This window comes from Haemorhous mexicanus, chromosome 1 (assembly GCF_027477595.1).
Source record: "Haemorhous mexicanus isolate bHaeMex1 chromosome 1, bHaeMex1.pri, whole genome shotgun sequence".
NCBI lineage: Eukaryota > Metazoa > Chordata > Aves > Passeriformes > Fringillidae > Haemorhous > Haemorhous mexicanus.
In genome coordinates, this window is record NC_082341.1 from 49,296,634 (window position 1) to 49,352,514 (window position 55,881).

General features: G+C 37.9%; 1 protein-coding gene across 1 annotated transcript; it reads right to left on the minus strand.

Annotated features, from left to right (window-relative positions):
• Positions 1-1,472: 1,472 nt before the first annotated feature.
• ICE1 (interactor of little elongation complex ELL subunit 1) lies at positions 1,473-39,218 on the minus strand. Its single transcript, XM_059849281.1, has 20 exons — positions 38,901-39,218; positions 38,081-38,139; positions 36,429-36,464; positions 35,957-35,974; positions 35,091-35,202; positions 34,011-34,087; positions 28,773-28,810; positions 26,871-26,953; positions 26,575-26,614; positions 26,430-26,486; positions 25,135-25,224; positions 24,998-25,051; positions 20,270-20,622; positions 14,656-19,113; positions 12,726-12,894; positions 9,709-9,869; positions 6,797-6,987; positions 5,547-5,653; positions 4,533-4,631; positions 1,473-3,610 (listed from the first exon to the last, which is right to left on the minus strand). Exons 1-20 carry the CDS (start codon positions 38,982-38,984, stop codon positions 3,429-3,431), a joined length of 6,468 nt encoding a protein of 2,155 aa, XP_059705264.1. The 5' UTR covers positions 38,985-39,218; the 3' UTR covers positions 1,473-3,428.
• Between the last annotated feature and the right edge of the window lie 16,663 nt (positions 39,219-55,881).

Here is a 55,881-nt window from a genome sequence, read left to right on the forward strand (position 1 = left end):
GAATGTCCAAAATTTGTATTCCAGCAACAGATAACTGAATAAACAATCAAATAATTTTGCCAGTATAACATGTTAGGATTCAGACACTCTAAAAATAACTTCTAGTATGAAAGCAACTATACAAGAAAAATAGATGAATAAAATTTTTCCTTGAATAACTTATACCAGCATCCTGTTCATCTACACCTAGACAATGTTGCACTGCTCTCCAATATTTATGACAAGTTTCTTTTCCTGGAGTCAATACATATCAGGGATTTTTCAAATGTCAAATAATACCTTTACGAACTCAAAAGCCTATAGTCAGAATTACCCTTATAAATAAACTATCATACATGTTTACTGTCTCCTGTATTTGAGTCAGAAGAACTGCTAGAGCTGAGTATTTAATTCTGACATGAATTTTGACTGTTAGCATTTTGTCTAGACTTGGATTGTTGACAATAAATTCTAGCAGCTAAGACAGTTTTTCATGTTTTAGTTTAGGATTATGAGAAGGCATGGAGGAAGTGAAAACTTGAACATTTCCTGATACACATAGTTTTTGACAAGCTACATGTTCAGTATTTGTGTGAGAACAAAAAAAAAGCAAAGATTTGCAAATGATGATAGAAACCTGTAAATCCCTGTGTTAATGGCTATTTTGAACAAAATGGGACTTAGTATTTTGAACAGATATTGAGATGAATAAAGCATTCCATATACTGAAAATCACTATATTTTATGGATTTCAACAATTTATAGCTTTTTTAATACGATAACTTTAATACTGTGTGTGGGAGTTACAAGAATTTTTTGACGAATGATGAGTGATTAGTACTTAACAGAAACAAACACTTTCAGGGTATTAATTATTCTAATTTTACCTATTCCAATGCAGTTTGATTGGGTGGCAGTAGAAAGGGACACAGATTTAAAATCAGTTTTATGTTTTCACTACACACAAAAATTTTTCTTACAGTTACATAAGCAGAATATTTTTCTTGAAAATGCTTTGGAGTAGGTTGAATTTTTTTTTTTACTTGGTTCCAAATTAGTATGGTTTTAAATTTTTTTGTCTAGGAAAATTCTGGTATTTCTACTATGAATCTCACATACTTCAAATGCCAGTGTTTTATTCAAATTATAAAGGAATTAAGTTTTTCTATTTGCTGTGAAGATTTTTGGGTTGCAATATTTTTGCACTGAAGCATCTGTGATCCTCTACTCACTTTGTTTCTTACTTTGTTTTTTTATTTGCTCTGTTTCCCATTTCCTTTAGTTTTCAGATTTATGATCCATACTTTCTTTTATTGTCAATCTGCGCTTTCTTTTGACTTCTTCCACTTTAGGAATTGTGTGCTCATTTTAGTGCAATGTCCTGGTTTAGGGCAAATTTGGGAGAGAATCCCCAAAAAGGGGCTTCTTCAGAAAGCAAACCCACACGGCCCCTCCCGCCCCAACTGGTTCGGGAAGAATTCCTCAGAGAAAAGTGGAAAGAACCTGTTTATTTGACAAGCACAGCACCCCCCAACACACAAAAGGAACAATACCGGATGACACCACATTTTTTCACCGCTCTGAAAAAAGATGACAAATTCAGAAAGTCTCTCCTGGGGGTGGTTGCTCTGTTATCAGTCCCTCCGGGGTTGGGGCAGCTGCTGCAGCCACAAGATGCAAACTCTCGGTATTTTCCCGGTCCCAGTCCGGAGGTCGGTAGGTCCAAACAAAAAGGGGAAGCAGTCCAGGAAGGAATTTGGACTGTTTAGCTAAATTAACTAATGAGAAGAGGGGAAAAAAGCAAGAGCAAGCAAAAGCAAAGCAGAAGCAAAGCAGAAGCAAGAGCAAAAGCCAAAAGCAGGGCAAAAAACAAAAAAGCAGCACTATGTACTGTACTATCTGTATGTGCCGCTGAGTGGCTGATAAGAGGCCCAAAACAAGACTTTCACTCTGCAGGGCCAGTCTTAAAGGCACAGAACATAATATCCAGCATAAATTACACGCATGGATGGGGATACCAGTCACCCTAGGGCATGCAAGAAGGGTAAATGAAGGCTACACATAAAATCCTCAAAGGCTTCATAATCACCAAAATGTCCAGAGTCCCAGACATCATACAGCTTCAGCCTGGGGCAAATTAATTTATATGAATTCCTACTGGAAGCCTTCATGACAGACATCTGTGGCAATGCCTATTGTGCACAGGTATCACCAATACTACTAGATTATTTTTCACTGAGTGAATTGTCTGTGGTAAGCTCACTGAGGTTAATTTGATGTCCAGAGTGCAAGCAGCTATAGCTGCAACTGAAATCAATGGCCACTTTGCTCTACACAGTTTCACCTCAGAGGAAAGAAACTCACAGAGGGCTAGGAGGCAGCCCTAGTAGTCATACTTAGCAGAGGTACAAAAATCACAATGCATATCAGCACCACAAAACTCTGTCAGAAGCTAGGTCCCATTACAGTAAGAATCTGCATTAGCAAAGCTCACCCCTTCACATGGGCACAACCACAGAGTGAAAATATAAATTTTCAATAGTTTTTAGAAGCTACTTCCCAAGCCTCCAAAGCATACCAGAAAGTTTTGGAGAAATGTTCAGAACTGCAACGTTATGGACAATTCATGCACTGAAATTACCTCAACAGGTAATTTCCTACTGTCCCCTAAAACAGTATTTATATAAGCTAGAAACACTATTTAAAAGGTCAACAAGAACACAATTATATTCATCTCTTTTATTATGAAAGATACAAAAACAGAGTGCAGTGAAGCTATCATTAGAAACATGAACCTTTTTTGAATCAACTCTGTATTTACACACACAAAATTCTCCAAGTGGAACAAAACCAAATGTGAGACATATCAGAATACACTGTATATACAGGTTTAGAGATTTAGTATCTGTTACTCCATACATGATGGCTACAAAAAAAGTCAATTCCTACCTGTTTTCCACAAGTATTTTAAATTAAGTTTATAAGACAACCCAAGCAAAATAAAGCAGAATCTGGGGAATGTTCTGCTATCTGAATGGCTACTTTATAAAAATAGTACAAAATAATAGAGCCAGGTTTTCAAGTCACGCTGAATATTCTGTCAAATAGTCCATACTCCAAACTGATGTAGGTAGAAAACCAACAACAGTTACTGATTTTTTTTTTGTCATCAAACCAGAAATATATCAGGAGTTCAAGATGCACTCATTTTCAGATCACTAATCAGCTACTAGGAAAAGCAAGTATTTTTGTTTATTTTTTAAAAACTCTTCCTTCAAACAGAAAAGCCAAATAAAATACTTGACCTTGCTTTGCATGATCAGACATTCTGATTCATAGCATGAAATACTATGAAGAAGACACACCACTTGTATGGTTTTTAACTGAAACCAACTACTGCTTAATTGTTAAGGCACTTCTTCCTTTAGATCAGTCCTCTTCCCTACATTTTAGTTTAGCTCCATTTCACACAGAGAGGTGATTTCAGCTATGCCATTTGTGATAGCAGAAGGGATGTTGTTATGAACTTTTGCTCTCCAGGCATGGATGGCCTCAGCAATACCTTCTGGATTGCTTGAACCCAAGTCACATAGTGAATATATGGCTGCCAGCTGCACACCCCAAGGAATAGCTGCAAAAAGTTAACAAAAATCAGCTTATAGAAACTTTTTGATAAGCAAGAATGTTTTAGGGAATCTTGAATCTATAGAAACTATTATTCAAGAACTAAAAATAAAACACATCAACAGTTGTGATGCCTAAAACCATTAAGCAGAAAGATGACAATCTGGACACAAATTCCATAACATCTCATGTTATACTAATGCTTTTCAGTTTTCCCAATTCAGCAACTTTTTAGTACTCAAAGGGCATACAGGAGATGAGAATCCAATGACTCTAGTTAAGAGTAATCAGACTTACGAAAGCAGTCAGGTTTACATTGAGTCTGAAACACAGACATACACTGTACACCAAAAACTACCAAGTTAGCACTTGAGATTGCAAGGAAGAGAAGTTATACAGCTGGTTCAAAACAGCTCCCAAACATTAACAAATGCTTCAATGCAAAATGTACTTAACATCCAGAGTAACTTAACAATGTGGATTTCTGCTGCTCTAACTGCCTTGTTTCATCTCATCAGTACCTTGAACTGTCTTTCTCCCAATACAACAATTTTATTAGTAAGCTTCAGCATAAATTGCTCAGGTAAAAAATTAGCTATTACTGCTCAAGTTACAATCACCCTTCAAGTGATCTTAACTTGATCACCCTTTAAGTGATCTCTAATGCAGCGGACAGGCTCTTACACGAAACAGTCTAATTCCAAGGTGTCTGAAACCATCTCAGATTTTTTCTTGTCTCAAACAGAAGGTAATATTGTTAATAGCTCATTAACTTTGTAACAGAAAGGGACTCAAACTGAAAACCCATTATACACTAATGAAAACTGCAAGAGCAGGCTGTTTTGCCATGCGTGCCTTAATTTATATTCTGGCACTGAAAAACTTCACATTGTGGATTTTACACTCAAGTTCCTCTAAAAGAACATTACCTTCCTCTTTTGCATGCTGTACAAACAGTCCAATTACTGAACTAATATTCTTCACTGCAGAAAGATAGCCTTCCTTCAAACCTATTTGTCCTAATCGACCTGAAAGAAAAAAAGTGTTACTACATATCTGACTATTTAGACAGTCAACTTCCCAGCTTTTATACTTCCCAATGATCTGTTGAAGTATCAACAGAAAATGCAAATTTTAACTACAAAAAATTCTTGTCACCATGTTGTCTTGGGAACAACAGTTGTCTTATTCCTTGTGTAACTAAAGACCCCAAGGCATTTTTCATCAGATTGATTCAACTTCCTATAGGTTTACAATGTTTAAGTGTAAAACTCAGAAAGAATGCAATTTTTAAAATAAACCATGTCATATAGCATACATACTGAAAATATTTATTGAAACTCAAATTATATATATTTACATCTAATGCCACCTAGATCCCAAATAAATTAATTTAACTTAAACTTATTATCGTACTAAGTTGCATAAAAAAACACATTTTAGACATTTTGCTGGAAACTATATGGCATGAAGCTGTGTCATAGGAGGTTTAGGTTAGCTATTAGAAAAATGTTCTTCACCCAGAGGTTGGTCAGGCACTAGAACAGGCTCCTCAGGGAACTGGTCACAGCACCAATCCTGTCTGATTTCAAGACCCATTAGGCACATGGTGTGATTCCTGGGGATGGCCTGTACAGGGTAGGAGTTGGATTTCAATGATCCTAGTGGGTCCCTTCCAATTCAGGATTTATATGAGTCTATATGTGGCTGAAGATGATTTCATTTTAAATACATAAAACATGCTGGTATTTGTTATCATGAATCTATATGACATCTCTCAAAACTTAAGTACCTTCTTCCCACAGGATGATAAACAGAAAATTCCTGCATAAAGATCCAATAAATTCAATAATACTTCAACCCCCTTTCCAGACAGGGCTGACACTTTCATTAAGACATACTTATACAAAATAGAAGTTCAACCAAGAATTCAGATTACTTACCAATTAGCCTGAGTGTCAATGCTATAACACTATCACGAACTGATTGAGCAGTTTCATGCCCCTTTCTCTTCTTTATCCAGTTATCCATAGAAGGCCAAAGCACTTTGCTGTGAAAGAAAAATGAATTGGAAAATCTCATACTGCATGAGGGGGTGGTTATAGTATTCATACACAAATGACTCTTTTGTTTATTACTAATTTTACATAGACTGATTTGACAAATGTATATGAAATCATGTTGCTTTCAAATTTCATTCTATGTTCTGTAAGTTTCTTATATGACTGAAAATTCAGTTTGTATGTTACGAGTAGGATGTGATGCTTGTTTTTAAACCTAAAATGACCCAAAGCAAAACTTTTTTTAATCCTTAAAATTATGCTAATAGACCTAGTTACCTATGACCAGCACAACTCAAGAGACAATCACCTTGGTATGGCTTTAATTAAGATTACATATGTTTCACTGAAGCTGATTTGTATTAATTTTAAAAGTATTTCAACAAAAAAACCTTCTTTACTATCTGAAGTTATGAAATTTATATAGAAGACAATGATTATAAGTATCACTTATTATGTTATGTCACAGATAAACAAATGTCTCCTAAGTCATGTAACCTCTATATAGAAAATCAAGACTGTCAGATCAGTGTAGCTGTCAAGATGGAGTCTTTCAGACAAAGTATGGTAGCAGTCCATATCCTGGATTTTATGTTCAAAGAAAATTCAATACATTGTCTCTAAGTATTATAATTATTTTAAAATTAAAATCAGACTGAAATCAAGATAATACATTAATGAGTATGGATACATTTCATTTCCAGCATGGAAACAGGGTTATTTTCATATCAGAAATTCCACCCCGTTTTCTACTGTGGGGGAAGGGGAATTCAACAAGTAAGTTCAGAAGAAGACAATCACTTTGCTTCACTGACACAATCTCAAAATCTTATACAGCTATTTTGAAAGCAATTCTTTACTAGAATAGCTCTAACAGGGTTCATTTCTTGGGACAACACCATAAAATACTGCATTTCCTCATCGATCATTCCTCCTATCTTAAAATAATGCACACATACACAGTAATCTAGGTCTCATGAGGCTGAAACATCCTCATTTTCTAAATACCTATGCAACATTTCATTATGTTAAAAGCTAAGTAATGATGAATCTGGGAAAAAAAAAACACCACCAAAAAAAACCACAGAAAAAACACAAAGGAAAACATTTGAAAGACGTGTTCACCACAATACCTTATAACATTAGCATGTGTCCAATCCCACTTCATATGAGAGCAGAGTAGATCAACAGCAAATATATACTGCCAAGCATCTTCACTGAGATCTTCTCCATACTGCTCACTCAGGTGAAATTCTACTTTTGTACATGACTGCATTTCTAAAAGCAGGTTTGAGACCATAATACCAGCATCTATAGATGAACTCTGGAATTGTAGAAGAGAATTATCTTAATGCATAAAAAGTTACCAGTCCAGAACCAAACTCTTTACAAATATTTGATACTGACTGTGTACGGCTTCTTACACCATCTATCCAACTTTTGAGTTGAATTAACACAAACAAATAGAATACATAAACCAAAACCTTCAAGTACTAGGTATTTTTCCTGACACTTTTACTAAAAGGAGAGTTTGGGAAAAAAATACCCAAACAAGAGAAAACACAGATCTCACACCCACTCTCTCATCTCCTCCTACAATTTGGGGATTTTTATTTCTCTCAATGCAGCATTAAGGTAAGAAGTGTGTTTTTCCAGTGCAAGAAGATTAATCTAATATAGCTAATAATTAGTCTAATATAAATAATTTTAAAATTTATTACTCTTTATTCTTCATTAGGGGTGAATTTGCAAGCAAATACTTTCAATAGTTCAGGTAAATAAATATGCCATGTGAAACCATTCTGCTAATTAAACAGCTAAGGGAAGAAAGGAAATTTAAAAGCAAACTTTTTTTAATATCTGACATATAAAAAAAGTCTAGGTTTATCACATAAACAGAATGGGTGCTTGGCAGATCTCCTCAGTACAAAACCTCATATAATTGGCAAGTTCTGCCATGGTGCAAGTCACTAAAATGACATGCTTTTACCAAGAAATAAATACCCATCCCAAGTGAGCTTTAGTTTCAGAAGTAGAACAATCTTCTAATAAAATTATATGTATAACAGACTGTTAATCACAATCTACTTGAAACTTTTATCTGTATTTCTACCCAAGTAAAACAGAGCATACAGACAGGATGATGTCATCTCTTATCTTCAATATAGAAAATTCTGAGGTATTTCTCCCCAGCTGCAGCAGCTCTCATATTTCAGAGATCCATTAATAAAGTAGGTAGTGTGAGTGCAAAGAATTAATATTTCCAGGAACATTTACTAGGACATTCTTATGTGCATCTCTACTGGCATGATACTAAAAGCTGTAACCTAATAGAATGGAGAATACAAACTCTTTGCTAAACAGGGACTGCAGTATAGCATTACTGAATACCAGAGCTTAATGCTACATCACAACTGTGATAGTTAAAAAAACAGACACAAATCCATGCCAAATTAACTCACTCCTGCACTAAAGCAGGAGGTTTAGGGGGCTGTAATTTCAGTGATATCAAATTAAATTCAGGGTTGGCTTCAGAGATTAAAGGAAAAAAAAATCATACAACACCTAAAGGCTATGATGACAGCAGTAAGACTACTGCATTCCTCAAGGCAGTTGTAGAGCAGCATGTTAGGATAGGGAATAGATGAGCTATTGTCATGGTTTAGGAATGATATTCTCTAAATTAGTGCTCCCACTGAAACCAAGCACAGCTAGCTTCCTCCCTCCTCTCCCTTCCTCTTCTCTGTGGGATGGAGAGGAGAATTGGAGGCACAAAATATAAAGATCACAGGTTGAGAGAAGAACAATTTACTGGAAACAGCAATGAGATAAGAATACAAACAGTAATAAAAATAAATACTAATGATGGAGGGTACAAAAGAGAGACCAACAATTCACATGGAAACAACAATACACAACCTCTCCCTCCACCACACTATGCTGTCCTGGAAGGGACTCATTCTCCCTGGAAGAGACTCCATTCCCCATATCCCTGGTAATGATGTGAGGTGGTACAGAATTAACCACCAGGTCCCAGCCATGCCCCCTTTTGGCAACTGCAAAAATTAACCCTGTTCTGGCCAGAACTAGGACAGCTATGAATCAATATGATTTTGTTCACTTGATATATACAAAATTATTTTATTTCCAGGAAGCAAGCCCGGCATTATTATGGAGTTTTCAAATATATGGAGCCCTAGCCTTTAAACAGACACACAAGCCTGTTACACAAACTTCTTTAGAAGCAAAGCACCTCTGGCTTTCCATTTGCATGATATAAAATTGCTCCCAATGATTTCAATTTTCCCTCCTTGCAACATTCTTTTCAGGATGGTAATATGTGCCTGCTGAAAACTGATAGAAATTAAATGATTTGCCAAACAGCTCAAAGGCTTGAAGTCAGCTCTCACTGATCATCCTTCTCCTGGTATCACTGGTTTTGTATAAATCACACCAACTGCTTATGTAATTGAGGGTTTTTGTGATAAACAAGTATTTACAGTCTACCTTGCAAAAAGATCATGAGCAAAAAGAGACAGGCTCATCTTGAAAATAACTGTAGTAAAATATTACCTGTTACACAGAGAACTACAAAAGACATATATATGAATATATATGAATTATATATATTTAAAATATATACATATATAAATATATAAAAATATAAATTTTTATTTTTATATTTTAAAATATATATAAAATCATATTTTAAAAAGCAACAATATAAAGCAAAAGAAAGAAACATCTCAAAGAACAGTTCCACAGATGGAAAGAATTCCCTAGTCCAACAATGCTCTAGTTAAAAGTTTAAAAACAACCTTTACTTTTAATGTTCAGTAGATGGGAAAACAAGAAAAGTATTGTATTCTAGTAGGGTCTAGAAAACTAGGGGAAAAGTGCCTGAAGAGGCATTAGTTGTGCAACTGGACAGACTCCATGGGATATTCACACCCTTCATTAGAAAAGAAAGTTGCTTGATTTGATTCAGCCAGCAAAGCAACCAATGCAGACAAAAGCTGATACTGACAATGAAATCAGACATTACCTGTTCCCAGTTGAGATAACCACTTAAACAGGCCAGCATCTCATTGCTTGCACTCTTCCTGACAACTAATTGCATAGCTTTGTTAATTGCACATTGGAAGACAAATATGTCAGACCATACATTTGTGATAAATAAAATCAATTTTTCTGAGTCTGGATAGTCTAAGGAAAAAAAGGAAATAATTAAGTAATTTTTTAACATTTTAAAACACAAAAATGAATATATTCAGGCATTAAAAGCTAGTACATTTAGCAAGGTAACTAGGAAAAAAGGCACAGAAGTCACATCACAACTGAAGCCTAAGGAAGATGCACTAGGACATCTCAGTCCTGAGACTAAATAAAAAGAAAAGATCCAAAAAACCAAACAAGAAACACCAGCAGAACCCCAACATCCATTAAGCCACCTCCCCCATTGTAATTTCACTCCCTCTCCTTTCATCTTTCTTACTTCACTTAAGTTCACTAAGGAGAGTGGTCTTAGACCATTGAAATGGGATTCTTTTAGGATTTACTTAGACTGGAAGGTGCACTCCAACAACCTACCTAATACATTTCAGTCACAAATAAGCATTGTGATCACTGGGCCAAACTAGAATTAGTCAAAAAAAAATTTCTACAGTGCTTGCTAATACCTTGCACCCATACACCTGTGAAATTATATGTAGTTATATATATGGATATATATATAAAGGTTACAAAGAACTTTCACACAATTCAAATCTGATATTCCTCAGCAATTTTCCCAGACTTTGTCAGAGAAATTACATATTATGCAAGTTGTATGTGAGCATATATGAATGTTGCATGCTACTATTTATACTTCCATAGATGTAAAAATTTGTGCTGCTCCATATAATTGAAGAATCTTCATTCAATAAAGTAATTCAGAGCAAGTATCTGACAAGAATCAGTTGACAGGACAGTTCCAGGCCATCAATGGGAAGCCAAAAGACCCTTCTGAATATCAAAGTTGAAAGCTCCAAGGCAAAATACTAAGATAAAACATGAGTGTGTAGACTGTAAGCAATAACAAATTCATTGGAATAAGTAAAAAGCAGATACTTTCATGCGTTAAATGCTGTACTGGAATGCATATGCCTGAAACACTATACAAAAAACAATGAAATCTAAAAGCTGAATGGACCTTCCCTCTTCAGCATAGCTTCTACATTTTTTGAAAGATCTTAAGTACTAGAAAACATATCAAAGTATGTCAAATCAAGAAGCTATAATGAACACAAAGGATATACACTTCAATGCTTTGGATGGACCTTCTAGTCTGAAGCTTTATATCATGTGAAGAATTCCCTTTCTTCTATAGAAAAAAGTTCTATCAGGACTCCTGGTGAACTAGAATTACTGACAACTAGAATTGCCTGCCCAGGAATTTGAAACACTTATAAAATTCACTCAACAATGAGTAAGAGTTTAAGGGGCATTTAAAAAAAAAAAGTAAAAAAAAGAAAAAAGGGAGGCAACAGAGGAGAGGTGAAAGGAAAATTAACCAGAAAGGTAACATTTTATTTATAGTCACTTATACAGAATACTTGAAAGGAGAACAGAACAAAAACAATGGACAAGTCATCAAGACAACAAATGATGTTGGTCTAAAGAAGCAATACTGACTGTTTATAGTGAATTTGGTAATTGTGTAGCTTGTGTTGCCATAATTCTGATGGGAATATGTGAAACTACGTGAAAGAGAAAACCCCAAAATAAATGCATAGTAATGAAATGAAACCAAACAAATTTTAAAATGCCTAAACAGCACTTTAGATGTGTTTACAGCTGTTCCCACTCAAAAAATAACTATAAAACCACAGAGCAATGACAATAGAAACTTATGCAATTCAATGTATAGAAGAGAAAATCATCCAATAAAAGTCTGAATTTAGCTATTAAAGTTTGGATCTTATAAAGAAAAAAGAAAGGAAAAAAGGGGAAATGGTTAATATTTGCAAGAGCCCACAAAAAGAAAAAGCAGTAAGATACTGCAAAACAAAATGCTTAATTATTATTTTAGACGCAGAAAATATATATCTGACAATGAATAGTTTCTAACATGGCGCAGTATTAAAACTATTAACATGAAAAAAGTAAAAGTATAATTATAACAGACTGAAGGATAGAAAAACAGAGGGGAAAATAGGAATTTGAAAAAGAACTCAAACAAAAATATTAAACCCCCTCAAAAAACGGTCATTAAGAACAAAATGAAATCACAAACCTTTTTAAGATAAAACAAAAAAAAAGACAGGAATGTTATATGAAAGATAGCAAGTAATTGTAACAATCTCAAGCTTTAGCACTTTGCTTGTCAGTGCTCTTGAATTTTATTTTAATGCTAAACACAGATACCAGTATACTATTTTCAAACTTAGTGAGTTTTAATCTTCCAAAATTAAGATTCTTAACTTAGTAATAGTATGTACCTTTGTTCCTGTGACCAAAAGGCAGAGGAGTAAAGTAAGGGAGCGAAAATGGAAAAAATAAAGCAAGAATTTGGATAATAGAAAGTAAAAAGATTTTAAGGAGGACATATAATAAAAGTACCCTGGTTTTGATCAAGGTATTGTCCAGCTCCTGACACTATGTTAAATACCTGGTTTTAAATCACACTTTACGAATCAATACCTACTCAATTAAAAGAAGAAAATACTAATAGGCTAAAAGGACGAAATTCACAGAAATCACATTATCATTTTGGAGATGGTGGGGAAATGAAAGTACAGTGTCGTAAATGAAATATTTCCTTGGAAAAATAAGTAGACTACTAAGAGCCCAGGACACCACAAAACTACAGCACAGATGTGATGGAACTATGAGAAGGGGAATTTCTTCTAGAACAGTCTACATTTCTGCATTACAGAAAAAAGTTCGAGAAAACAAGCCTTGAAGAGGAAAACAACCCTTGAAAAGGATTTCTGTTTGTTTTTACAAACATAATAATTCTGACACACTACAGCAAAGACACAGAGCACATGTAAGATATAAGGCCACTAAACCAAACTATACCTTCTTTAAGTAGACTATAGCAGAAAAGGCGAGCTCTTTCCAAATCTCCCAACTGTCGACAAATTCCTGCATAGACTCGACACAGAGCCTGACTGAAATTATAATTCGGAGCATTCTTCAGAGCTTTCAGCTTATTGAGAATAACACAAAGCAAGGACTCTGCTAAATGCTATAAGACACAAAATATATTGTTAGACTGTTACATACTGAAGAATACTTGACAACATTGTAGACATATAACAAGTAAAAAGATCTACTATCTTATTTGCAAGAATACTGTTTGCATATATATAAAAATGCAGGAAAGTAAATCAGAGGCAACCAGTGAAAGAAAAAAGAGGGAGGAGCAGGCAACTTCCCAGAATAAACATACAATAGACAAATGAAGAACAGGGCTACTATTGTTTCAATATAAATCGTTTAGTTATGTTATTAACAACAATCTTCCTCAAAGAACAAGGAGAATAATGACAAGTAGAAGGAATGAGGAGAGGAATAAAGACAGGTAGAGTAACCCAAATAACCTAATCAGAGCAAATGTAAGCACCCTGACTTAGCTACTTCCAAAGATGCCACAGAAGGACAAACAGCCCATTGTTCAGGTGTGAGATTTACTAGGTAAGTTAACAGCAGTCTTTCTCTAGATCACTGTACATACTGCAGGAGACAGGGAGGAGATGTTTCTGCCTATAATAACATGGGACTTAATATGAGATGCAAGGAAAAAGAATATTGGGATTGTGCAGCGTGTGCATGACTTATTAGGGGATGCTTAGAGGGAGACCTCAAAGTGGGTGAGTAGAATAAGAGGTTTAGAAGCCAGGTGCTGGAGAGTACACAGTTCAGACTGGGTATCTGTGGACAACAGAGATTCTGAGTGTTAGCTTTGGGAGGAACCAGAAGGTCTAAGCCAGCTACCTGAAAGACCACAAGTCTGAGGCCCAGACACAAGTCCAGACCAGCTGCTGGAGGAATGTGTGTACACTTCTGTGTTTCTAAGTTTGTCAGTGCATGAAACAAGTGAGAAGAATATCAGTCACCTACTGAATATACTGAGTCCCTAATGTTAACTGCTAGGCGAATCCATATTATCTGTATATATATGAATGTATTTTCCTCTACCAGGATTTCAACCTGATTAACCAGACAAGGGAATATGAATAGGTGTGTACTGTGTGCATGTCTCTCTACTAGGAGTATGTACTTGGGCTTGCTACTGGCTGGACCTGAAAACATAAAGCTACAAGCCTTGCTTCTATGAAGTTACCAGACTTGACAACTCCTAACAAGGAGACCTGAGATCTTGGTAGCAACTTCTGAGGAGAACTGAATTACGTACCAGGACTGTAACAGGACAAAATGCTGCCATATACCAGTTGGTGAATTGCTCTGCTGTAAACTACAAATTATCTATGAGAAAGATGGCAACTGAAGCAAAATTTTTCAGCACTGATGCTAAGGAAGTTCTGAGAAATAAAATAAGGGAAGAATTTTCCAATAAAATTAAATTTAATTACCTGATGTAGAATAGTAAAAGTAAATATAGAACTAAATTATATACCAGTACATACATTGAAGTTTATATTTTTTAATTAAAAAAAAAATAGAGCAATTTTGGAGAAACTCCTACAACTGTTAATACTGTCCACTTCAAAAAGTGCTGCAAAAAAAAAGTGGTTTATGCATACATCAGAAAAGCATATGTATTTATAACTGCAGTTTTGCATCTCGGACACCACTGAATAGTAATTTCTTGTGCAGTTCTGTATTTTCTTATGTTATAAAAATTTAGATTTCTAATAATCTTTCAAGACTACATTTTGGCACAGGACATTGCCACAAAAACTGAGAATTCAAATACTACAAACTTAGACTCTTATCTGCACAGAAGTGATTATTAAACAATAAAATTAAAAATTATGCTACTTACCTTTTTTTTAATACCAAATTCGTAGACAACTTCTCTCTCTTCATCTCTCATTACTGGAATCTTTGAGATATTACCAACATACACATGACCTTTGATAAGTGGTAACAAGTCAAAACAGGATTCAGCAACTTTCTTTAACGCCAAAGAAACTTTCTGGCAGTCAAAATCCTTCTTTACTGGTTCTGATTCTTCAAAATTGGAACACTGTGATGAATCCCTGACTTCGTAGCTTTTACCATGGAAGGCCTCCAGCATTTCAGAAATGGTATTTTTAGTATTTCTGACAGCAGTAATATCACTGGGCTCTATCCTTGGCGGTTCACTGACCAGCCTCAGTCTTTTGGCACTTCTTGGCATAGATACCTGCAGTAGTGTCCTTTTTCCAAGATGATTTGAAAAGAATTGCTGATTTTGCACATCTTTGTCTTCATCTTTGCTACTATCAGATTTCAAATTGCTCCCAGCTTTAACAAAAGCAGTTGATGTAGATGCAATTGCTTTGAATCCACCTGCTTGAGACACAGATCCTGGCAAACTTTGGCTGTCTGAAAAAGTACATCGGTTAAGCTGAATATTGCCTTTCAGAATGTTTAGTGTCCTTGCCCTTGCAGACAGCTCTGGATACATAGTGTCCAATATTTTCACAGAGTTCTTCTGAGGAGCGCCTGGACCAGCACTAACTGCTGCAAAGAGAGGAAATCTTCCTGGAACGGGAAGTGCATGCTTTGGAATGGAAGTACAAAATTTCAAAGGTGAGGAGCAAATCTTTCTACCTACTGCCATTTCTGAGGGTGAGGGAGGAGAAAATAAAATAGCAGATTTTACTGCTGGAGTATCTGTTAATGGGGCCATGAGAGGAAGAACAGGAGTTTTGCATAGTGGGGATATCAGGTCATCAAGAGGGGAAAGCAGAGAGAATTGACCTATAGAAGACATTGCCGGGGACACAGGACAGGCAGTTTTTGGAGGAGTAGCAATCAGAGGCAGTAGCAAGGGGGGCAGAGGAGGACCTATCTCTTCCCTGATTTTATTTATCATCTCAGATGAGCATTTTTTTGCCACAGAAGCACTAGCATTTGCAAGAACTGGCTGAGTAACTTTAAGAGTCTTTGTTTTTCTTTTACCTTGAAACAGTTTCTTTGACAGTTTGGTATGCATTACTTGGGCAGTTGTTTTGGTAGAAACAGTCAAGATTTCAGATGGTTCTTGCCCTTTACACTTCCACTTATTGCTCTTCTTGAGAGCATAAGACTCTGATTCCACCATATGTAACTTCTCAAACACTGTCTTTTGTGGTTCAGAAAGCTGACCAACTGTTTGACAACTGCACCTTACATCAGAGAGAGTTGGATTTGGAAGATAATTGAGTAAAATTTTTTTTGTACCACTATCTATGATAACATCAGTGCTGCTTTCTCCTGTATTGCAAGCAGTGTAAGTTTGATTATTATTATTATATTCTTCAAACACTGAGATCCCCATATCAACACTGTGTATTAAACCTAGTTTCCCATTTGACTGAAGTTTTACAGAATCATTTTCTTCTAAGAAATTGCCAATTGCTAACATCCTTGCATTTAATTTACCGGTTTTTACAGTCAGCCTGCAATTTTCTGAGAATTTGCTTAACATCTTGCATAGTGGCAACCTATTTTTCGAAGCATTTGGCGTCACAGGGCTTTCTTTTGATGTTCCAGATTTTAATAGACTTTCCTCACTGTGACTGATGCATCCAGCTATGTTAGACTCCATGAGTTCATTAGCACTCTCAGTATTTTCAGAGGTTACTAATATACATTCTGTTTTCCAAGAGGCTGAGGCTTCAGGATAACTCTCCCCAGTCACACTTGACCACTCATTTGCAGTATCTCCAGAGTTGTTTGGTTCACAGTGTGTATACACACCCATGACAGTGTCTGCTTTTAGGTGACTAGCTGTGAAAGTATTTCCTGGGTGCATCATTGAATGAAGCTCACATACTTGGTAATCAGCATCAACAATTGCACCAGTTTCCAGAGCATCCAATGCAATTCTGCTGGAAGCTCGCAATTTGTTTCTAAACACTGGAACGCATTCAGAACACTTCACATACTTAACTTTTTGCATAGAACAGTATTTCTCTTCAGAGTCATTGCTCTGCTCTTTCGTATCAAAATCACTTCTACACTTTATTATGGCATTTTTCCCAGAACCCACAAAACCATTCAGTTCTTTACTTTCTCCCCCACCTGTTAGTGAAATAGTTCTAGAAGGATCTGTTCTAACCTTCCACGCAGAAGTCCTGCATCCTGATTCTTGACAATCAAACTTTTGGAGAAAAGCATTCTTCTTATATGGGTTTGCATATATGATCTGTGATTCAACAGATGCCTGAGGTTCTTTATCTACTGGCTGCTCCTTATCTGAAGTTTTCTCTTCATTTTTGTGTACATATTCTCTCTCAGGGCAGCCCAGTTCTCTGCCCATGTTGACTTGTTCAGTAGACAGAATCTCAGCACCCTCTTCTAAGTTATCTGAAGAATAGTTAAATGTACTACTCATAATGGAATTTGTACGTCCCTTGTTTTCCCAAGTACAGGAAAAAGCAGCCTTTCCTACTAAGTTAGTTTCAAGGAAACCAACAACTTCCTGAAGACTGAAACTTAGATCAGGAGATCTTGTGGATTCCAAGCCAATTCCCACTTGCACAGGAGAACTGGTTTCCTCATTATTTATAGAGCATTTCTCCCAGTCCTTTTGAACAGAAAATGCCAAGCTACTTCTATATTCCATTTCTGAAGTAGGCTGGCAAATGATCTCCGAAATATCATTTTTCTTCACAACATTCTTTTCCTGCTTCAGTGAACTGGAGCAAGTCTCAGTCACCAATTCCTTGCTTTGTTTATTTAATTTCCCTTCTATTTCATCACATTTAATATTTTCAGTTATCAAGAGCTGAGTCAGAGGTTTTGCACACTGTTCCTGAGAAATAGGATTACTTTCTATTAAAATAGATTCAGTTGTATCCCCTCTTGCTAACAACTCACTGCTTTCCTCTCCACAATCTTCTCGATTAATTCTGACTTCAGTCTCTAGACATTCAAACAGTCTAAAGTTTTGAGATTTGGACTGCCCACATTCTAACATGTTACATAAGTTTTCAGATTGTTTTATTTCACCTTTCACTTCTGTAAAATCTAACAGAGAGGATTCACACTTAGCTACACTGCTTTCTGCACCAATAACGCATGCTCTCTTTGGTAGCGCAAGTATATTTTCAAAGTTTGACTTCCTTTGAGATAAATTATTACCATCTTCCTCGTGATGTGGTTTACTTTGTAAACCTACCATCTCCTTTATATCTACTAGTTTTACATTTTCTGCACTATGGAGTAGCTCTGACAATTCAGCTATTTCTAGAACACTTCCTCTGTTAAATTTCATAGTTAGTTCAGGAGTTGGAGCTCTGGTTATATTCATGTCTTTACTTTTGATGTGTTCATAATTTGGAAAGACTGACAAAGTTCTGATTCCTTCAGTAGCAGATACAGGTAAGTAATGCCTAGAGACTTTAACAGTCTCTGGTTCACATTCTCTGTTCACTTTGTCTTTTGTTTGCATATGTTGTTTCTCCCGAATCTCTTCACTGTCATATTTTATTTCAGAGCACTGAGAGTGTGCAGAGATCTCAATAGCTCCAGCCATATTAGTTAATTTGACTACATTTTTTGATTTTTTTTCAACCACTTCATTTTCTATCAACACATCAGATTTTTCCTCCGCATCTTCTCTTTGAAGCACAGCGCATTGCTTAGATAGGAAATGAGAAACACTCTGCAGAACAGATGCTTCTCTAGAAGTTTCTCTCTGTGCTACTAATTTATCTCTCTTTGCATTCACTAATTCACCAATTTTTTCATGTGTACCCTCATTATCAACAGCTCTAATTAAGGTTACATTCTCCTCTGTTTGCTCTACCACACTATATTTTTCTATCTGATTCTGAGGCTTGAAACTTTGTATCATAAAATCTACTGAAGAATCTCCCTCTTCACTGTCCATGTCCTCACCATCTCCTTTCTGTTCTTCCATGTCTTCCGATTTGTGTGCTGTTGCTCCAGTTAGTTTTGTGTTCTCAGTATCCACATCCCCAGAATTCTCCTCCAAACAATTTTTTTTAGTTACTATGTTTGTCATTAGAGCAGCACCTTCAGCTTGCTTTCTTTCAGCATGTCTCTCCTTGCTTGACATCTTAGGACTGATATGAATATTATTTTCATTCCAACTCAGATTAAGTGAGATTTCTGCATCAAAACCATGCTCACATGATGTGCACTGTCTGCTACACTCATCACCAGGGCTGATTACATTACAACTCGGAGGCCGAACTTGGTCTTCTTGTAAAATATCCTCCACTGCAGAAGTACTGCAACCATCTTCTTCATCACTAGAACTTGTGACTTCTCCCAAGAACATATCCTTCAATCAAAAAAAAGCAAAGTTAATAATCTGAAGCCTAGTATCAGTTTTAGGACCTACTTTTCTAAACAAGTACACTTAAGGCCCTGACACGCAATGGTTTTGAGAGATTAAGGCTGGTCAACAAAATTACAATCCTCTCCATCATTGCTCTTCATAGTGAATGAAAGTACCTCTGTAAAAACTAGGAGACATCTTTATCTACCTACTTGCATTCTAAAATTACTGGAAAAGAGCACTTGAGCAGGATTTAACTTTCAACTCTGGAATATTGCTATGAAAGCCAAGCTTATATTGAACACAAATTGGGACTTTAGGTCTGCACCACTGGGAAATTATGACAGCGAGTTGAGACATAGGTGACTGTATACTGGTTTTGGCTAAGATAGTTAATTTTCTTCACAGAAAGGGGGGTATGTTTTGGATTTGTGCTGAAAATGGTGTTAATAATATAGAAATCTTTCCATTATTGCTGAGTGGTGCTTGCACAGCATGAAGGGCTTTTCTGCTTCTCCTACTGCCACAATGGTGAGAGCACTGGGGGGGTGCACAGGAAGTTGGGAGGAGACACAGTTTGGACAACTGCCCCCAACAGACCAAAGAGACATCCCATACCATTATGGCATCATGCTGAGCATATAAAGAGAGGGAAAGAAGGAAGGGTGGGACGTTTGGACTGATGATATTTATCTTTCCAAGTCACCATTATGCATGATGGAGCCCTGTTAACCTGCCTGCTCATGTGAATGAATTCCTTGTTCTGCTTTGCTTGTATGCACAGCATTTCCTATTAAACTGTTTTTATCTCAACCCACGTGTTTCCTCACTTCTACTCTTCCCATTCTCCCCAGCATCCTGCTGGTGGGGAAGTCAGCAAGCAGCTGCATGGCACTTAGTTTTTGACTGGGTTTTAATCATGACACATACACTTCTGAAGATTATGTTTTTGCTCCCTTCCACAGGCAGTATGCTACAAGGTTAAAGAAGTATCCATACGGATTTAAGCACACAGAGACCTTTTCAGTACATGAGTAAGTAATACTGATACCAAAAAAAAAAAAAAAAAGTCCAGGAATATAAAATCATTATTTCTTTAGTATCTTTAGTAATTTTAAGATCAAATTAAGTGCCAAGTCAGATGCATCCTGAAACTCACCTGTGTAGTCAGTGGTGAAAGCTGTACTGGAGAAAGTAGAGCAGGAAGAGGTCTGGCCCAATTCAATATATCCATCACATTTCCACCTGGGTCTCTCTGCTCCTGACTGGAAAAGCCTGAAGAGCTGCACTCCCTGCCTGTCTGTATTATCACATCTACATTTTTATCCTCACCACTGTGAAGTTGTTCTTCAGTAGTCCTGTTCACAGCACAATCATCTCCAAAAGGCTCAGTACTCGTTTGAATTATCATCGCTGTTACAGAATTTTGCTTTACAGCACTTTCCCCTGAAGAACACCAAGGTAGTGTTTTGCCATCACACTTCCTAATCTTTTGGTGGATTTGTACAGCGTCTAAGACAGAAAAATATTGTAAAGAATTTTTGCCCTCCCATTTTTGTTTACAGAGATAATATACAATAGTAATAAAAATGTAATACTATATTTCATGTGATGTTTCCATAGAAAATCTTAGTCACTTTCAGAAATGCTTTCCTTATAGAGATGTGATGTTGTTATTCACAATTATTTTTTTAATGAAAAAGGCATATGTGTGTGCAAAGAGCTTTTCCCCAAACTGTCTAACTTGGATCATTAAAACATTCCCAAATTTTCTCATCAGGAAGGGTCATTCTTGGTAGGATTGAAGGTCCATATATTTTATCTCAGTCTTTGCCCAGTAACTCACAGTCATTAAAAGCAGGACAACCATGCATAGACATTCCCCACTCAGGCTGTAATTCTCAGCTTAAAGCAATCTGCAGGTTTGAGCCAGCAGCTGTACTTCCAAGCAAGTTACAATTATTCCCTGCCACAAATACAACAAGGAAGCTCTTAGCTACATTTCTAGTTTATGATTTATTATGCATATGCTTTTAAATTGTTTGTTCTTTAAATTTACATATTGAGTCTAATAACACAAGATTTTGCTTTAATGGTGTTATTTAGTCAGTTCTGAACCCTTAAAAAAAGCACCACAATGTATCCTATGCACAAAGTTGTTGGAACAACTAAGATAAAGATACTGAGCAGCTGACAACCCTTCCGAGATGTCAACTATACAGTTTTACAGTTATTCTAACAACAAGAAAGCAAGAGATCAAGCCTATTCTGTGTACACATGAGTATGCCATCTGCAGTGAACCACTTAAATTTTGCGATTAATTTTGCCTTAAAAAAGCTAGTTTAGATTTAAAAGAGAAACTGCTGTCAAACAATTTAACTGCAGAGGCAGGGTAAGGGTTTTTTAATGACAGTTCCTCTCATGCACCATAAGCTGCAAAACTCTGACAGTTTACTCAAAACCTTTGCTCAGAAACTTGGTCTAGCCCCTGAACACACACTCTCACAACCCTGCTTAACACTGCCGGACTTCCAACATCTTCGAGAAAGAAGACTGTACACATCCAGAACTCCTCCTGGAGGAGGTATTGGGCTGTTTACTGGAAAGATGGGGGTTATAAAACCCCTAAATTTTGATGCTTATGCAGGCCTCCACCTCTGATGGACTCCTACAGCGTATCACAAACACAGATCACAATCACCCACACATCACTGGAGCCACAGGTGGTGGATATCTTTGTCTTTTCTTTATCTTTTTTCTTTCCAGTTCTCCTCTTTAGGGTGATCACACACTTCAGAATAGCTATATACTCCTTTCCAATCCATTATAGTGTTTTCCATTTATAGTTTCAACACAGTTCTAATAAAATTTGTTGTTATAACAATTATTTAGTGGTTTTCTACTTTAATCCACCCCAAGGGATCCTTATGCAACAAATCTGGTTGCCCTGCCTCAAAGGCAAGTCACAATACCATCCCACAATAGAAAGAACAGCACGTGCATAAAATGGTTTTGAGTACAGGATGTACTAATTTAACTGGCACAATTTGCATTCTGTTGGGGGGAAAAAAAATTGTGTGCTTTATTACTGCTCTCTGTGGTAATCCACTACTAGAACTGACACAGATATTCCCAAAGCAACATCAATGCTTTGGGAATACTCAAAAATATTAATTTAACTTGATAGGTCAAAATAGCCTCCTCAGAGATCAAAAGCTTTTAAGCACATTCTGATACGTCAGCAAAACTAAAGGAGTAAATTAGAAAAATTGATCAATAACCCTATCTCAAAGATCCATCTCAGCCACTTCATGAAAAAATCTCAATTACTGCACTGGACACCAGGAGGAGGGAGAAACTGATCAACCTGAAGGGCCCTAGCACATCATTTTCACCAAAGATAAGAAAGCTCTGCCATTTCCTTTACATCTTATAAGTATTACGACAATACATTGTTTTATAAAACCATTTACAAGCCACAGTCACACAGAGCTCCCAGGATGTTCTAAATTTTCTCAGGACAAACCTACATTCTTTTTACAATCTGAGTTCCAATCCAAGGCAAAAGGAGCTCTTTGACAAGTAGAAACAAAGAAAAAAAGAAAAATTCAGAAGTTGGTTATCTCTTAGATTTTTTCATGTTGTTTTGTGCCAACCATTTCAAAGCTCAGTATTTACTCTGCACTGAAGTGGGCAGCAACACAGTTACAGGTTTTGCCCTTAAAAGGACTCCATTTAGAAAATTAGGTAGTTTACTTTTCACAGTGAACTACACAATAGTACTGACTTATTAGGAACTTTACATCCTATCTATACTTTCAAAATCAGTCATGCACCTACATCAAGTCCAAGAATATTGATACATATAATTCATTTAAACGTTTCCCCTGAACAATGGATCAAAGACATAATATCTGAATAACTAAGAGATTCTCCAAACTTCTCTACTCGTCCATTTCCAACCCAGTCACTGATAACTGCATTTCTTTGGGAATGAAATATCTTCTTATAGTTACCCATTTAGCTGTAGGAAGAGTTGTCATAGCAATTTTTAAAGATTCTACATAAGTAAGTTTCTTCATTCAAAGTGTTAACTCTTTGGCACCTTGGCCTGATCCTCAGGTCCAGGAAAAGCCTTATTAATATTGAGCCCATCTCATTGGAAGGATCCTCTCAAAGATCATATTTCACAGACAAATTTTACTCTATCCAGGGAATCGCACTCTTGATCTTTACGTGACTCAGTGAAATGATAAAGTTTTCTCCTGAAATCTTCAACCTGAAATCTAGTTCATGTAGCTTCAAACTCTTACACTGCTGCCTTCTCTCACTTCTGAGAGACTAAGATTACTCTGATTTGAAAATACCATCAAAATCTATCTTGTACTACTTGACATACCTTCTTCATGCCAAGTGGAGAAAGAAGTAGAGATTAAATAAGTGATCCAATGCTAAAACTGATTGCCTTGGTACTAAACAAACTGAATTTTACAACTCAAAACTTTATTCTTGATTGGGTACATTGCAAGACAATTCACGGCTGCAAGTTGTCCTCTCCTCACTCCAAGCAACAAAGCAACTTTTTGAAACAAGTCTTGTGGTTTTTTCTTCTCAAGAAGGACCAGATTAAGATGTGGTATTTTATAGTAAAAGGACAAAAGATGTATTTCTATGAAATCTAACCACTCCAACAAAAGCATGGTCTAAGCTTAGAATTTTCTCCATGCCGAAGTGGGAAGAAAGGAGGACTGGCTAGAAGAGACTGTTACAGATAATTGCTTCCTTCTATGAAAGTACTGTCATTTCCTTGAGAAGATATGAATAGGAAAGATGGAACACAGTTTCTGGAATCTAAAGTTCCTCTTTTGGTGGATGGCAAAGGGATTACTCTGGAACCTGATACCCCTAAAATCACATATATTTTAAACTCTTCAGTTTCTTGTACTTGTTCTTGTCACTTGATTGACCCTTGATCAAGACATTAAATTCAGAATTGCAGGGCACAAGAGTATAGCTCAGTTTTGGAGCTGAAGCCATGTATTTGCTGCATTAAACTCATGGAAGTAAGGCTGACTAACAGGTTTATGAGCTGGTCCTTATATTTTGGCACCTCTTAAGTGGATTCCATTGGAACACATCTGAAGGCAGATTCATTGGGATCTACACTAGTAGTAAATTTTCAGACTTAACAGGGTCTTTGAAAAGTTTATCTTCAAAGCTCTTAATGCTGCTGGGTACCTATCCCAGGCAATATCTCTACACTTTTAGTTACAGAAAAGTCAAAGTAGTAGAGAAATTGAAAAAACTAATAAAGCTTAATAAAAACATTCCAGAGATGCAACACAGAAATTAATGCAGTTTCAAGACATCTATTACTCTTGAGTGCAGAAAGAAAATATCTGCTATGTAAAGTTAAAGCAGTCGAAGTTTTCTGTGAATATGCATGTGGATAACTACTCAGATTATTTTTTATCATTATCTGAATATCACATTACAAAGAAGACAATGGAGGTAACAGCTTCTTAAACTTCATAATTCAACTATGTAACCATATATTTGGTTCAGACTAAAACGAGCCCATATGCACCATCATTCACATTATATACTACAGAGTTGATAATGACAGAATAATAATGTTTTAAACATGAGATGAGTTTTAATACTTACAAACAGTAAAAGAACTTGATTTCTTGACTGCAACAGCAAATTACAATAGCTTTTTATCAGAAGACAGTTCAAGTTTACTTACCCACTCAAATTAATATTTGAATTATTTTCAGATAATTCAGATTCTAATCACACATGTAATTGACCAGACAAAGCCCAAGGAAAGTATTTAAGTCTCTCAAAAGAGTGTTATGCAGTTATTACCCAACTGGAACCCACCTTCTGTAACAGTTAGTCTTCTTTTGTTAGACCATTCCTTATCCCAAATAGAAGCTGAAAGAAAATACCAACATTGCCTTTTGGTCAGAAAAAGAGAGAGCATCAAGAAAATTTCAAGACTTTGCATGCCATTGTACCTAAGACAGGATCATTTTTCTCATTCTCTCTTTTTCCTGTTGCACTGTCAATGCACATCCACAGTTCTTCTAATAAGAGCTTCACTCTTCCTGTTAAAATAAATACATAAAAATATCTATTTATTTTAAATAAATTGATAAAATTGAACTAAGAATTTGTGTTTATTTTACTCAGAACACAGACGTGCCTACAACTAAATACAAAATACCCACAAAAAATTAAAATAAGGCACATGCTTCAGTGAAAGAGAAATGCTAGATGACATTTAGGGAATAGATCCTGTACTGGCCATATCCCCATAGCAGACTAAAGGAACAACTGGAGAATGCTTTACCTTTTCCTTTTTACAGGGAGTACTACAAAAAGTTATAACAGCCCCCAAAGTAAAAGGTAAAACAGATTCAAATGTAATATTAGCAAAATTAAACAGCTCCGTAAAATAAATCAAGTCAATGGGAGAAAATCTTTTACACAGATGTGTATCACATTTATGCTCACTCAGTAATAATTAATCTTAGTCTCATCACGTAATAGCACCATGTATCTGAATTAATTATCAGGCCACAACACTAGGAGACTCTCTACAGTTCTAACAGTACCATTGCTAGGTGATGTCAAACAATCTAGTTTCAAAGACAGAAGAGAGATCGAGAGGGAAGAAAAACTGAAACCTCAGTAAAATACAGAAGCACCTTATCTACTTATGCCAAAAGTATCATAAATCCAACAATCAGTAACTGAGACTGTTTTTCTGCAAATTCTGTAAGTCAAAGGCCATAGCAAACTGCTATTATTTTATGAAGAGACATATTAAAAAAAAGTCAGTATATACAAGGCAAGCCTACCAAATTTTGCTAAACAGCTAATAACAACACTACCATTTACTCATTATTAATAAATCCTTGCTGTTATTTGAAACTCAAATTAATGCTCAGATATTAATTTTCCTATTTTGCCATTAATTAAAAATCAAAGGATTAAATTTGGTACCAATTCAGTACAATCCAAAAGTAAAAAATATGCCAAGACACACACACTCTGACTAGGTGTGGCTTTTTCAAAAAAATTCAATTTCTAGTCATTTTTATGAATGAAGAGTTTTCCTTACTGAAAAACTGAAAATAGCAATCTATTAGATTGGTCCTTCATCAGTGTAACCTACTTGTATCAACCACATCTGCTCTTATAGCACTTTGGCAGGATCTTCTGTTTCCAAAATTGCAACTCAAGAAGTGCTGCAATAAATTCATAACAATTGGTTTCACACAGAGAATGGACTGGCAAAAAGTCTTACCTTTGTCTATATCTGTTGCAAGATCTTCACTTGAACTCTGAGTTTCTGCATGTTTAACTATTAAAAAGAGGAGAGGTGGAAAGAAAATATTCAAATGGAACAATACCACATACAAATTCGAAGGCATTCAAAGGTAAGCACTTACGTTTTCTGCACTTCTCTTTAATTACACCATCAAGTTTTCCCTGTTAAAATTAAGAAGCACAGAATTTTTATGCCATACATATTTCTTAGAGCATCAGCTCCTAAAGAGCATGAAATCTAGATCAACATTTCTGAAGCTGGAAAATTTCTCTCTTACAGTGAATTGCTAATGTTTAGTTATTCAAAATCTCCCCAAAAATGTAATTTTACTGTTTCAGCATCTATTACACTAATAGCTTCTTTCTTTCCCCCAAAAATATTAAAAGATGTTTCACACAAAGACAAGGAAAGCCTTACTTGTGTTTTTTTTAGCTCCTTTTCAAGCCTTTTCTTTTCAGTTTTTAGTTGTCTGAAGTCCTGTGTATGCTTTGTTGCAGCCTCTTCAAAAAAGAGAACCAAAATTCAATTTAGAAACTACATATAAAGAGGCCACGAATTTAAGTGGTGCTGGTATAGTGGTTCCTAGTTTGCAAAAAATAATTACCAGAAAAAAACAGATAGTGTGAAATACAAACCTACTGAAGTTATACTTTGGTTCATTCAGACAATATCTCATGCATACAAGTATACTGCATAATTATTCTACTGCAGAATTATTGTTTTGAACCACAGCAATACATTTATTCGTTTTCTCAACTATATGCAAGAATGAAAAGTGGGTCGTATTGTAATGATATTGTACTGTAGAAGAATATATATCAAGTGAAAAAAGGAGATAAAATTGAGTTGCAAGGATTTTTTACATGTTTTATTTTCTTATCTAAATAAGAACTCTGGTTCAAAGATGAAAACACCACAGCCAGCTGCATTAAAAAGATACATACAGCACTCAAGACTAACAGAGAAGAGGACCTTATCTCTTAATGTCTAACAGAAACCTGGGAAGAGTGCAGATGGGTGGAAATAGAGGGTATAGGGTAGGTGAGAACTGAATGCAAGGTTCCTAGGAAAATTCTCAGGTGACAGAGTCAGCTGAGAGAACTCCTGAGAGTTCAGCTTGATGACTTATATATGGATAGGAAAGAAAAGAAATGGAATCTTCCTGCTGATCAAATCAGAAGAGAGCCTATTAAAATAAAAGGTTTTAAAAAGGAACCTTGACTGGTAGGCTAACAAAAAACCAATCATGGCAAAATTTCATACTGCCAAAAGATACAATGTTTGAGATATTTAATGAACATAGAAAAAAAACAAAACAGATAAAATAGTCACTGAAATTGGACCTTACACACACTGGAGAATTTGAGATTTTGGAGGCAAGTGTGTAAAAAGTCTGGCTGTCCTGCAATGGAACTCCAAAATTCTCATCAAAATAAACACCTTGTACCTGTACTTTACAGTAAGATTCAGGGGGTTTCTAACACTAAGATATGTCACTCAGTTCACTGTATTTTGAACTATGGTAAGCACAGCTCAAATATGCGTGATATGAGTGCAAATATCTGCCTTGCCAATTGATGACACAGCAAGTGAAGTCTCAAAATTTTACTACATCCATCCTCGCAAACAAGAAAAATACAGTGCCATGAAGCCAATGCTTTTTCTCCATGTAAAAAAAAGCAAGCAAACTAACTAACTAACCAACTAAAATACAAGTGCCAGACTATTTAAAAGTCAGAAAACGTGCATCAGGAACACCAAATACTTAAATAAGAACATAAACATGAAGAATCCTGCCAGGATTATTAGAACACTGGAGCACATGCCCTAAGAAAACAGTCTTATTGAACTAGACTTAATCAGCCAGAGGGGAAAATGTAACAAATCACAGAAAGAATACAGGAACAGATTTCCTGTACAAGGAGGTATCAAGAAGATGGAATGAGACTGTTAATGAGACTGTTCCATCAAGAAGATGGAACGACACTGCTGTATAGTAGACATCAGGTATAAACTGAAACATGGGAGTTTCCAACATGTTACTGAACCAAGTTGCCTACAGAGGCTGGTAACACTCCATCCTTTGAAGCTTTTATGACTAGAAGTTCCCTTCCAACGTCATCTGAATCATGTGCCTAAGACACTCGGCAGAAAATACTCTGCAAGAGGGCTGATATACATCAGAGACTAAGGACCCCACATAGTACTGGCCTGCCTTGCTCCTTGGGCATCAAAATTAAACTCACAATTCCTCTGGACAGAAAAGGAAAAAAGAGATTATGTTGCTGTACTGTTGTCCAACTCAATGTAGAAAGTTACCTTCAAGTTTTTTCACTTTAGTTTCCAGTTTCCTTCTCCTGTTAAAAAGAACACATTAATAGATAAATTTTTAAAATAAAACTATGTTGCATGAAAAGTCAGAAAAAAAAAAATAATCTAGCCATTCAAAGAAAACACACCTCCTATACCCAGGACCTGTGAGACCAATGAGTCCCTGAAGTTGAAAAATTAAATTGGTGGCATATTGCTGGCATTCTCACACAAACAGCTGTATCTGTTACAGAAGCAAAGTTTGCTTTTAAGATAGTCAATCCACTAAATATACCTTTAGCAACAACTCAGTATTAGAAATACAACCGCAGAAAACTGGCTTCTGTTTTTTGCATTTCTATGACGTAATGCAGACAGATTATCTTTACTCCTTAAAAACAATCAAGCTCTGTTTACAATGAATAATATCTAAGCAATGAGATAATCAGGAATACCCTCAGTCCCACACCTTTTTGTTCAGAACATACAGATGGTTTAGACTAAAGTCAAACCAAAGGAAAAAACATGAAGCATCCCAAATAATTTTGACTTCAACATTTCCAACCCTACCTTATATGTAAAACACACAGAACTGGAAAATAAACAAATAGAAAAATAAACATTTCTATTCTTTTCTTCTACTAAATTCCAATATCCCAGAAATTGTTTTTAAACTGTTGTGGTAAGTAGACAATTCTATCAATGATCACTGATCAATTTCATTAAGCAGAACACAGTTCATCTATTCCCCATACTAAAACCTGTGTAATAGATTGAGATTTACCATCTAAGCCTTTCTGGATGTTCAGGCTTTAATTACCCCTTCAGACATTAACCAGAATATATTCAAAAACCCACTCACAAATGGTATGATTGAGCACCTTTTGCATTTTCAGTAGTCAAAGTATTTATAGCATAAAGTAACAGACCAAGGATTTGGTGCCTTCTCAGCCTGAAGAGGTTCATACTTACTTTCCTATACGATGGCTTTGACAGTCAAGCCATAGGTGAGAATTCCAGCAAAATTCCTCATAAAATACCTTTATAGAAAAAAATAAGGGGAGGCAGGGGAGTGGGGAGTCATCCTTTAGAAAACAGGAGGTAAGAAACTTCTGCTTCTCTGTAGATTATCTTCAAGTGAATGCACAGAAGTACTACATATGCAATGCATGGACACTGGAAGCAAGATAAATTGACACAGGAAGACCACAGAGATGCTGTTTACCATTGCAAGGAGAAACTCATGCAGCCAAAGCTCAATTAGAATTCAAGCTGACCAGTACTCTGAAGGACACAAAAAAGGCTTTTCAAAGTATCTTAACAGCAAATGGAAGATCAGAAATAACATCAGTCCATTGCTTGATGAGGTTAATCACATCACAAACAGGGATGCAAAGCAGAGCTATTTAATGCCTTCTTTGCATCTGTCACCAATGACAGACCCTGGGACTCACAGAAACCTGTGCTGGAAGAAAATGAGTGGCTTGTTTAGATTAAGAAAGAGAAGGCTGAGGGGTGACCTCATTACAGTTACCACTTCCTCAGCAGGGGACAGTGGAGAGGAAGGTGCTTATCTCCTCTCTCTGGTGACCAGTGATAGGACAGAAGGAAATGCAATGAAGCTGCATTGGTGGAAGTTTAGATGGGACATTAGGAAAAGGTTCTTCAGGCTCCCCAGGGAAGCAATCATTGACATCAAGCCTGTCAGAGTTCCAGAAGCACCTGAATGACAGTCTTAGTCCTACAGCTTAGTTTTAAGCAGTCCTGCGAGGAGAAAGGAGTTGGACTTAATGATCCTCATAGGTACTTTTCAACTTGAGATAAAAAAAACTAGGATACAAATAACAAGAATCTGAACAAAGAGAAACAAAGTGCCAACATTATCATTGCAATAATATTTATAAATTAAGAAATTACATTGACATATGCAGTACTCTACTAATCTCATCAACACACTACTACATGAAGAAAATAGGTAGATGTTAAATCTAGCAATTTACAAAAAGCAGTTTGCAGATTATGCATCTGGGCAGAACTCCTCTTATGTTACCCAACTTAAGTTCCTATCTGATCCTTAAGATACGTGCACAACTGCAGCTGACAGAATGTTATGCTAACAAAAGTTGTACTCCATGGGAATTGCCATCCCTGTAGAATATTCAGATCTCAACTAGACAGTCCCGAGCAAGCCAACTTTAACAATGGCTCTGAATAGCAGACCAGACCAAAGGACATGAGTGATAATTTCTCACCTAAGTTTTTTAATAGTACCTGTAGATTAACAGTAATTTTATGCACAATTCACTATTACTCTGCTTCTGAAAAAATCCAGCTTTCAAATTACTGAACTCATATGACCTACTGTTTCAAATGAACCCAGTATCAGAGGTATACAAAACAGCCACAGCATCACAGAATTGAGGCTGAGGTGACAAGAATCCTCTGGAAGTTATTGTGTTCAACCCACACTGCTCAAGCAGGGCCATTTACAGCTCACTGGCCAGGACCATTTCCAAATGGCATGGCTTCCGAATATTTCTAAGGATGGTAAGGCCACAAGCTCCCAGGGCAATCTATGGAAGTACTTAGTCATTCTCACAGCAAAAAGTGTTTTCTGATGTTCACAGGAAGCATGACCTTCTTTGTCTTAGTTTGTTCCCATTGCCTCTTGTCCTACCATTAAGGTCCAAGGAAGTGAGCCTGGTTCTCTTTTCTTTACATGCTCCCTTCAGTTATTTATACATTGGTAATACCACCCCTGAGTCTTTTCTTCTCTAGACTTAACAGTCCCAGTTCTCTCAGCCTTCTGTCATTAGAGAAATGCTCCTATTCCTTAATCATCTTCATGGTCCTTCACCGAACTCACTACCATACATCCAAGTCTTTCTTGTATTGAGAAGTCCAGACCCAACACAGTATTTCAGGGGTGGCATCTGAAGTGCTGAGCACAAAAGAATAGCATCTCCCTCAGCCTGTTGGCAAAATTCACTGCAAACCAAGACACTGGTAGTCCTCTTTGCCACCAGTGTGTATCGCTGGCTCATGCCATGAAATCATCCCGAGCTGCTTCCACCAGCATGTACTGGTGTATGCGATTGTTCCTCATCAGGTGCTGGGCTTCACACTTCTCCTTGCTGAGAAGTTACCTCATTTCCTCAGCCTGTCAAGCTTGTGCTAGATAGCAGCATGCCCCTCTGGCCCATCAGCCACATGTGTGCCATCGGCAAGCTTGCTGACAGCAGGCTCTGCCCCATCATGCAGATCACTAACAAGATGTTAAACTGGACTAGACCCACTGAACAGTCCTCTCTGTCTCCCCCAAGGGTAGTATTATCTACTGGCCTCCAACTAGACTTTGCACAGTGGTCATCACCATACTCAAGGCCCAGCCATTAAGCCAGTTTTTGATCCACTGTCTGCCCATCCAGCCCCTACAGCACCAGCTTAATGGGCTATGATGAAACTATTATGGGAAACAGTGCCAGAGATCTTATTCCCTGTCAGACACTAGCCACTGCTCTCCCCTGATCTAGAAAATATATCAATTTATAAAGTCAGTGAAGCACAACTACCCCTTGGTGAAGCCATGCTGTCTACTCCAGAGCTTCTTGTCCTTCATGTGCCTGAAAATGAGTTCAAGGATGACCTGCTCCATCACCTTCCCAGGGATCAAAGTGAGGCTGACTGGCCTGTAGTTCCCTGGCTCCTCCTTCTTGAAGATATGCGTGACAGACAGGGACAAACATTATATCTACACTGACACAATAAACTGTCAGCACATCAGAGTTGTCAGCTCCCACTTAAGATGAAGTTAGCAATGGGGTAGCTGCTCTCTGCTGCTCTTAGACAAGACAATGTACTGAATATTTCATTAAGTTCACATTGAGTGCATCTATATGTGAACGAAGTGCAGAATGGCTGAAGAAATGACAACAATCCTAGTCTTCTCATACAGTCTTTTGGGTAATAATGGCTCGCTGCTCTGCTTGTGAATACCGTATGTTTCACAAGTCATGTAAAGAGACTAGTGTATTTCTTTCGAGAAATGCTTCAGTCACTTGATCATCTCTGTGGACCTTCATTAGACTCTCTCCAGTATATCAGTATCTTCTGTACAAAAAAGCCCAGAACTGAGCACAGTACTTCAAGGCATGGCCTACTGAGCAGAGAGAACCAATCACTTCCCTTGACCAGCTGGCAGCACCAAAATAGCTTAGAAACACCAAATTCAAAAATGATAACCAGCTAACATGGAAGCAAGGAGTCACCACCAGGAGTCCCATTGAGATGTGTGCTAGAACACATCAGAAATAAAAGTTGACTACAAAATCAAAAGGGTCTTAGAATTCCAAGTCACTAGAGTGGATTTACAAAAACCAATGATTGCAAAGTGATACACATGAAGAAAAATAACCACAACTACCAATACCTTGCTACATATTAGCTGGTTCTCTTTTGAGAGCATGAGTACCTTCCCACACAATATTGAGAGGTCACAGTTCCCTGATACAGGTGATTTAAAGGTTATATATATATTAGAGGATAAAGAGCAATTAGACAAGTCCATTAGAGTATGCATCAAGAGCTGTAGGAGTTAACACACACATATGCTCCAGGCCAGGAAACCTTTGACTGACTGCTTACTGGAAAAACAAACTTTGGGAATTAACAAGGCGCAGCTTCAGAATACTCTGTATTATGGCAGCAGAAATTACTTTTGCACTTTTGATGCCAAATCCCTCCTGCTCTTTTTGAAACATGGCAGACAGTTCACTATGACCTGCTGAGCTGTTAAATTAAAACAATTTATTTTAAACAAACAAACATTAAAACAATTATTTTAAGAACTGATTTTAGTACAGACCACTTTGGCAATATTATTCTCATACTGGCCTCAGAGACTTAACAGCAAAACTGAAATGGATGGCAGTAACAAAAAGCTGAGACTAAGAACCACTTAGAACTGGAGAAACTACAGCTTTTTTCAATTTCATCCTGTTCCTTAAGACTTTCATTAAACAACCACATAAAGCCACTTCACAATAAGACAATAAATAAAGTAACACTGCACTCAAAAGAGTTTGCAACAAAACTTAGGATCATTCTTCCATCAACTCCTTGTTCTAAGAACCCATAAGTACAAAAATTTTAGCAAAATGGAAAGCATGACTAGATGAGGTACATTATCAAGTTTGGAGGAGGTAAGAGAGGCAAAGAAATGTTGAGAAAAAAAGAAACATCACTCACACAGCATCACTGTTTACTATTTCTTCTTTAATTTTAACATATTCCAGTTGACTCTCTTGATAAATCTTGAGAGAACTCTGAAAAAAGAAAGCACAGTTAAAATATGTCCATACTGAAGGCAAAAAAAAAAACAAAAAAACAAACACAGACACCTTACCTCTTCTAATGAAAACAGTACCTGGCCAAAAAAGTTTAAGTATATTCAATAGGAAAAGAAGCAAGTTGGAAAGTCAGGTTATCTTCCTTCTTTAAAGGCAAAAGTTATAACAAACAAACACATGAATCTCTTTATGTCTATCTTTTGAGTACATGGCTTTAGCACCTAGCTGGATAGGAACCTGAAGCTGAAATCAAGATCTTAACTACTACACACCATACATATAATTCTTCTTTTTCTGAAAAACTGCCATGAGGACATCAGCTACTAATGCTTGCTGAGGGAAGAGGAGTTATAAAACCATTCTAACACAGAACACTAACTAGGTACAGCAACAAGACAAATGTTAGTATTTTTCTTATACCATTATAAAAAAGCTACAAGAAAGAAAGTGGTATTTTCTTCAGAAATTATAATAATGTCTAGAAAATACATACATGTAGGTAATTTGAACAATCTAAACCTTCTTTCCTGTAGACTAAACCTCAGCTAAGTGACGGGAGAGAAATTAGGAATAAACTTCAGAAGCTAATGATGTAAAACATATGTTCAAAAAGGTAACAGAAGCACAACACTATTCTGCACCGACCCTCTTTCTTGGCACCTTTTCACTAGCACAAGTAATATTCAGCAATCTGACAGGATCAGAGCAGAAAACCAAAGGAGTCTGAAAGTTTCTCCTTCCTTCCTTACTGAGGAAATAACCAAATAATCTGATCAAAAATTTTAAGAACAACCTAAACTTATTGCCTTTCTGAAACCTGAAGTAATTTAATAAATTCTACCTAACTTCACCAGAGCTACTTGTCCCACTGAGCTGGAAATAAGAACAGAGCTTGTTAACAGTCAGCTTCATTAAGATGAGCATTAGGAATATGCATTTCCTTCAACAGAAAAAGTGCAAGTTATTTAAACAAGCACACCTTTTTTTCTTCCAACTCTGCCTTCAAGGAACCCAACTCTTCCTGGCATTTTTCCAGAGGCAAAATTTTCTGTAACATCTTCTCCACTTGGCAACGAAGAGCAGAGATCTCTCTGAAATTAGATGTGCAATTAAAAAAGTTGCCAAAACCACAGATGCTTTGAAATTCAGTATTCTGATTCTTCAATCAAGCATCTGAGTATTTTGCTCTTATTCTATGGAAAAAATGTTCTGAGAGATACCTAAAAACTTTAAGAGTTTCAGTGTTCTCATTTTTCCACCTATTTAAAGAAAATCCAAGATCTGACTTAAAAACACTACACTGAAGCCAAAGCTAGATGCAAGCAGATGGCATGTGCCGCAGAAGTATGCTGCCTACACTAAAGTGCCAATAATAAGTGTCTCTGCATACATAGTGCTGTAAAGTAAGAGCAGAGTCCAAATGCAATGTTTGTCAGCAGGCAGGCTGGAGTCCATAAAAATTATATGCTGCCCCTTCCTCTATAATCACAGAGTAAGCAAGGGCACACACACACAACTCTCAAATCAAAATGCTTCACACAAATATGGACGCTCCAAATAGCCATACATTTAACCACCACCAAAAGATGAGCTTCACATCTCCACTTTGACTCTCAACTAGCCCAGGGCCAGGAAAGAATCCCACACACATATTGTAGAGGAAGGACAGACTTCTCCTCATCATACCTTTGCTAACTATGGCCTAGGAAGAATGATAAAAGTATCATACTAAAAGTGCAGCTTAGACCTATAGCTGTTGCTATGATACCGTCAGACTCCTAAAACTAACCACAACACAGGGAATATAGTAATACGTCTTTAGTAAACAATATAAATCCAACTTACCGTTCAGCAAATTGAAGCTGTAATCTCTTGTTAAGGTAGAAATTAAAAACAGTTTATCAAATGTCCTCAAGTATATTTCAATCCAACTGCCACTTGAAAAGAAACATCTATGAGGAAGTAAAGACTTCCTCATAGAAAAAAAACTCCCCAAGACTTGCAGAACTAAGTGTTTGATACATGCATTTCAATACATTTGAAGTGAATAAGAAGAGCTTCTTCTGTTACATGAAGAAGACTGAGTAATTCTCATCAACTCAGATTTCAAACAGACCACCTTAAACCATATACCAGAAACAGGCAGATCTTAAGTGGATAGTTTTAATTCCAAAGGCCTATTTTCTTTACAAAACTCACCCACTCTGTTCTTTATTAGAGACATCATCTCATAACCTAAACAGAAAGCCTCAAGCCCTTTCATAAATGTTTTAGGTATACTAATCCTTTAAGAACACAAAGAGAAAACTAAAGGATATCAGTGCATTTCTGTTGATACTCTGTCAGCAAACGACTGTAAGAAAAGAAAAAAAACAGACATTACTCATTTTCTCACCTGATTTTGACAATCATATGTTAGGGTATTTTTCCTTTTGCTTTATAGATAAATAGAGGAAGTGTAAGATTGGTTTACATTTTCTGCTAGTAGTCAATATAACCCTTTGATTTCATAAAGCCATTCAAACCTCAAATCAAACTGCTTTAAGTCGGAAAAAAAAACAACTGGCAATTACATGAAGTTGTAGCCATTAACTAATTGCTTTAAAAAAAATGTATTGCTTAGACAAAGGAAATTATATATATACACACACACACATATATATATATATGTATACACCCACATACTAGAACATATATATTCATATATACACATTATATATAAATATAAAACATGTTTCCAAACTTGAAAGGATGTTTTCCTAAAAAAGAACACACATCTCCAAGAAATAGTCTGAAAGATCCTAAAAGGCTTTAATCTTTATATTATTCTCCTAGCAGCCATAAAGGGTAACACTTACCCTGATGGAAGAGGGCCATGGGGCAGCACCAAGGAAAGCTACTCCTTTCTTTCCTCAAATGTTATGTTTTTTAAGAACAGAGAAAAGAAAGGACAAGAAAGCATAATACTATGGCAGTTACCCTAATACAGAGAGGGCTGAATTACTTTCTATTGCAATAGTTAAGAGCAATCCAGTAAAGCAAAAAAGAAAGGCTGAGCTGCAAGTAGTTAAAGAAGAGGCCATTTCCACAAGAAATATATGCACTGGCAGAAAGAAGAGGGACACAAAACTTAGAGGTCAGAAAAGAAATCACAACAGAGTAAAGAAGCTTGGAAAAAAGGATCCTAGTTAAGAGACCCAGTGTGTGCTAGCTGAAATACTCTGGAAATAGAATGCAGGACTGTCAATTGGGTTCACTAAAGCCAGATTGACAATTATCTAGGAAAGGATACATAAGAAACAAACCACTACAATTAGGAGACATTGCATGGATATTAGGCCATACTAAGGAGGTACACATAACATATCTTGATATATTATTCTATACAATATGTTGATGGGTATTGAGAAGAATTGGAAGCAAGCACAGAAAAGAAAGTAAACTGTAAGAAGGATTTTATAATCATACATTCCAAACAATGTTCAGCTTCACTTTTCACATTCTGATATTTAATCCCAACAGAATTTCAGAACTTAATGATCAGACTAAATTCTGCTGGAAAAGTTCATATCTGTACTCAACTTTTAGTTCCCACATTTTTCACCACAGAAAAATGAAATAAGTGAGCACAATTAAATGAACAAAATAAATATAAATAAATATCATCAATGATCTGCTTCTGCCTTAAATAAATAAATCTCTTCAAAGAGTCACTTCTGCCTGTACTTCTATTATTACAGGTACACAAAATAGCCCTGTTTACTGTCATTATACACAGATGTTTTACAGAACAAATTAGTCTTACAGTCTAGATTTGGGTCACGTTTGTGCAGAACTTTCATTTTGAGAAGCATTTAGTGCAGTGCATAAATGAATATCCACATTCCAAAAATCATATCTCCTGCATTGCTGTAAGTACTAAGAATAAAACCCAAACAAACAAACAAAAATGCGTGCAATTGTACTTACTCTCCATCAATTATTTTTTGCTTCAATGCAATTAATGCAGCTACACATTCATTCATATTCTGTAAGGAAGAGTATCAAGTCAGTAAAGAACTTGCACCCCAAAAATCAGTACTGTAAATAAACCCTAATTCAATGGTTAATTTTATAGAAAATACAATAAACTGTCTTCATTCACGCAGAGAATGCAGGCTCCACAAGTAAGTATGCATCTTAAGTGAGGCCTTGCTACAAAAGCTCTTCAAACTTCGCCTTTGTAGTAGATTCTATACTAAATTCCTATAACTTTTTCCGTTAAAATCCAATTGACCTTTGGCAAAATATCAGCAATATACATCAGCTCACTTGAGTCTACAGATTTTCCAGTTTCTCATCCATACTCATTCTAAGTATGTCCTATGAACTCTCTTCAGGAGACCTCTCTACAGGACCTTCTCCTCATTTAAAGCAAGAACAAAAATCACCCAAAGCGTAATACCATAAAAATACACACTCGCTTAAGAGCCCTCAAGGAAATAAATTCTAAATCCTTACACTGCACCGAATCAAAGCCAAAAGAACACAACTAGAAATTCCCCGACAGATCCCATTGAGCACGTCGCAGAGACACGAGCTACTTTTCCACACTTCGCCTAGCTAAAGCTCGATACTGCTGCTACTTTTAGAGCCAGTTTACCACGCACGCCATGAGCGTTCCCGACGGCGCAGGGAGTGGTGACTGTGGTACCCGACACTTCCCGCCAGCGGCTCGGCGCTGATCCACTACCTCGTCCATGAGCAAAAACCCCAGTCCAGCGCCACAGGGACGGCGGTCCATGCCTACCTGCTGGAGAACACCGCAGTTGGCGCAGGCCCTGCCGGCGGCCGCAGTTCCGGCCGGCGGTGGCGGCGTCTCTCCGGGCATCATCGTGCCCACGCCTCCGTCCGGCCCCGAGAGCGGTGCGTGTGCGCCGCTCCATTGCGTCACACACCGCGCCACCGGTTTAGCAAGGACCCAGCTCGCCTTCGTCTCCTCGAGAATACTGTCCACTGCTGCCTGACTATTAGCAGCAGAAAAGACAGCAAAAAGTAGTCTCTGCAGAGACTGAGCGTTGAAAGCAACTGGTGGAAAGCGACTTAGCCCACTGAAAGGCACGGCCTCAGCCACGCCCTTTTACCACTACTATTATTTTATCTTCTTTTAGGTGCGGGCACTTCTGGTAAGGGAACTACTGTAGGCCTGGCGCAGGTGCGGAATAGGGCAGCTTCTTTCACGTGGCGCGAGAGGAGGGATGGAGCCGCCGCTGGAGCGGCGCGTGAGGGGGAAGGGTGGGGCTGCGCGCACGGGTGCAGCTGCTCAGTGGCAGTGTGGCCACGAGGCCAGCTCGAGCAAAGCCGAGCTTCCCTGCAGCCGGAATCACCGAACATTGGTCTCGGTGATCCGCGATGAGCCTGAGGTGATACCGAAATCGGCCGGAAAATAAACCAACACAATTTGAAGTATTTGAAAGCCGGCATTCTTTATTATAGCTTTGGACATTTTGGGGGGATAGCTCCTCTAATGAGATGTGTGTCATGAAACTACAACAGGGCGTTAATTCTATCATGATCATACATATTCATTACAACTTACTTCCTAGCTAATACGTAAACATCATTATCGTAGAACTAATTTGTATGCATCCGCCTCCTGTTGGAAGTCCTTTTATAGTGCTAGACGGTCATCTAAAGGGGTTTCTGATGCTTCTTTTCACTGAGTGTCCCTATACTACAGATGGCCTTCCCTTGAACTTTTTTTTTTGCGCCTGCGTTGTTGCTTCTTGTTACATAACTTTGCCCAAAAACCCAATATGTTCCTCATTATCTATTTATCCACTGGTTCCAGCCACGTTTATCATCTTGTGCAACTTTGACATTCTTTTTGGGTTTGGGTTTGGTTTTTTGCTAGTTAGTTTTTAAACTCTATCTAGGAACTTAAGGAGAACTGAAATTTTATATTCTCTGTGCTATCTCTCAGAAGCTAATCACCCTCTTTGCGGTCTTCTCTTTGCTCCCGTGCTGCCAAGCTAGAGCTGCCTCGTTGACAAGGGCATGCTAAGCTGATGCCATTCCCTGACACACACACCCCTCCTAGTTTTTCAAACGGGAGCATACCAGTTCAGCTCACTCAGACAGCATCTTGTGGGAACATAATACTCATGGGAAGAGATCAAGCTTTTTATTTCTTCCAAGCATTTGTAAACACTTTTAATATTTTGCATTGCTTGTCATGACTGCCTGCATTTACCACTTACACTACATCTTTCTATAGCGAGTAAGCTTGGGAAAGAACCCTGCCATGGGCAGGGACGCATGCTGCTAGGCTGCTTATGTGTTTCAGGCCATGCTTTCAAGTTAAAGTAGTAACTGCTTACTGTTGTGAAAAATGCTAATCACTTTTAAAATCTAAACTTTTGATAGTAATAAAATAGTTATAAAAATAGTAATAAAAATTAGAGTAATAAGAATTTGGACAATCAGAGTTAGGACAATAAAGTACAATAAAAACAAAGACATATGGACAGTCCGGGTGTCTCCTGGGCAATTAAGCCCTGAAAGCTCACAGGCTAACAAAGGATTAACCCTTAAAAGTAATAGCCTTTTACATATTCATATATCTCATACATGATGCATAAATTCTTTTCAAACAAAGGGTGTTCTCTGGTTATTGTCAACTTCTCCCCCTTAATCCTGTTGGCTCCTCAGAGTCAGGAAAGAGGTAGAAGAAAGTTGCTTTTTTTGGTCTTTTCTAATAAGGAGGCAATAATTTTTCTCTTGGGGATTTAGGTGTCTTGTTGCTGTTATCTCTGTGCAAAGAATTTCTTGATTATCTCATGCCTTTCTTGAGCTAGTTAAAAAAGTATCTTACATCACATAGTTTCTATTTTAACATCATGTTATAACCTAAAACTATATTTACCATGCTAGTTAAAAAAATACAGTACTACTAATTAATACAACATAAACACATATAGTATTCCTTTTAATATCTGCAAAGAGCCAATCATGTAATATGTACTTTTCACACTGTATTATGCCACCCTGTGTTACTGTTTGAGGTACATAGAAATCACTCAGTATTTAGCAGACAGGACAGATGGTTGCACAAAATGCAAATTAGTTTGAAGGAAAGACATTTCTGTTCTTGTGAGCCAGTGAAGGCTTCCTGAAAATAAGGAAAGCCTCCTATCTCTCTTAAGGAAGATACCAAGGCTATCACCATGACAGTGTGAAGAAAGAAAGGAAATAAAAAGATATGGACTTTGGTTGGATCACAGTGTGATGTGGCAGTGTGATGTGGCTCCTTTTCACCTATTGAGAGTTTTGTTTCCTTTTTATAACCAATGGGCAGTGTATATGTTTGTTAAGCAAATGTAAATATCTTGTAAAACTATAAAGGCAATATGTTGCTTTAATAAATAGATCTATACAGCCTTCTGATAGAGTCCTGGTGCTTTGCGCCAAGTGGGGGTCTGTAACGACATTAGTTTGTGATTTTTTTCTATTCAGCTTATGGTGTTGCACTTTATTCACTGAATGCTGCTTCTTACACTTCTAGTCTATCTGAAACTTCCTCTAGCTTACAATTTATCCAGTTGCTTTTTTACTATTGTCTTCCTTGTAGTTTATACATATTCCTTAGTGGAATCAATATTCAGTTCTAGTTCTGAAGACCATGTTAAATCTTCCTTCTGATGAACAGTAATGTATACAATTGCACTGTTACCTCGACCTTTATGAAGACACTGAAATGTGTAACTCCTGTTAAGTGCTCTGATGATGCATAGTGTTTCAGGCTTTCTCTTTCTACTTCAAGGGCCTTACAACAGTATAATAAAATACCCTTTAGAATAACAATAGAGTTTGTATGTCAGTGTCACTGGAATTAATTTATCCTCTGGTCTGAGGAAGTTTCCCGTGTGAAGTGCCCTTCCAAGGGAATGGAGCCGAGTACTACTCATTTTAGATTTGAGAATTTGGGGCTGTAGTCAGGTCAGGTAACAAGGCACTTTATTAGGTGAGTTTCTTAAGGACAGGGTTCTGCAGAAAGAAACCGCTATATCTGAAAGAAATTAATAGATAAGATGTTTTCAGAAGAATTCAATGTTTCTTGTAACTATTCATGCTTAAAGTGAAAATGTTACCAAAATTTTGGCTTAACATTAAAGATGTCCAAAATTTCTAGTTGTTTGGGCTTCACAGAACCATTTAAGTCAGAAAAGACTCCAAGATCATCAAGTCCAGTTTTACCAATCTCCTTGTCAACTAGGCCGTGGCATTAAGTACCACATGCAATATTTTCTTGAACACCTCCAGGGATTGGCGATACTACTGCCTTGTTGTGCAGCCTATTCCAATCCTTAACAACCATTTCCATGAACAAATTCTTCTTATGTCAAATCTAATCCTCCCCTGGCACAGCTCAAGACTATGTCCTCTTGTCCTGTTGCTAGTTGCCTGGGAGAAAAAAGGCTGACCCCACCTTGCTACAACCTCCTTTCAGGCAGTTGTAGAGCACCATAAAGGTCTCCCTAAGCCTTTTCTTCACACTAAACAACCCAGCTCCCTCAGCTGCTCCTCCATGGACTCATGCTCTAAACTCTTTACCATCTTTGTTGCTCTTCTCTGACACACTCCAGCGCCTCAATGTCTTTCTTGAATTGAGATGCTCAGAACTGGACACAGTGCACAAGGTACAGCCTCAACAGTTCCAAGTACAGGATTGCAATCACTTCTCTAGTCCTGCTGGTCACATTATTGCTAATACAGGTCAGGATACCATTGACCTTCTTGGCCACCTGGACACATTGATAAATGCATTTACAGCCAGCTGTTGACTTACACCCCCACATCCTTTTCCCCTAGGCAGCTTTCCAACTACTCTTCCCCCAGCCTGTAGAGTTCCATGGGGTTGCTGTGACCCAAATGCTTCACCTGGTACTTTGCCTTCTGGAACCTCATACAGTTGGCATTGGCCCAGCAATCCAGCCTGTCCAAATCCCTCTGCAGGGCCTTTGCACTGTCCAGCAGATCATACACTCCTGCCCAACAACTTCGTGTTGTCCATGAGTGGACAATTGAGAGTGCACTGTATTCCCTCGTCTAGATCATCAATAAAGATATTAAACAGGGTTGGGCCCAATCCTGAGCCTCAGGGAACCCCTCTAGTGACCACCCACCAACTGGATGTAGCACCACTCACCACATCTCTCTTGGCCCAGCCATCCAGCCAGTTCTAAACCCAGCAAAGACTGCACCTGTCCCAGTTGTGGGCTGCCAGCTTCTCCAGGAGAATTTGTTGGGAAACAGTATCAAAGGCTTTGCTGAAGTCCAGGCAGGCACATCCACAGCCTTTCCCCCATCCACTCAGTGGACTGTCTGGTCATAAAAGATTAATTTGGTCAAACAAGACCTGCCTTTCCAAAACCCATGCTGGCTGGGCCTGAGCCCTTGGTTGTCCTGTGACGGCAATGGAGAGAGATGGGGAACACTGATTCAGTGATCAGAATCCGATTTATTTGTGAGATACTTTATTTGCTTAGATATTATTTAGGAGACTAGTAATGTGTACTACAATGGTTAGGTTACAATCACATACACAAACTTATGTATATAACAACATCTCTTGCTTGCAGAGTTTAATGGGATTTTCTTTTTCTGGTAAATCTGTCTAATTTAATCTTCTTGCAATCTAGGTCTAATTTTCAAAGTTCTGTTTGCTTTTGCCAAAGCATCCTGTTATCAAATGTCTTATGTTAACCAGGTCCAAAGTCCATCATCTGTCTTAGGTCCTCTAATGTCCCAACAGTCCTTACGTGCTGCATGATTGCACTGAAGATGATTTGTTTCATAACCTTCCTGGACACCAAGGTCAGGCCTGTAGTTCCTTGGATCTTCCTTGCAACACTTCTTGTGTATGGGCCATTGGCCAGCCTCCAGTCATCTGGGACCTCCCTGGTTAATCAGATGTGATTACAAATGATAGAGTGCAGCTTGGCAAGCTCTTCTGCCAGCTCCCTCAATACCCTCTCATGCAGTCCGTCCAAACTCATAGACTTATGAGTGTGTAAGTTCTTCAGCTGGTCACTAACTGCTTCCTTCTGGATTTTAGGGGGGGCTATTCTATAACAATACTGGCAAATAATGATGGGTATGACATTTCCAAGTTTCAGCAGCAAAAGCCCCCTTTAATGTTACAGCCTATTTTTATCCAGCTTTCCAAGTCATTGTGTTTCATTCTAATTGGTTAGTAACTTTCTTGCCACTGCGTTCATTGGTTAGAAAGTGCTTGTGTATGTACGTGCTGACTCTCTCTTTACACAGGTGTTTACAGTTTTCTTTGAGGATTCTCATGGGATAGACTCTTTATTTTTCATAGGTATAACATATTTTTCTCACAAGAATAGATTGTTATGTGTGAGACAAATGCTCACTTTAAAAATTTTAAAAGGTTTGTTAAACCTTAACAAAAATACAACAAAAGGACTAAATAAGGAAAAATTGCAGTGCTGGGAACTGCCTTTGTAGCTGCCTACCACTGGCCGTTCATCTTCAAGATGGATGCTCCGTCTTTTATACCCCTGGGGGTTGCATCATCCAACCCTGGCCCTTCCCAAAGTCTGTCAGTCAGCTCTTCTTTGCTGTTTATCGGTGGAAACTGCTTTCTTGTAATTTGGTTGGAGGGTCTGGTGTTGTCATGCCACGCCCCCTTAGCAGCATGCATTTCCATTCCCAACTGCCCCATGTAAAGGGGCATATGTGCGCACCTTCTCTTTTACCTGTCCTAGACAACCCAGGCTATCTGATGGCAACAATACAGAGACTGGGGGGGAAGGGAACTATGGGGAGAACAGAGGACATCTACAATAGCATAACTATACTAAAGCTTCTCTTAATATTCACACAATATTCATCCCTTTATTGCGAGAGCCAGTCATCTCATTATCCATCTATAACTTTATGCAAAGTGATTTTCATTCTTACAATTCTTTCTCATGGGAAATTAACATGCTAGATGTTAATTCAGCTAAGCAAGGCCTGATTTTATAAGGCCTTTCTTTTATAAGGTTTTACCTTTATGTAATACTGTTCTGCTCCCCATTCCTGTCTACCAGCTCAGAGGGCTGGTTGCCTTGAGGATAACTGGTCTTACTGTTAAAGACTGAAGCAAAGAAGGCCTTAAATACTTCAGCCTTTATCTCATTCTTGGTTACAATGTTTGCTCCCATGTTCAATAAAGGATGGAGATCTTCCTTGGCTCTCCTTTTGTTTTTGATGTATTTGTAAAAAAACACTTTTTATTATCTTTCACAGCAGCGGCTATATTGAATTCTAGCTGAGCTTTCTCCTTTCTAATTTCCTCTCTACATCTAATGACATCCTTGTACTCTTCCTGAGTTGCCTGTCCTTTCTTCCAAAAGTCATAAACATTTTTTCCCTCAGTTCCTGTGAAAATTCTGTTCAGCCAGGTCCTTGTTCCCCCTCCAGCTCTTCTTTTGACATATAGGGACAGCATGCTCCTGCTCCTAAAAGATGTCCTTCTTAAAATGTGTCCAGCCTCCCTAGACTCTTTTGTTGTTAATGATTTTTTCCTAGGTGGCTCTCTGAACCAGTGTCCTGAACAGGCCAAAGTCTGCCCAATGGAATTCCAAGGTACAGGTTTTGCTTACCCCCTTCATTACTTCACCAAGAATTGAAAACTCATCTCATTTTTGTTGTCACTGTGTCCAAGACAGCCTACAACCACGACATTTTCCATGAGCCCTTCTCTGTTTGTAAACAGCACATCTAGAGGTCCACTGGCCCTGACAGGCTTGCTTACCAGCTGTGTCAGGAAGTTCTCTTCCACACAATCTAGGGAATTACTAGAAAGCCTTCTCTGTGCTGTGTTGAGTTTCCAACACATACTTGGCAAGTTTGGCAAGAACAAGGTCTAGGGATCATGAATCACCAATACGCCTTTTATAGAGCACTTCATCTGCTTCTTCATCCTGGTTGGGTAGTCTGTTACAGACTTCCATCCAGATGTCTGCCTTCCCCCTGACTCTTACCCATATACACTCAGCCTTGTCATCATTAGCTTTGTGCTCTTTACAATTGATACACTCCCTAATCTACACTTATTCTTTAAAAGGTCTTAAGTTTTAATGCTTCAGACTCCAAATACAAGGCAGAATTAGGCAAGTAAATTTATGAAAATTTTGTATTTCCTCTTCTTTATGTCACATTCCCATTCCTTGACAACAACAAAATGTTTTAAAACTGTTTTAACACACTGCACAAAAACTAGTTACTAAAACAATTTTCTTCAAAAATCTAAAATTTTAAAAATTTTAACAGAGTATCAAATAATAATGCAAATTATATGCTTTTGCAAAAATTATACTTGATTAGGCTAAGAAGGAGATTGTAGGGTATGGAATTCCAAATTCTGCTTCTTTGTATCTCAAGTGATGAGCACCTCTGAGTTCAGAGAAGATGCATGAGGATGCATGGGAAAGGGCAAACATGACCTAAAAGAGGAGGGTTATAAATCTGGAATTTAAAAACTCTTGTGAGCTCAGCTTATTCAGGGCTAAGACATGGGTGCCATGAAGTCCAAGTCACAGAGACTTTAGTCTCTTTTGTTGGTGATAAAACAGAAAATTAGCCTCTTCTTTAGCTGTGAATCTCCTCAGTACTGAATGAGGCCATTTAAAAAGAATGAAATTATGCCTCCAGGGCTATTGTATTTATTTATCAGAACTGAAATACGCAGCAGCACATAAATATGATTTTTTTACTGTTCCTTATAGAGACAAGATAAAATGTCTGTCCTGGTTTCCATGAACGGTGAACAGAAAGGTGTTGATGTTCCCAAAGAATTTCAGCACAAAAAAAGCCTTGGGTGGTCATTCATGGCATTCAAAAGTGTCATCATTTCCCCACCAGTAACTAAAGGCAATATTGGTAATAGGTGAAATTAGAGAGACTGAAGAGGAAATGAAGATGCCTAACCATCTTCACAGCTTGTCAACATGACAAAATCACGGTCTCTGGCACTCTCAGCTTCATATCAGAAAAGTTTATTTACTATAGCAAGTATGGAAGAAATCTAGCATGGTTAGATTAGGTATTAGTTCACTGGAAAAGGGTTGTGAAGCATTGGAACAGGATGCCCAGGGAAGTGCTTGAGTCACTATGCCTGGAGGTATTTAAAGGCCTTGTAGATCTGCCACTTACAGATACAGTTTAGTGGTAGAACTTGGTGCTAAGTTAAAAGCTGAACGTGACTACCCTGAGAGGGAAATGTGTACTAATGTATTTATAAATAATTTGATAGGTGAAGGTATGGGTTTGAATGTCTTTGAAATGGGTCTTAATGTCTCTACTGACTCTGGGCAACAGGTTTGTTACAGAGCCCTGACGGCTTGTCTCCTGAGAGAGACAGATTAATCTGCACAAGTTTGAGTTTCTGAACAGGTTCAAGGGGGTAATATGTGGTAGGCACTTTGGGAAGGCAGTACCTTCCTAGTACCTCAGCCAGTGGGGAAAGGAAGATGGCAACAGGCAGACAGAAGTTTAGGGTAGAAGGAGGCTGTGCCCTCTGGACCTCATGAGAAAAAACCCCAAAGGTGTGTGCCCTAGTGGACTCTCTCCCTTTATTTGAATAAAATTGCAGGACTCTGTCTCCTTTATGGACACTGGGTCATAGAGTGGTTCTCTGTACAATCCTAACGGTCTTTTTTAACCTAATGATTCTATGATTCTATTATTTTGATATTACTTCATGAAGATGTAATTCAGGTTTAGTGAAGGTGTTCACCTAACTCAGCTGTAATCATATGCAGAGTGACTTCCTGTGCAAAACTTCTATGCAGTATTTCAGTGGAATCTCTTGTTTTAGCAGCTCTTGCTGGTTTCAGATTCTTGTCATTTCTCTAATGGCAGTCTAATGTACACAATCTCTGAAATACTTTACATCTCTAGTGTAGAATCCCAGTCTTTTTGCTAAAAAGAGAGCACATCAGGATGGAATTACAAGTGTCAGTTTTTCTTGCTTCCTATCCATAGTATTCTGGGATGCAATAATGGCAAAGAAGCAATTCTTTTAAGACAGACATGAAGCAGTTTTATTTAGACATTAGCAGACAAGCATATTATAATTTTCCTACTTTAAATATTAATGCACCATAGGGAAAAAATAGCTTTCAAGGGACCCTTGAAAGTCCATAGTCCAACCTGCTCAAAGTGAATTTAACTACAAGGTAGATAACGTTGCACAAGGTCCTGTCCAGGTGGGTTTTTTTACATCTGCTGCCCAAAAACTAGGCAAGAAAACAGTATTCCATAGTGTAGGGCTATGAGCAGGTATTTGTTTATTTGATGCCAGGAGTGAAGGGGATAGCTCCACCACAAACTCACTTGTCCATTCTTCACAAAGTAAAATCTTTTACACTTTTTTACTTAATGTGCACATTATGCTTTCCTAACCTTCATATTGCAACATATTTTCTAATTACATTATTACATGCGCTGTTTCTGCACGAGGAGGTCGTCAGTCTCCTGGTGGTTATTTTGGATGAAGGCTCAGAAGTCTTCCTTGGGCTTGAACTTTTCACCTTTGTTTCTGTGCATGCTCTGTAAGATTATCTGCTCAAATAGCTAGTGCTTAACTTTTTGCAGTTAGCTTGTTCTGCTAAATTTGCTGATTTCTAAAAGGTGCTTTCGTTCACATACCCTGTTACAAACTAACTACTTCTTTCAGAAGAGCTACAGCTTTTTGCAGAGTTCAAGCATTATCTTCTTGCCTAGACTTATAAAGGAAGGAAAGGAGGTGGGGGTGAACCAGGAAGGGTGGTAGGGCAACATTGTCTTGTTGGCCTGGTGTCGCAACTTCAAAGATGTAGATCCTACTATCTCTCTGGCTGTCTTATTTGAAGACAATTTAAAGAGCATACACTCCAAAGTAAGGTGCCTCCCTTTTTAGTTTTAACTACTTCCCTTTTCAACAATAGAAGAGACGAATGTAAGAAGATATAAGTGAAAAAATAAGTTTACTAAAAAATGAAACAGCAGCAGGCAAAAATAACAGTGATAGTCACTAGATACAAAGTTGCTGAATCTCATGGACTCCCCAGAAACAAAGAGAAACAAAATGGTGGAGAAGCCTCTCCCTCAAGATGGCGCCCTCCAATAACGACGTTGTGGTCTGAGAGACAAGGGCAGAAATGGCTGACAAACCCTCCTTCCCCCCCCCGCAGAATGGTGCCCTCTACAGACAACCATGCAGTCTGAGAGACAAAGATGGTGGACAATCCCTGCTCAGGTCAACTTTTCCCTGGAAAAAAACTGGGAAGGTAGGAGATTATGAAGCAGCTCTGGCATTGCCTGGGGCCTCCAACCCCATAGTGTCAGCTCCCCAGCTTCCTTTTGGTGACTGTGGCATTGTGTGTCTGTGTATGTGGTCAGTGCAGCTTCTCACTGTCTCCTCCAGCCACCTGCTGCACTCAGCCAGCGTTGGTGCTGCTGTCACAGGTTGCTGTTCCAAAGGGGAAGAGGGCAGAGAAGCAGAACTGTCAGGCATCAAAGAACAGTGGCCTGGTTGCTACTTGTAGATGTGCCTGAAGCAACCTTTTCAGGAGCCCAGAGAGAGACAAAAAAGGCTTCTGCCTTGCACCATCCCAGCTTCCCCACAAGACTGAAAGAGAAAGGCAATAGAGCTTCTGCCTAAGTACTCCCAATCTTAAGAAGATTCTGGCACCCTCTGACTTCTTGTCTTGGGATGATTTATGATAGTGTATTCCCTGGCCCTCTGCTTTATGCCCAAAAATAGTTGCTGTATATTTAAGATGGTTCCTGGGGGAGAGGAGAGCCTTGGGCTTGTTGGCGGGGTTTTTCAAAGCCTCACTCACCAGATGTCTGGGTGGGGGTTTGGTGCAGTCTGGGTTGGGTTTTTTAAATTTTTTTTTTTTTTTTTTTTTGGTGGTTGTTGTTACTTGGCTAGCTTGGTTTTTGTTAACACAGGCAAGAAGTTTTTCTTTCCTTTTTGACCTTCTTGACCTCAGAGAAGCTGCAGCAGCAATCCTTCATCAGCTTTTCTAGGCGTGAGAAATAGCTAGTCACTTTTCATAAATGTAAAATGGTTTGTTAAACCTTTTCAAAAATACAACAGAGGACTGAATAGAGAAAATATTATGGCACCAGGAGCAAAAGGACTTTTCCCACCATGTGTTCGCCCATACAATGGAGGTTTCACCTTTTAACCCCTTTGCCCCTCCCAAAGTTCTGTCCATCGACTCCTTCTTCACTGTCCAGTGATGGAGTTTACTTCCTTGAATCCTGATTGGAGGTCAGTTGTTGCCATAGTGACAAGCCAACCCTCCAAAATGTCCCAAGCCCAGCTGTCCCTTGATGACAACGCAAAGGTGTAAAACATAACTATAAATCTATAAAACTTTTCTTAACCTATATACATTGTAAAAAATGCATATTATATGATTGGCTCTTCACAAATATTAAAATGAATACTATATGTTGGAAAATTATGTTGTAATACTCTCTTTTAAGTAGTGTGGTAAATACAGTTTTTTAGGCTATAGCATAATATTAAAATAGAAATTATGTGATATAAGATACTTTTTTGTAACTGACACAAGAAATGGAAAAGATAACCAAGAAATTCTTCTCATTATCCTCTCTGGATGGAGATATAACAGGATTCCAAGAAAAGAATTACTGCCTCCTTATCACAAAGGCCCAGACTCCGAGGAACCAAGACGACTGATTTACATAATGAAGGGGAGAAGTTGACAGAAAAATCCCTAGTTTGAAAAGAATGTTTGCATCACGTATGAGATATATGAATATGCAACAGGCTATTGCTTTTAAGGGTTAATCCTTTGTTAGCAAGCTATGCTTTTTGGGGGCTTAATGCCCAGGAAGCATCTAGATGTCTGTAATTCTTTGCTTTTATTGTCCTTTATTGTCCTAACTCTGGTTGTCCAAATTCTTATTGCTCTAATTTTTATTACTATTTTTATAACTATTTTATTACTATTAAGCTTTTAAAATTTTAAAACAAGTGACTGGTTTTTCACTTACATGATATTTGTCTGTTAATTGTGAGGGTCAATCATCGCATTACTCATCTATCACAGAGGTAAACTGGACAGTTTGTTTAGTCTGAGACCAGAGAAAATGGGACCTGTGGAAGAAGGGCTGGTCAGGATTGGTGGGAGAGAGAGGCCTGCTCTGTTTTTGGCCCCAGGCCTTCGGAAAGACAAGCCAAGGAGAGAACACACACTGAGAGGCTCTAGCCCACCTGCTTCATGCGCTGTGGAGAGGAGATTAATGCCAGAGTCACTAAATTTTCATCTGTTTGCCTGAACTACAGCATGAAGCTCCTGTTGGGTTTCTTTTCTTGAGAGAGAAGCTGGCGCTATCTTCTATCATGTGGCATGAGCCAATACTTTTTCCTTGGCGTTTTGGGTTTTTGTTCGTGTGATAATTGTGAAAGTGTTGGCTTTCACAATTGTTAGAATGAATACTATGTGTTTCATAATGTTGACCTTTATAAAAAAACTTAAAGATCTTTCAGTCCGAATGTTGTGTTGTGATGCTAATATTGGCTGGGAGCTGTTGTAGCGTTAACATTTAACTAATGAAAAAATCTAGGCCTGGTGAATGTATCAAAAAGTAGCAGATGACCACAAGGAGGATGACTGCACATGCTCTGAAAGGTAGGGATGGAGGAGGAGCCATGCTAACATGATTGAATATGTATGATCATTTATGATTATGTATTTGGCTGATCCCCACAGTATATAAGGGGTGTTGCTGTGTTGACTGGTCTGCCTCTGGCTGCGGCTAAGCACCCATCTGTTCCTTTTTCATGCCCTATTTTCTCTTATTAAATTTCTTTTAAATTTTAACTGAGGAATGGGCTTCATTTCTCACAGTTTGGGTGGGTGGAGAGGGCAAGGTCTGAAAGTTTAATATCTAGCATTTAATTTTCTATTTTTGCTATGCCTTGTGGGCATTCTGTTTGTTAATAAACTGTTCCGGTTTTTGTTTTTTCACTTTCATCCACTACTATTCATTTCCTATTTGTCAAGAAATATTACTCCACAATGTCAGCAATTTATGTCCAAAAAGGAGACAGAGGAATCCTGTAACTTTATTTTAATAAAGGGAGAGGCCATGGGGCATTCTATGGGGTCTCTCAAATTGTTAGAGAATGCAGCCTCCTTTTTATCCTAATTTCCAGGCTGCATTTCCCTCTCTCTTTCCCAATTGACTGAAGTACGTGAGAGGTACAGACTTCCTGAATCACGTAACAGAGACCCCCTTCTAATGTGCATTCCCCCATGCCCCCTCCTTCCTTTTCTTTGTGTCTCTGTTCTTTTTCTACAAGTCCAGGAATTAGCAGAGCTTTGGGTGAGCAAAGGTCTATGTAAATTAGTGGAATTCCTATGGAAGGTATGGTTCCTACCATTGCTTCTGTCACCTATCAGTATCTGACTTTATTTACCAGTAGGCCTACAGTTTGTTTGTAAAGACACCTCCCTCTCATTCCTTTCATATTGGTGGAAAGGAATTCTTGGAACCCTTTTAGAGGAGACAACTCATTCCAGAGTGTTTTCTCCTAAATTTGTCTCTAAATTGAGACACCTCTGCAGTTCCATTTCTGGACATCATGTCTTAAAGAGACAGTAGAAATGTTAGGCAGATGACATAGCACAGCTACATAGTTTTCTATATAGAGATAGAAAACAATAACATTCTGGGTTATGCAGGACACTGACCAATCTGCTCAACTGTTCTAAGATTGAAGAATCTTTTATCCTCTCCAGTCAGAATTCCTGTTGTTTCTGTTTCAGTCTGTTTCTTCTTGTTGAGCATCTCAGATAATTGCTTGGCTCATTCTTCTCTATAAAAAAACGTAGATAATTGAAGACAGCAATCAGATTTTGTCTTCTCTTCTCTTGGTTGGACAAACCCAGTTAGATCATTCTCTCCCTGTATATAAGCCCCCTAGTGGACTATTCCTCTTGCTTGTGAAGGTCAATGTGAATCACAGGACTGCCTTTGAATGTCATGTGCTCCGTGCAGTTTTGTGTCATATGCCAACTTGCTCAGGGTCCTAGGGCCCTTCTGGACCTTTTCCAGGCCATTGGTGATGATGTGAAACAGTGTCAGCCTCAGTTTTGACCCTTAAGGAACCCTGTTTAATTGGGCTGCCAGCCTATGATCACTTTCAGTTAGTCATAGTGGAGTAATTTACCTTTGGCTATGTCGTATAACCAAACATTCTCTTATTTTACTTCTCTCTCTCTCCCCCTCTTTATACAGATATGTACACACACACACACACACACACACACACACACACACACACACACACATTCTGCAGAATTATGAGTTTCTGTTACCTAAATTGACAGTAAAGGAATTTGACAAAGAATATTCTAATTTTTGCTTTTCTGTTAAATTTTCCCCTGCTCTTTTGGATTTTTGCTGTAGTATAAGAAAAATCCAGACATGCCAGTTGAACTCATCTACTGGGTTATCACTGCATAGCATTCAGAGGGCTGAAAATAAATATATAGTTTTTTCAGGTGAGTGTATTACAGGACACAAAAAGCTTCTGTTTCCTATAGTCTCATGGACATTGTGAAGGAATCTGGGTGAGTCAACATCTAGTTCAGAGTGCCAATGATATATTTTTATCTCCCTTCTAAAACTTTCTCTACCATATGTTATGAGTGTTCTGTGCATATTTCTTCAGTCCTGCAATACCTTTTTTTTAGATCTTATCTTCTTTTTTCTGACTTGTCAGATATTGGAAAGCAGCTCTGTTGCCACTCATCATTGCTAATTTAGAGGTACACTTTCTTTTGATTATGAAAATAACTCTCAGAGGGGCTTTGGTTCTTCATTCTGTTACCATAACATCAAAGATTTTTTATGTGTAATTTCTGAAGTATTATTCTTAGTGGCTCTTCTCAGTATTGGGAGGACATCCAAGTGGTAAATTATCTGGCACGGTCCTCCTGTACAGTTTTACTGTATGCAGTGAATTATTTTATGTGGTTTACATGATAAGGGAAGGAGATAATACTTGTTACAATGATCTATTTAAAATTCATCATGATTAAACTTTAAGATCTTTCTTGGCAAAAAGTTCACTCTTATTGCAGTATATTCTGTGACAAAACATTGTAGAATCCTCTTTTATTCTTCTTGAAATTACAGAAAGTAGGAAGAGTTGACTAAAAATCACAGGGATGTCACTACACGTTGCTAGATCCACCACATGTCAGCTGTACATGTTACAGATGCAATGGAACAAGTGCCTTGTGTGCTGGTTAGAAGTATAGTTCTGAAAAATATATACATGATTGTCACTGCAGGCCCCCAGCTGGGTAATAATTAGCATTGACTCCATGATTGCAGAAGGGTGATCAATTGCTTTATTCTATTCTATATTATACTATATCTATTAAGAAGCTCATAACCCTTACAAACAGTCTGATACAGCTTGGACTTAATTGGTCAATCAATCGAAACACCATCCACTGTCTAATTAAAAAATCACCCTTTGGTAAACAAATCACCCTAACACATTCCACGCATGTACAACAAAAGGTGCAGCAAGTGGAGATAAGAATTATTTCTCATTCTTTTCTCTGATCTCACAGCCTTCCCCAGGAAAATGCCTGGGAAAGTCTGTGCCTGCTCTCTGTGGCCAGAGAGCTGCTCCCACACATGGTAAGCCCAGTATGTTGGATTTCACATGGACATTGGAAATGCTTTTTGTTCATACTGGGGATCTCAGCAGCACATACTACTACTTGTCCAGATTTTCCAGGCAGAACTATGGATGTTCAGAAACTTTGAGGCAAGATATAGTTTACAACTAAATTCTTCACCAAAAATAGGTTGCCTGCTGCAAGCAAATCAGAAGTTGTGACAGACTGAAATGTTATGGTTAATGGCTTAAACATTGTTATGAAAGATTTTTTGCCCATTATGGCAGAACTATAAAGGAGTTACCACCACCTAAGTCCACCCCTCCCTGAATATTCTTCTTGACTGGAAGTTTGGACTGTGAGTCAAGCCACCTAAAGGGAACTTGAGTTAACATAAAGGTGACACTAATATCCAATAATCTCATGTCTAGGAGGAAGTAACAAGGCTGAGGGAGAAGAATGTATCTACAAAGAAAGCCAAACCCAGCAGCTGTCCTGAAAATCAGCTCTGGGTGTGTTTGGGGTGGGGAGGCCATAGCCCACAAACTCATTTCCTGAGGCCAGGTTTGCATAAAGTCTACCCTAACCAAGGGGGAAAGGAGGAGAGTTTTGTGTGTGTGGCCTAGTCTCTAGTCAGAGAAAGTTAACACCCATCCTCCCTTACACTAACTGACTGAGTTGTAAACTCCCCGACACCCTGGGAAGGCCCCATCCATACAGGACATTCATATGAGAGGCAGCTGAGGAGGTTTCATAAACCATTAGACCTCGAAAGACTCCCTCAGACTCATTCCTGAGGCTTTGTACCAGAGGACTGCCCGCTATGCAAACTGATGAAACAGATGCAGAGTCTGTTACAAGAGACAATGTAAAACTTGCCCCCTGCTCCCAGGGGAGGCAGCTGGGCATACCCATCTGGCCCAAAGGTATATTAATCCATTGAATTCTGTTTTGCCGGACCCTCACCACCAAGAAAACCAGAAGAGGATCAATGGGGATACCATTGGGATCCAGGGGGTGGTGACATTTTCTATTTAATCTGTCATCTCTGAC

Bases quoted from the DNA above. Each gene is read 5' to 3' on its own strand.
- ICE1 (XM_059849281.1), bottom strand. From the start codon at position 38,984: ATGATGCCCGGAGAGACGCCGCCACCGCCGGCCGGAACTGCGGCCGCC. The intron at 5,654-6,796 runs GTATTGTGGTGA...TTTCTTTCACAG, and splicing joins ACACATGCTAATGTTATAAG to CAAAGTGCTTTGGCCTTCTA. The intron at 3,611-4,532 runs GTAATGTTCTTT...AACTTTTTGCAG, and splicing joins ACAGCATGCAAAAGAGGAAG to CTATTCCTTGGGGTGTGCAG.